Source organism: Argiope bruennichi, chromosome 10 (assembly GCF_947563725.1).
Source record: "Argiope bruennichi chromosome 10, qqArgBrue1.1, whole genome shotgun sequence".
Lineage (NCBI taxonomy): Eukaryota > Metazoa > Arthropoda > Arachnida > Araneae > Araneidae > Argiope > Argiope bruennichi.
In genome coordinates, this window is record NC_079160.1 from 86033203 (window position 1) to 86105291 (window position 72089).

Genomic DNA, 72089 nt, shown 5'->3' on the forward strand with positions numbered 1-72089 from the left:
AATTTGTTTATAAATCAATACTTTTATGCTAACTATAAATAATTATTCTTTGCCATTACGGCTGAATATAAAGTATATTTGAATAATTAAATCCCCCCAGCAACAATAAAAGAACTGTGCCATCATCGATAACAGAAATTGTTAAACAATCACAATTTCTTTTGAATGATCAAAAGAAAGCTAGAACTTTCTTACTGATACGACAGCTTCTCATTCTCGAACTAGTGGGAAATATCTATATCTTTTATCTATGTAGTTAATATTTTACACAAACAAGTCAATTGCTTTCCATCAAGCTGAATACAATCTTAAGCAAAATATACAGGTATGAAAATTATCAAATTTCAGTCTTGATAGATTTTTAACTGCGATTTTTTTTCTTTGAAAATTCAATTTTTTGTTTGTATTTTCAATTTTATTTTGCCCATTGATTTCTATGAAAAATGTTTTCAAAGTAAATAGCGCTAATAACCATATTTGAAATTTAGTTGATCGGAGGTATTCGAAAGTGTACTTAAGTAAGATATTTAAAAGTTTTAAAATTCTTTGAGTATCTACCTATCTTTAATGTATTTAATTTTTATTGATGGAATAATCTTTTAATTTATTAGAAATTCGGCAGGTATTATTCTTTTTCAAGCTTTCGATCTCAATTGTATATATTTTTCTCTGCTCATGGTAAAAATAGGATATCATCCAGTGTCCTAGTATCCTGTTTTCTACAACCGAATACTTCAATGATGTAGGGACTGTTATTTAGCTTCAGAGATAAAAGCATCTTTTTAAACAGTATATTTAGTAAATTTTGGCTTTATTGATATTTCCTATCAGATTAAAAGTTATTATTCTAATTTCTGAAAATTAGCTTTCAATAGAATAATATCCTGATAATTTTATTTCTATAAACTTAGTTATCGTCAACTGCAAAACACACAGAATTTTACTTGGAAATAAAAGATTCTTCTATTAATATTTTTATCAAGCAAAGCAAGTATATAGCTAGTATTTTTCAAAAACCTTTTTAATTTTAAGTCAATAGAAGCAGCTAAATCCATAGAACCGTTACTTTAATTTCTAAAATGATTGCTTGCATAAAAAGAACATCATATATATGATCATCCCGGTATCAAACTCAATACTAATTTAATCGAAAAACGACGGATGGAAGCTTACAGGGGAAAGGTATAATTACAGTCGATGTAATATTGATACTAAAATGGCGAAAGTTTTTAGTTATTTGATGTAGTCATGCGAAATGAGCAACTTTTTTCTAACGATAGTTGAAAATACATGCAATTGTACCAGTTATATTGATGATCTATTTAGAGTCAGTCATGTTGATGATCATTAACTTGTACCAGTTATGTTGATGGACCATTTATTAGTACCAATCATGTTGAACGGCTCAGCGCTTTACAAATCTCTGGAATATTTTAAAAATAACCACAGGCTGACTTTTTTCTCTCTCGCTAATACTGGGAATTGTTATACCTGATCTTAAGTTCCTGACTTGATTCCAAAGAAGAACTGATAAAAGCAAAACACCGGTACAAAAGTACTAGTTTTGTTGATAGCTCAGATATAGTAAGTTATCGCTTTAAGAAATTCTAGAAATTTCGGAGTGAGTCACATGAACGATAAATTTCTATTTCTAAACAGTCAATATAACCTATATAGCTTCTGATATTCTATGATTTCCTAATTGCTGAAAGCAAATTTTACATTAAAGCCGATGATATCGAAACACTATAAACATGTCAACTTGATATATATTGTATATAATAGCATTGGAACCCTAATAATATTGGATAGGCTGAAAATATACAATAGCCGCTACTTAATTTCCAATACTTGTCGAAAAAAATTTGACAGGTTTAATATACGTAATTGTACTTTTTGAGACTTGAATCTTTTTTACTAAAATGTAAGGCAAGAATGATATTGAAAGAACGATAATAAGTTTAAAGTGTCGTAAAGCTAAAAAAAAAAAAAAATTAACTATTTCTATTAATAATTAAAAGATGAATGTGTGTATGTATGCTAGTTCTGTACAAGCCAGACCCTTTGACCTATAGTTTTTTTTTTTAATTTTTAATTAAAAATTAAGTCGAATTTCATCGTTTTCCCATAACAACTTCAGAAAATAGTGTTATCGTTTTAACGGAATCATGAATACAAAGTTATATTTAAACGATTTAGTAGAAATACAATCAATATCCCTGGCAGACCAGGTAGTCACCAAAGGTGACTAGCTTAAGAATATATCTAGACAAATAGGAGTTGGTATATTTAGAGAATATATTTATACTTTAAATATGTTATATTTTTAAAATGTATTTAGGCAAAGAAGACATGAGAATCCACTATTCAAAGGCCTTTTAGCTGAATATTAAAGAATTTTCTGATAACAACGTCAAAGACATTTCCACTTCAATATTATCACAATATTAAAAAATTAAAAAAAAAACACCTTTCTGTCAGCTTAAAAAAAAAAGGCGGAAAAAATATAGATACCTAATAAAAAAGAGTCCTAGGAGCTTGCTAATCAAATTAGGTGACACTAATATATTTGAGAAACCGGATAAACTTACCTTTGTTTAACAGATAGCTCAGATCTTTAAGTTAGCACCTTGTTTGAAGCCATACAGTAGCGTCTCGAAATATAGAAAATTTTTGCTGTTCCTTTTCTTTTAATCCTTTTCTTTATTCTGAATTGTAAGATTTATGGTACTTTTAAAAAGAAGGTCAGTTTATCAAAATGCTATCACCCTTTCCTTATCATATACAAATGAGCAAATGAGCTTATCTTTTTAGAACCAATGGTCAAAGATAGAAAAAAGGGCATTTACATACTTTAACGATAAGATTAGATTTTAAACTATTATTGACTATCTCAGGTCAAACACATTTTTGAGCTAATCTGTCATTTGACTTTCGTTCTGGAAAAGAATACAAATACTGTTAGAAACTCCACCCCCTCAAGCCTTCTTTTATACGTGAAGCAGATTATTTTCATTTATTTATTTTATTTCGCAATACAATGCTTATTACATTTATATATTAGCTTGTTGCCTCATTCATGAATCTTCATTAAAATGGGCTTCTTGGCATTAGCGTAATGTGGCAGAATAAAATATAATTAAAAATGGCCTTAAATGTAAAATGAGCCTACTCAATTTTTTAAGACTTTATTATTAAGTGAGAGCATGATATTGTTTTGGTTTGGGGGTTTTAAAACCCCAAAATAAAATTGTCGATTTATCGCTTTTAAGACATCAGTTTTTCGCTTTTAGGGTTATTAGAAAATGATAAAGAATGTAGTCACATTTGGTGACTTATCATCAACAAAAAGTTACACCTTAGCTTGGAAGTCCATCATGTACCCAATTTTCCTGGCTGGCCAATAAAAGGTGGGGTTGTAAGAAGTTATCGTCCGTATAAGTACAGAAAAGAAAGTGGGAATGAAAGCGAAACAGTGAAGAGATGTGTCGGAAGGTGTATATATATACACACACACACGCACATATATATATATATATATATATATATATATATATATATATATATATATATATATGTGTGTGTGTGTGTGTGTGTGTGTGTGTGTGTGCGTGTGTGTGTGTGTAAGCATTATAATTGAAGCAGAGTCGTGGCCAAAGACAGAAATAATGACACTTTGAATTTTTAACTTCATTTTATTGCATCTCGGGAAACATGATTTATTAACAAGCAGTTCCGACAAAGCACGTCCGCTCACAGTGCGGCACAAGAGCAGAAGAAACATAAAAGAGATGGAAAATAGATTTCCCAGTTTTTATATACTATAAGATTACGATATGAATTTCCTACATGTGTCGATTCTGATGAGGGAAATATAGAGGGGAACTTTTAAAAGAATGTGATTGCTGGACAGTTTTTTATCCTTTCACTCAGAACGTGTGAAAGTGTAGGTTTAGGCCTTTTTATAAAGCTTCGGTTGAATTAATTAATTGGAAAAAGTGGAATGGGATCAGGAAATAAGAGAATATTTTAGAATGAAGTTAATATGGGCTGAATTGAGCTAAAAATTAGGGAATTAATTAAGTTTGAATTAGATTTTGAAATATCATTACGTCATTTAAAATATCATTATATATATATGTAATGATATATTAAACTTTAATTTCGATTCTAATTAATTTCCAAAGTTTTATCGTAATTCAGCCCATAGTAACTTCATTCTAAAATATTCTTTTATTTCCTGATCCCATTTCACTTTTTCTATTTAATCAATTCAACTGAAGCTTTGTGAAAGGGCTTTCGTCAGCGGTTTCCACGCTTCGAGTGAAGGGATGGAAAAGTGCTGATATAGTTCGAATGAATTATATTCAAATTTTTATCTAAATCAACGAATTTGGTGCAGAAATCTTATTAATACATTTCATTCGTCTAGCTCCAAGCGTTTTTTTTTTTTTTTTTTTTTTTTTTTTTTTTTAAGTTATCGTTTTCACAGACATATATAATCTTAAAAATGCGTTTTGAGGATTCAGCTCTGAGTGGGTGAAATGCGTTTTGAAGAATGAGAGCTCTGAAAAGTAAAGTTCCGTCAAAATTCCGAGCTCGAATCTTTTGCTGATTACTATACTTTCTCTTTGTATACTTCATATGAGAGAAAGTAAAAATTGTGAATTAACATATTCCGAATAAAAAGAAAATTTGCTTAATGCAGGATTCGAAAATAAAAGATAATAATATGATGTCATTAGTTCTTTGCTGGTCTTGAGAAAGAAGGAACCCATATAAAGAAAGTAATGAAGCAAGTTTCGTCAGCTCTCGATAATAGACCAATATTTCTTACTATTTATTTTTTGTTTGTTGCTGGTGGAAAAAAAATCTATAGGATCCTTTTATACTTCTAGTTTGTTACAGAAAATCAATATTGTCTCATGGAAATTATAAAAGATAATAAAACCATGCCCATCCTTAGAGGCAGTTTTTCTACAGGACGTTTGTCTAAAGTTGCAAAGTAAGGAAGATTTGAAAGCAATTCAATAGAAAAAATGCTATCTGCCAGAATTTCTAAATAAATTAATTTGCGAGGAATAATCGAGCATTTGACAAACAGATATTCGAAGGAGGTTTATTTGCCTGTCCAAGTGCAAGTGACCACAATATTTGCGAAACCTAAAAAGTCAAGACAACAAGTGATAAAATTTTGCATAGTTTTAACATCTAAAGTGTGGATCTGTACCAAATTTTGTACTAAATTCATCAATGGGTTGACTATCCGTCGGTTTCATTCGCATACGTATAAACGCCATAACTCAAAAACGCAATGATTTACATAGATGAAATTTGGTATGTGACTTTTGTAGTTCTTTGCCAAATGTTGGTTTTAACTGGATAAGGAAATGTAGGTTTCGGATGAGAAAAATATTATCAAAATTGCATAATTCTGGTTTTTTTTATTAAATTTACTGAGAAGCTCATATGAAGAACTTCGAAAATAAAAATCTGTAAACTAGTGGTGTTCATAGCTTTGCTCAAGATCCACATTCTTTCTGTTGGAGGAGAAGGATAGTAACTTTATTAGAAAGTATGCATAAAAGTTTCGAAAGTTTGTTTTTTAATATTTTTTTAAAAATATTTTGAAAGTTTTTTTTATACGGTTACAAGTCTTTACAATCTCTTGGCAATAGAGTTTGAATGTTCATGAGTTCTACACCAGATTTTATTGAGTATTATAGATGTCTAGAAATGAACATCATCAAACTAGTATGGTTCGTGGCGATGTAAAAAATGAATCTATGGAAAACTTTCTTTGAGAGTTATAAAGACATAAAAGTAACAAATGAAAATGTTCAAAGAATTTTAAATAAACTCGATTGTGCTAACTATGTAATTCTTAAAACAAAACAGAATTGTGGGATTGTGTAAAGTGAAAATAGACTCTCAAAAATGAGAACTTTGGTGGTGGTCTATTTTTATTTTCATGTATGTTAGAAATACATTCAAGATATTAAGTTTTTTCGATTTAATTGCATAGCAGAAAGGGAAATGTATGCTTTAAAATATCAAATGTTCGACACTAATTTAATTTTGAAGGTCATTGAATATTCTGTAGGAGAAAGAGATAACTTGACGTTACAACATACTTTTACGAATTAGCAGTATTACTTCTCCGAGTAGTTGATGTCCTGGCAAGGAAGGTAACTTTACAGATATAGTTATTGCTACGGAATTGAATAGATGTCGAATCAGCAGCATCGATCTTGACGATGTATTTGATTACAATTTGGCGACTTTAGTGTCAAAAACGAAAGTTCCTAAAACTGTTAGAAGTATGGCGATACATTCTTTATCAAGGAAGATATGATATCCTTCACGAACATTTGTTTCCCCATCACGGGAGCTATAAAAACAGAGACACGCAAACAAGAATCTAGTTGTGTGGTGAGTAGCAGTCTAGTCGAGAGAGTCTGATTGAGTACTCTCTAAGCGTTTTGGTTTGTGATTGTTATATAGCTATCTGCTGCATGTGTACTGATGTTTACTGCAAGTACTGCTTTTGTGTACCTTCTGAATGTGTTTTTCTATTGTATATTCCTATTTCATATAGTTTAAAGCATCACTGTGTATTACGGAATCTATTAGACTGTTTACCGATTGAACAATCAATGAACGGATTTTTGATTTTACCATAACAATTATGTTATTAAATAATATATTGAGTCTGTCTTGTACAACTATAACGTTGCATAAACGAATGCCTGATATTAACTACTGTCTGTTGTCCAATAGAGAGTCTTTCAGCGCTTTTACGCATGAGCCTGTCGGTTTTGATTTCACTAGGACTGAGTTGAAAAATGGTGGAAGAAATGCTTATTTTTTTACTAAACAATATACTGAAAAATAGTGCAAAAATTTCAAATCAAAATATATTAGCATAATTAAATAAAGAATTAAAAATCAACATCGGTAAAAAAAAAAATCTGCCCCCCCCCCCTTCTTCTTACTCAGTGGTTATTACTCACCTTGCCGACTAATATCATTCAAAAGAAGCAGACATGAGGATATGTGCTTCTAAAATGAATAGCATTTCCATTTACGAAATAAAATAATTATAAGTGGAAGATCCTTATCTCGGTCTATTACGCACCTACAATGTGACAATTGCGATAAGGATGGAAAAAAGAAAGAGTTAGATTGTTAAAATTTTTACCTATACACTTTAGAGAATCGAAACATAATTTTATGATATAAAATGCTAATAATAAAAGTGTATTCTTTTTTTCCATTTTCGATTTTAATACCAAAACTATTTTTCAAAAAGAATTGAAGTTAACGGATTGTCAACACAGCTGACAGAAAGAAAAAGAGAATAGCACGTCATGTAAAATTTTAGTGAGAAATAATGTATGTTTTTTCTTTAAAAAAACCTTTTCTTTTCATTTATGATTTTAGATGTACTTATTAATTTATCTTGCTAAGTAACACAGCATATTTGTTTATCTGTTACAATTTTCATTTGTAGTCTTTCTTTTAAAAATCGTTTCCATCAATGGGAAAAAATTTTAATGATCCATAATCTTATCTTATGATCCGTATTGTTTTTTGGAGACACCTTCTCTGTTGAAATTCTATACTTACTGATTAAGTACAAATGTTATATAAACAGGTGTGCACTTCAGTGTAATTGAGGTTTGCGCTCTTCATTGTGCTTGGATTCTTGGTGTTGTTACTTTGTCTTACTTAAATCATATTGATGAATATAATATTTTTTTTTCAAATTAAAGTTTTAATTATGAAACATTTAGAAACATTTTCATTGTGCATAATATTCTGCGACTAACTTTTTTTTTTTATTTGCAGCTTTACATCCCATGTCTTCCACTGCTGTCTGCATATTTAAACTTTCAATCTGAGGAATACAAAATTAATAGCACTGAAATTGAGGATGGCAGGGGGAGGTATGGATGTTGGGGAAGGCTATTCTTCCATGGTATGTTGTATTTTTGGTGAATTATTTATTGCTTCTAAAAAAATTAGACATATCTTTTATTTGAAATTTTGTGCTACTGAAGTAGTTTATAAAATTTTCATTCTCCTCATGAAAATTAAATTTTCAAAATCCAACTTATTAAAAATTTTGCTAGAAAACTTTTAGGGTTGAATTATGGTGAAATTCTAAATTAATATATATTGATCATTAACTAGAATTATTGACCAAGATGCATATCTGTATCTTTTAATGTATTTTCTGTATAATTTCATGCAGAACTTTAAGAGATACAAGTTTGAATGTGATGATTCAGATGACTTTACATAAGATATGTTTTAATATGATGATGCAGATGATTTTTCACAAAATATGTTAATATGATGATTTGATAGATGATTTTATATAATTGTAATTTTAGTTTATTTTAATTAATGAAACAAAATATGTTTGTAACCATCTTGCTTATTATAATTGTTATTTTTCTGTACACTTCACTTAAGTTCTTGTGACAGATTATTAATTTTTATTTTTAGAAATAAGATGCTCAAAGCAAAAACATTTTATTTGTTGAACTGTAAACATGTTTAGTTTGAAAAATTTCACAAAGTTCTCAAGAATGTATACTTTGATTTATGTACTGATAATTATATAGCTGTTAAAATGTATTTTAAAAGCATTTGAATGAATTGTACATCAGTTTTCTTTTCATTCGTTTCCCCCCCCCCTATTAAGTAATAAATGGCAAAAAATTTACTTAAAAAATAAAGATTATATTAATCACATTTCTAAATAGTAATTTGGCAACTATTTGTCTTGATATAAATCCATTATGAGAATATTAGAATTAATTTGGTAAAAAAAGAAAAAAAAATTAAATTGATAACATTTTGGAGAAAGAAAAGTTTTCTTCGCTTATTATTTAATATTTAAATGAATAGGGGAAAAAAAAAAACTCCTTTCATTACACACTTTATTATTATTATTGCTTATTTGGCATCTGAAAGTTTTTAAAAACTGATTTTGACTTTATTTGATGTTTGACTTTCAAATATGATGAAAGTTTTTTTCCTATCAGCTCTGCTTTTTGAGATTTAGTATAATTAAATTATAGATATTTAAAGATGTTCATTCCTCAAGCAGAAGAATGGAATGGAAAAAAGAAGTTATTATTTATTCTCACTCATAAAGTCCTGTGATGAATTTTTTTAAAAAATTCACTGTAACTTTTATCACACGGAAACATTAAATATATTAATATTCATGAGTAATTTATGTGAACTTAAAATGGCCAAATATCTCCATAATAAAAAAGGAATTGTGTGAAATATCCTTGTTTCTTGTCCTAGCAGAAACAATAACCGTGATTTTGGAGCTAAACATACCACTAGATGGGTGGGGAGTGGGGGAAAATGATCTACTTAAAAAACATGTTTGCTGAAGAACGACCTTTTATGGATGTTTAATTGAATAAAGTAAAATCATCTTGTGTTTATTACATTTAAAGCTATGATTCAAAAACAGCTTCATGAAAATTATTTATCAGAATAGTTCTTGTTTTGTATACATAGGGGAAAAAAGTGGAATAAATAGAAAAGCTGGAATTTTTTTGTGGCTGCTAAATTGTACAGTTTGTAAACAATCCTCATATATTTCACTAATGATACATAAAACTGATTTGTCCTTATTATCAAGAGCTTTCTGAGCAACCTTCAAAATTTTTGTTTATAATAATGTTGAGACAGAAGGGAAACAAATGTCTATTATTTCTAAACAAATTTCTATTATTGCAGTTTAAATTCTTAGGAAAAAGGATCTTATAAATAAATAAAAAAAATAGCTACAATTTCTGAAATTTTGATGTATTTATATGTATATTTTTTTGTCTTTGCAGATGGGCCTTATGTATGTATTCAATTTGATTGTGGGAACTGGTGCTCTTACGATGCCTTCTCCTATAGCTAATGCAGGATGGCTTCTTAGTTTGATTATACTAGTTATACTAGCTTTTATGAGGTGAATATATGATTTTTGCCACTGCTATTTTAATTATTAAAATTTGTTTTTAAATGGATTGAAAAATTAATTAAAAGTTATTAGTATATAAGCTTTACCAAAAGTTTGAGGACCATTTTCTCGAAATTGACTGGCCATTGCGTTTTAATATTTTCATGAATGAACATTCTAAATGTATACTATCATTATACTAAATCACATCCTGAACTTAGATTTCAACCCTGTGCCCTCCCCTTGTAATTCTTGAAACTGACACCATTTTCTCGAAATTGACTGGCCATTGCGTTTTAATATTTTCATGAATGAACATTCTAAATGTATACTATCATTATACTAAATCACATCCTGAACTTAGATTTCAACCCTGTGCCCTCCCCTTGTAAGTCTTGAAACTGACACCATTTTCTCGAAATTGACTGGCCATTGCGTTTTAATATTTTCATGAATGAACATTCTAAATGTATACTATCATTATACTAAATCACATCCTGAACTTAGATTTCAACCCTGTGCCCTCCCCTTGTAAGTCTTGAAATTTATAATACACAACATAGTCAAAAAGATTCTTCTTCTTTGGCACTACAGCCTAGAACAGGCCTTAACCATTCCAGTCAGCTTACACCATTGCTTTAGATTTCCAGTTTGACACTCAGTAGGTTGAAATCTTTTTCACACATTGTCAAGCCACCTAAAGAAGGGCTGACCTCTTTTCCTGATATGTGTAGGCTTGCTAAATGTCAGTTTTTTGCTGGAATAGACTTCTATAATTCATCTAAAAGATTAACATAGGAATTTGTCAAAAAAAATTCTAAAAATTTTTTTTAAAAAAATCTGCTTATTTAGTTTTTAATACATTTAATTTCATAATTTTAATTATAAATAAAATAATGAATAGTAATTTAAATTTTGAGTTGGAAAAATTTGGTATTCATTGTATATATATATATATATATATGTGGCTAAATATACAGTTGGGTATATAATTTCAATTTTAATCAGTTAATTTTATTAACATGTTTAATTGATTTTGATAAAGAAAGAAGGTGTAAAAATTATCATAAATCAAAAGAAGAAATCAAATTGAAGATCTTTCTTTTATTTCATTTATTTAAACAGTGTTATTAAAGTAACTTATTTTACAATTATATATTTGAAATGTAACTCCTTTTTATATGGCAAGACTGTATAATTAGGTTCTTAAAAATGTTTTGACTAAAAAAAAAGTTAGGATGAAGATTTGGTCATCCAAGAGATGACAAGAGAAAATTCAGAATCTTTATCAGTTTTATCTTTGTATTAATGAAACGTTTTTCAGTGATTGCAAAAGAAATAAATGTACTTACAATGCTCTCTTTATTATTGATGTCATTATATATCTAATCTGATCTCTTTTTTTATATCAGGTTTTTTTTTTTTTTTTTTTTTTGCTTTATTTTCTTATGCTCTACTTTTATGAAATATGATTTTCTAAGCTTTTTCTACAATTAGTATATCTGTTGTAAACATTGATTGATAAGACAACAGTTTATTTCTAATTTAAAAATGGAATCTAGAAAATAAGTGTATACTAAAATTTTGTAGTAACAAATTACACATGTAAAGACAAAATATAATGAATGCATTTAAAAATTGTAAACAGTTAGCACTATAGAAAATTAATTGAGATGAGCTTATAGCATTCTTATTAAATAATTATTAAATGTAGATTTAAAAATTTTGTCTTTATTTCATACTAGAAATATCATTGACTTAAAATAAGTAGATACGATGGTTGACATATTATTTATAATTATCTTTTCCTTTTCACTTCTTAGATCTATTATTTTAGATATTTAATAGCAGACTTGAAAATGTTTTTAAAAATATTATTCATTATGTGAACTGAAAATTTTATAAATATAGATATATATACACTGACTGTATTAGAATTTTCACATAACAAAAGGACTTCATTCGCCTGAAGAATTTGTATTTTCAAATTAGACAAAATAAGGCTTTAATTAAACATAACAGTTAGATAGTTCCATTCAAAAGAGGTTATTTAAAAATTTAATTTAATTTTTTAGGACTTGACTAATTCTTTTTAATATAAAAAAAATGTTGTAAGATATGAAAGTAAAAAATCATGTGAGAAAATTTCCAACCCTTATATTAAGTACTTTAACTAACTAAGCTACACTTGAGGTTATAATCCATAATTTACAAAACTAAAGTATGTATAAATAACTGCTGATTTCTAAACATTGTCTCTTTAATTTACTAGAAGTAAAATGTTCTTTTTTTTTTTGTAAGACTTTCAAATGAAACTCTCATTATTCATATTTAATTATTGATAAAAATTTTTAGCTTTGTTACAGTAACATTTGTTACTGAATCAATGGCAGCTGCAAATGCTATGGTTCATAGTCACACTGTTCGTCATCTGAAAAAGGTTATGAAAACAGAAGATGTTGGAACTGAAGACAGTAGTCAACAACTTGTTGTAAGTTTAGAAGAACAGGTTTGGAAAATTTTATAATATATTCTGTAAGCTTTAATTTACATTGGGATTATCTTAAATTTGGATGAATATGTGATTTTATTTCAGGAGCATTTTCTGACTGATGAAGTTATTACAAATTCTCTAGAAAATGAAAAAGTGCCATTGCTTTTAAGTAGTAAGTATTTTTTTTATCCATTAAATTATATTTATTGTTATATTGATTGGCTTATGTATTGCTTTTTAAATGCATTGGAATTCTCTTATTTCAATAGGAAAAATGTATAGTTGCTTAAAATGAATGGCTTTGCATTTTTCTCTTCCCACTTAAAATCTTATGTAAAAGTAATAAATGCAAAAGATATCCAGTTTCTATCTAAAATTCACTCTGCATATTCTGTATTATTTTTTAATTGCGTACATCTGTTTTGAATCAAAAATACAATATGTAAATTAATTTATTAGCTTTTTTATAATTAAGAGAGAAGAAACCAACACATAATTAATGACAATATATATTATTATGAAATGCAGAACCAGAATTTTCTGCTTTGAAAATATGAAGTAATTTTTATAGAGAAAATAATTTATTCATTTATTTTTCTTTATTTTTTATTTTTCTTTCTTTATTTATTTAGATTCTGTTGATACCATATCAGAAACTTCAGCAGAATATTTTAATATTACTGAAAGAATAGAAATGGTAAGTTGATAATTTTAAATAATTGAATATAAATGATTTGATTATAAACAATTTTTATAAATATAAGAATTTGATTTTACTTTTTTAGACCTACTTGGAAACTGCAGTAAAAATCTGTTAGATAATAATGCTATTCTTTCTATGTGTTAAGTTATGCTTCTCTTTTTAATATTTTGCTAATAATAGATATATTATAATATGGCTTTTAATAAATAATTTTGACCTTTGTATTTAAAAATAAAAGGGAATATCCCAATTGAAACTGATTTACAAAGTATTGGTTCTTAAATTTAATGTTATTTACATGTATTTAATGTAAAACAAAAAAAGAACAGCTGCCCGAATCCATTTAAATTCCATTTAATTAATTTACGGCACTTATTGATAATCACAATATTATATGCGTATGTAGGCTAACTGCATTCAAGTTTAAGTTATAACTTTTATATATTTATAAAATTTGATTTTGGAAAAAATTAATGCTAAAATTAATCTAGATATAATTATTTGAATTTTTCATTCAGGTTATTTTCTGATTAGAATGTATTTTTAAAGTACTTTTGGAAAACAACAAAATAATTGTTCTTGTTCGAAAGAACTTAATAAATAAAAAAGTTCAATACACGAACACTTTTTTATTAATTACTATTTATAACATAATGTTATATTTACTGCAAACCTGTCTTGTTTTATGGTCATTTTAAATTACTATGCATATTTTAGTATTTTAAAATGACTCATGATTTTATTTATTTTCATTTTTGTCATGCTTATCAATCATTTCCTATTATCTTCTTGCTTGAAAATATTTCCCTTTTTACTTGTTATATATTTTATTTCTTACCTATACTGAAAATATTTTCTATTAGCATTCACCCAATCATTGCAGCCATAAAATGGCAATGAAACATATGAAAACTTATATGCTTAGATATTGGAAAGCTTATAAAAAATTATTTTATTAAAGAGAATTTATATAAGCTACTTATAATTCATGTGTGGAATTCATCTATTGCATACTTTATATTGCATGTGCATTTGAATGTAGAATTTAATCTTGTATGATATGCATTTTTGATTATTCTTCTCTTTTCCTTCATGGGTAAAGAAATTAAATTTATAAAATATAAAATGAATTTAATGAATTAAAAATTTTTCAGGGAAAAATGGCTCTTTTATTTTTCAATCGTGGTGAGTATGTTTCATAATTAACAATTGCTTTAATTTTAATTTCTATATTTTTCATAGATTGTTAGATGGTAACTGTGGAATTTTTATTTTAGCTGGGGTAAACATCTTTTATCTTTGCATTGCTGTTTATTTATATGGTGATCTTGCAATATATGCTGCTGCAGTTTCCAAATCCCTTCGAGATGTGTCGTGGTTAGTTGATATTTCTTTTATTTTTTAACTGTTATCTTTCTAACTGTTAACTTTTCAACTGTTTAAATAGATTTATTACTTACTATTGGTTTTGAAAATACTCAGTTCTTATTGTTGCTGAAAATATTGTATTTTGATATAATCCACATCTGTTATAAATTTAAAGAATTCAGGAATTAAACTTTAGAATTTTGATGCATATTTTTTAGATTAGAATCTTTATTTTTTGAAGGTGGTAGATTTTATATATTGTAGCTATATATTTTGTTTATTTTTTATTTTGCTTACACAGATATTTGCCAATCTGAACAGTCAAATCAACCTTTTTCATTCATTAAAATTAAATATATAATCTATAAAGTAAAAGTATGTATTTGCAGCAAATTTTGAGAATTTTTTTAAAATCTTATCTATATGTTGGTGAATATGTATATGATTATGACAAGAAAATGGTGAAAGTTATACAGATGAAATTTGGCATGTGGTTTTATTAGTAGAATTTTATACATGTACCGGATATTGGATCAAATCTATCTTAAGATTAACTATCTTTCAATCTATTTATTCATTTGTAAATGTTGTAGTTCAGAATCGTATGCAGATATATATATAATGTGTATGTGAATATGGTAACACCAAATTATAATAAATAGAATTAATAAATCTTGATGTGCCATTTTAAAATCAAAACTGTAGTTATTAGACTCATTAGAATGACGGGAAATGTTTCAAAATAAATACTCAATTCTCTTCACTATGTAAGGATAAGCATAAAAAGTATTAGATTGCATAAATATTCTAAAAAATTGAAAGGAACATACTTCTGTTGGTTTGGACAGTTAATGTATTTCAGCCTTTGAGAAATATCTTTAAAAGCCCTGCTGTATTTTGAGTTGATGAACGGTTACTGCCATATATAAATATATATATTTAAAAAATATAAAGAGAGAGAGGAATCAGTAATTTTTATTTTCTATTTTATATATTTTTTAAAAATTCTATTGTCATAACCTTTTTTTCCTTGTATTTAAATATATTTTATTTTTGAAAATTTTAATCTTAATTTAAGAATAGCTGTTTACAATAGAGTAGGAAGTTAATAAATTTATATTTAAAAAATTAGTAAAATGAAATAATAAAATGTAGTTATGAATAATTTTATTTCACAGTTTTTATTCCAAAAAAATAAAGAATCCTTTCAAATTATTTTATTGTATTGAATATAGTTTATTAATATCAGTGATTTTATAAAATAATCAATATTGATGCATTAATATGCCTTTTAGAAAATTTTAAAGTAACATTTTCATATTTTTATAAAAATACTCAAAAATGAAGATTTAACTGCTTTAAATTAATTGGGTAAAGATATATGTATGGATTTTAAATTGTTTAATTTTAATTCTTTCGAAGGGCAAAATTATGCCACTTCATGGGGGATGGTTTTAAATTTTGAAGAATTCTCATTCTATGATAAATTTGACTTTTCATTAAAAAAGTTTTATATACTATTTTATTTAATTTGGTTCTTTTTGTGTAAAACATATTTAAAATTTTATATAGCTTATATTTTATGTCACTTTTATATGTTTCTAAATTTATTAACGTATAGATTTTATTCAATAATATGTATATTTTTTAGTTTTAGAATTTGCTAAGAAAATTTCTGATTTAATCTTTGAATTTTAAAGACATTAGTAATTTAATATTTTTATGTTCCATCTAATTTTAGTACATATTCTCCAAAAGAAGCATTCTGCAATGACACCTTGAATTCTACAGTCCAATGTTGGGGTAACTTAGATGTATCTAGGGGAGATGCATATAGAATATTTGTAGTAAGTTTTAATGTTTGTTAAATTTTTTAGCACTCATATTTGTAGTTAAACATTTTTTTTCCCCTTACAAAATATATTTCAGCAAAATGACACATGTAATACTTGATCTTTGGAGATATCTTCTGTATTGACAGTTGTAAAGAAGAAAAATTATTTTCATTTGAAAACCAATAATTAATTTTTCATAAGGTATTGATATAATGACCTGTGAAATTGCTGTTTTGCTTGTTTTAGATTGGATCTACAGACTATGTAATCTTAAAATAAAATTTCAGATCTTTTTATAAATGTATTAATATACACTCATGTCCAAAATTAAGGTCATAAAAATGTTCAAAGTAATTCTAAATGACTACCAGTAAAACAAATTATATTTTATATATTGTGAACGACCACTAACACAATATTAACCTTTTTTGTGGGAAAGAAATGTTGTTTAGCATTAGTTTTGGGGGAACTACTGAAATTAGATCGTTAAGGCATCTGGGATTTTTGCCTGCAATTTTGTGAATATTGCATTAAAACGAAAAATTTTACCAGTTTCCAGTGAGAATGAGTTCTCATAATTGTTTAGATGATGTCGTGAGATGGAGAACGGTTTGTAGGCTTGAAGCTGGGCAGTCTCAAGCGGAGGTGGCTCGATGGTTACAAGTGGCACCGAAAGTGGTATCCATGTTGTGGAATCAATTCCAAACAAGTGGTACTGTAACCAGGAAGGCTGGCCAAGGCCGTCACAGAGCAAAGACGCCTGCACAGGATCGCTATTTGACATTAAGCGCACAACGGCATAGTTTGACAACGGCTCCTCAACTTGCTCGTGACCTTGCTGCTGCATCTGGAATAAGAATTTCCAGACAAAAAGTAAACAGACGTCTAGCAGAGAGGGTCCTTTATGCCCGGAGACCAGTTGAGTGCACCCCTTTGACTGCATCCAACAGAAAAGCCCGACTGTTGTGGTGCCTAACATATCAGTCTTGGATACAGCAAGAATGGGGGCGTGTTCTTTTCAGTGATGAGTCGAGATTTACCACACAGAGTAACACTCGTCGAATCTTCATCTGGAGAGAGTGAGGAGCTCACTATCTTCCCTTCTACGTAAAAGAAATCGACAGATTTGGTGGCAAAGGAATCCTTATCTGGGGTGGCATAATGTTGGGCAGTCGTACACCACTGCACGTCTTCTATGCGTGTACTGTGAATGCACATCGCTATAAGGATGAGATCCTTGAAGCCTATGTGAGATTGTTCCAGGGTACTTTTGACCCAGACTTCATGTTTATGGATGAAAATGCGCTTCCACACAGAGACCAGATCCTTGATGATTTTCTTGAGGAAGAGGATATTCGACGTATGGACTGGCCCTCAAGGACTCGGGATCACAATCCTATTGAACATGTTTGGGATGGTCTCGGAAGAGCCATTGCACAGCGTAACCCCCCTCCTAATACCCTCTAATAGTTAAAAGCCACGCTTTTGGAAGAATGGACTTTGTTGCTCCAAGTATTTATTGACATCCTCATAAACAGTATGAAAGCTCATTGTGAAGCCTCTATAGCAGTGCACGGTGATCACATTCCATATTAGACAGGCTTTTCCCAAGATAAATGCGTAATCTCTGATTCATAATATAACACTCTTTGATATATCCTGTTTCTTGATCACCAATTAAAATCTTTTCCATATTGTTATGTGTCTATGTTCTTTCTTCCATTGTAGTGTGCCTCTGTGCCAAATTTCGTGGCAACACAGTGAATAGTTTTTCATTTTTCGCAGATTTTATGTTTGTGACCTTAATTTTGGACATGAGTGTATATGTACTAAATGTATTAATTTCTAATTTTTATAAAAAGTTTGTATATTATTTTTTTTTATATAATTTAATGTTTTGCATAAGTAAATTTTGCATTTGTATGGAACTTCTATAAATACATTTATATAAAAGATCAATTTAAAATTGTGATTTACTTTATTCTTTTTTTTTTTTTTTTTTTGACAGGCAGGGTTTTTGCTATTTTTAGGACCATTCACCTTTTTTAATGTACAGAAAACAAAATATCTGCAAATTTTTACTACATTAATGAGGTGGTTAGGTAAGTGAAATTCAAATCCATTTTTATTATTAGTTTATTTTTTTTTAAATTTAAAATATAATATCTTTATAAAGAACTTGATTGCAATGGATGGAATAGTATGAATTCCATGTTTATTGATGTAGTATTAAGTACTTATCTGATGAACATATTTTTCATAAAGTCTGAGGAAATACTTACTCATATATCTCTATAAGGTTGGGCACGTTAAGTGAATACAACAATATTACTGTGTTGCATTTTTAGTAGATTTTTTTTAAAGACTCCTAAGTTCTTTGTACATTTTAGTGTTAATTGCTATGCATATTGATTGCACTGATGCAGTTTTGATTTTAAAGATTATTTGGATTTTTTAAATTTATTTTCAATTACACATCTGTAAAAGCAAATTACATCAATTAGAATAAACATGTAAAGGCGTTTTTAATGCTTTCAAATTGCAAACTAAAAGTATGTAAAGAAACCTTGAATTTGATTATGAACTAGAAGTCAGACTTCTGCCCTCGGGTTCTCAAGGATCTTTACCCTTAGAAGCCACTGCACCCCCTTTCCGTGGTAACACGGACATGACATCATCATCTTCAAAATTTGATAAGTTTTTAATAACTGTGTAAATTAAACACATAAATGCACAATGTAGCTTTTATTACAAAACCAAACTTACTCATGAAAGCCAGAATTCCTGCATTCAGTGTAAAACACATTTTAGAATAAATAAATAAAATAGAATAAATTGCAAAAAAAAAAAAAAAAAAAAAAAAAAAAAAAGAGGGAGAGAGGGGGGGGGGATTGAATAAATAAATTCCTTTTGGCAAGCTGGAATGTAAAATAGATTCCTTTATGTTTAGATAAAATGTGGATATACTATCTCAGAATTGAGTTTTGAATCTTTAATCCTCTGATCTTGATAGCAAGATTCTATTATGAGGCTTCTGTGCCTTTTAGAACAACATTTTGATATAGAGTGCAATTCTTTTATTTAAAAAGAATATTATCATTGCTTAATTTCTAAGGGATATAAGGCATTCAAAAACTTTTGATGCAACAAGACAAAAAAATGTTTATTACAGTGAGGTAATTACTTGAATAATTTTTAGTAATTAAAGATTTACAAGGAAATCAAAATTTCAATTCTTTCCATTTTCTCATTATATATATATATATATATATATATATATATATATTGCATATTCTAAAAATATTTTCTGCTTATGGGATTAAAACTTCAGAGTTATGGACTCTTATTTTCCCATGATGATGACATGTTAAAAAAAAACTTGTATACTTTCTCTGTAAATGTCCATTCTAAAGTTATAAAAGTTAAAAATATTATATCACAGGCACTTTTTTTTTTCTTTTTTTTGCTTTCTGCAACTCTTGCTGGCCATGGCTCTTACAAAGAAATGCAAATAATTGCTAAAAATTGAAATGTTTCTGCAATATTGTGGGGAATATAAGATATTGTTAAAGAAATCTATGCTTATTTTTCCTTAAATTAAACATTGTTATATATATATATATATGTAATGAAATTTTGAAATCTAAATTAAACCCTAATTAATTTCTAAGGTTTTATCTTTATTGTTCTCTTATTTCCTGATCCAATTCCACATTTTTTATTTAATTAATGCAACAGAAGCTCTGTAAAAAGGCTTAAATCAGCAGTTCTAGTGAAGGGATAAAAAAATTTGTTGATCTTAAAAATTCTTTTAAAAGATATCTAAATTTCTCTTGCCTTAGCAAGAGAAATTTAGAATATAAAGAAATCCTTATCAGAATCTCATGGTATATAATTATGGGGATAAATATTTCTGTCCCTTTTTGCTTTTTTACTCTTTTCACTCTTGTGCCGTTTTGTAGATTGGCGTGCCTCGTCGCTTCTTGCTTGTACATAAATTATACCTATCAGGATGGAATAAAACAAAGTTTAAAAATTCAAAAGTGTCTTCTGTGACTTTGGCCAGAACTCCACTTCAAAAAATGTATTCACTTTATATATATATATATATATACACACACAATTGACTTTTGAACAAGAAATGGTTTCAAATTCTGAAGGAAATCTTCAAAGAAGATATTTAAAAAAATATTAAAATCATGGCATTAGAAGCATTGTGGTAGGTGACTTTCTAGAAAAAATCTAAAAGGCAAATGTTAATTGCCTTTAAAATGATAATTTATTTATTTTGACACATTGGATTAAAAAAGAAATCAAAATGAATGATTTAATATAGCATTTGGATGCTGTTTTTGCTGAGAATTCAAGATCTAGAACCGATTCTTACCATAACTATCATCTATGACATCACTTTTAAAAGACTGGTATTAATCTGACAATTGCAAAACCCTTGAGTGTTTCTCAATGGGCCCCATAAAGTACTTGCTTTTTATTTTAGTGGTTGTAATCTGGTATTCAAGTGTATAAACCTGAAATATTAGCACTCACTTAAAGGAAATTACATTGGTGTAACATGGCTCTAACATTTTTATAATAAATTTGATAATAAACGAATTTTTGTTATTTTATATTCATAAATATATTTGTTTTATTTATATGTATTATCTGTTTAATTTAATTGTCTTTATGTGAATGTTTTAGTTGTATTTTGCCTAGAAATTTTTCCCCTCATAGACCATGTCATTATATATATACAATTGACTTTTATTTATTATAGCTTTAAAATCATTAAAATAAAAAAATAATGAAAAAAATCAAGTGTAATCATTTGAAAAAAAAAATTCAGTTTTATTGTTTTAGATTAATACAGTACTTTATTGAACTTTTTCTTTTATTTATCTTTTATTATTTTTTAAAATTTCCTTGTCTTTTTTTTTCAGCTTTTTCCACAATGATTATTCTTGCAGCAACTGCTTTAGCCAAAGGTAAAGGCAAAGGCCATCCACCAATTGCAAATATCTACGGTGTTCCAAATTTATTTGGTGTCTGTGTGTACTCATTTATGTGCCACCATTCACTTCCATCTCTTATAACTCCCATTAAAAACAAATCCACTCTTTTCAGATTGTTTGTAGCAGATTACCTGTTAATATTGCTATTTTATGTGTTGCTCTCATTTACTGGAATTTTTGCTTTTGAACATCCTAATTCTTTGTATACATTAAATTTTGAACCACAGAATTGTAATTCATCATCTACAGGAGAGAGCATAATTCCAGAGAATTTTGCTTTCCTACGATATTTTTTAGCCTTGTTCCCGGTGTTCACATTGAGTACAAATTTTCCCATCATAGCTATTACTTTACGTAATAATTTAAAATCTGTATGCTTAAAAGACAATAAGAGATATTCATTTTTTGTGGATAGAATTCTTTTTCCATTATTGGCTATAATACCACCTATAGCCATTGCTTTAGTAACTGAAGATTTAACAGTTTTGGTTGGTGTTACTGGATCTTATGCCGGTGCAGCTATACAGTATGTTGTTCCTGCATTGTTAGTCTATTTTGCACGGAAACATATTTTAGCAACTTTGGGCTTAGGTGTAAAAAATAAGCATGCTTCTCCATTTAGAAGCACAGCTTGGATTGTGTTTGTTTTAACTTGGGCTGTTTTATGTGTTATCTTTGTTACTGTCAATTATTTTCTCCCTAAAAAGTGAAATATGAGCTCAATTTTGTAACCTTTGCACTATGGAAATTCATATCTATAGATGCCATATTGTTTTTAATAAGATTTGAAAATTTTTTTTAGAAAATTTTCATTTACAAACTAACATGAAAAATTAAAAAAAAAGAAAATGCTAATTTTCACTGTAGCTAGATTTTCTAATGGATCTCTGTGATGTTGTATTAAGATGCCTGATTTTGAAAAAAAGATCAGGATGTTGTAAAGTTAAGTATAATGATCTTGAAAACAAATCATTATGCTTATTTTATGTAAAGTTTGTTTTTTGTGTAACATTCATAAATTATTTATGATATAACTCATTTTAGAATATTCGTTTTGAAACATATCAAATGTTCACAGTTTTATAGAATGATCTTATGAAGCAGTCAGTAACAATTGAATGTTGTATGTTAAATGTTAATTGATGATGTTTCTTATGTTTAAAAAATCAAATTATAATTTAAAGTATGATTTTTGATGGTTTGCTAATATTATCTAGCTGCATTTTTTTGTTTAATCAACTAATAAATCAATTAATCTGCAATCATGTTTGCTTAAGAAATATTTTTAAAATAGATATTGAAAAGAATTGGATCAAGATAAGTTATAAATACCATATAATTTTTATGACTTTCTATTTAATCCTCTCATCCACACCATAACTATTTCATTTTCTTTTAAAAGTATCTTGTGTTCAGCTTGAAAAGCACTCTGATTTCATGTATGTGTATATAGTAACATTGTTAATATTAAAAGTCATAGCATTAATTCCTTTGGGATTCTATGTTATAACTTAAAGTATATTGTTTATATAATTGTATAACATATTGAGCTTGTGCGAGAATGTTATATATAAATTTGTGTGATTCTGTGTGCTTTATTTATTATTCTGAAATGCTATAGTGATCAAATAATCATTCAAAATACAGTGACCATGCATTGATTAGAAAGAAAGAAAAAGCTTTTATTTCATATCTTTAAAAATATAATTTTTAAATAAACCACTTTGATTAAATCAATATAGATTTAATTCTTCTGACTATTGTTTACTACAATGCTTCTACTTTAAGAGGAAAGCAAAATTAACTGTTATTAAAATAGACAATCTATTATTATTTTAACAATGAAAGATGCATTTTATTGAAGTATCTCTTCATTGAATCTAATCAAAAGAAAATTATTTATTTTTATAATTGCCTTTTTTAAAAATATGATCACTGTGTAATGATTTATCTCTATAACTAGTTTATACATAAAAAGTCATAGAAACTGATCTTGTGGCATTTTTTTAAAAAAAATTATTTTCTTAATTCATTAATGATGTATGTACGTATGTGATTTATTTTCTTGAGTTTCTCTATTTGAAATAATATGAAATTTTTTTCCATAGCACCCAGTGTATTATAGATTGCATATTTGTTATAATTTTTGAGATAGTTATATTAAATCTGAAGTTATACTTTCTATAAAGTGTAGTAATATGAATTCTCATTTTTATAAGTTGTCATTTTGTCTAGTCCAATTTTTGAATGAGCTTAGAGCTAAGGTTTTTTGTTTAAAGCTTTAATTTATTTAATTATTTAAATAATCTCAAACATATTTTGTATTTATTGTAATAGAATCGTACTTAGATAATTTCATTCCTTTAATAGTTTTATTAATAGTTTAAGAGCCATTCGAAGTAAAAATAATTAATTTTCTTCTCTTCTTTGTAAAGTATTGTAAATATTTGCTTTAATTTGCATAAAATGCATATTATCTGGTGTTCTAGACGCACAAAAATGGTTGATATATTATTGCTGTAATATTAGTATAGGAAATAGAAATATATCAAGAACGTATGAAAATGTGCTTTCACGTGCATAATTTTTATTTTTCTGTAGTAAGTTTGAATTAATTTCATGTGTACATATAATGGTTAAAAACAACAGCTGAGAAGTTGTTTAAACAAATCCAAAATTAAATAATGGTTTGTGTATATTCGTGGAAATTATTTTCTGCATTCCGGTTAACATTATTTATTAATATCTCGTTAGATACAAAAATAAAGTATTGCACTAAATATGCTACCGTTGTTAGTTTTTTTTTTTTTTTTTTTTTCAAATATTTTGGTAATTTTCTTTACATGCTATATTATATACTTGAACTGCTATTATATGATTTGTGTATGAACTAAAAGAGTTTTTTTTTTTTAATTTTTTTTAATTTTAATCGTAGAACTGACTCTTTTTTTTTTTTTTTTTTTTTTCATAATTATTCTATATAAATATTTTCTTAATTTATATATATATATAAGTATTATAAAACATACTAAAAATTGTTTGTTAATTTTCATCTTTCTAAAATTTTATATTAGGCAAAAACTACTCATGAAAAATATGAATATATTCCCCTTTCTTTTTGTTTCATTCATTTTTTTTTTTTTTTGTAAAGTTGATAGTTGTGCTAATAATGTCTATAAAATTAAAATGTATATTATTTTTCTCGAGCAATTTTCTAAATGTACATATAAATTGATACAAATAAAACATATTTATAATAGTTAGATGGAAATTAAAAAATACAATATATATTGCTTAGCAACTGTTGCAATTTTTTAAAAAAATTTTTAAAGTATATTGAATTTTCATAGTAGATTGTGCCAAAAATCTATTCTGTCTTAAGGATTTTATTAAATGGAAACTGGATAAATTTTCTAAATGTTAAGGTCTATAATCTGGGCTTAAGATTTATAATAGAGGCTTAATATTAAGTTTTAAATGATTTCTGCTTTGATTATTTATTATTCTTTATGTTAAAACTATATTTTAGTTGCCACATTATCACAGTAAATTGGATAAAATATTTAAAAAAAAACAACCCTTTTTTCCATTTAGCTTTTTAATTCGATTTCATAACAAACAAAAAATAATAATTTTACATCTGTATTACTTATTAGACTGAAAGGATTTTAGTTTTTTTAATAATCTCTTACAGTCTGATGATCTTTATATGATATGTATGTGTAAACTGTCCATAAAACACTATTTTTATATTGACATCATTATTTTTGTGTAGTATTTAAAATCATGTTGTGTTATTTATCAAATAAACTGTTAAATAAAATTTACTTGTCATTTTTTTTTTCACTGTATTGTTTCTTAAATTTTTTCCTGATATTTAAAAATACCATGTAGCTATACACAATCATTAAAGTGTTTGAGTTTCAAAAAGTGAATGAAAGTTTATAAAAATTAAACATATGAATTCATATTATAATTAAAAATTTATCTAATTAATTAAAGCTTAATGTTCAAGAAATTTTCCTTTGTAATTTGCAAATGTTGAAATTAACCAAAAAATTGTTCAAACTTATATCTTTATCTTTTTTTTTTTTTTTTTTTTTTTCATGCAGCAATGACAGTTTAAGCTGAATTACTAATTCATTTTTTTTATATTTATTTACCGATTCATGGGGAGGGAAGTGCAGCTTCTGTGAGTCAAAAGACTGGAGCACCAGGAGGTAGAAAACTGTCTTACCTCCTTCGCCTGCAGATTTTAGTTGGGCATAGTGGAATGGCCTTCACGCCTTGGGTAACCCTCCAGGAGCAAGTTCCCGACGTACTTCACCCATTCCGATCAGGGATACCCTCCCGCCACGAGGAGGCAATCTGTAGGACTTGGGAGGGCCCCCTACTTATGACTGGTATAGAGCCAATAAGCCGGGCCAGTCTCTAATTCTTCCTTGTGATAGAAAAACCAACACTTGCCTGTCGCGCCTTGCCAGTGGCCACTTTAAATGTCTTTTCTCAGGGTGAAAAATTTTGCCCGAAATGCTGCCAACATCAGGCCTCTGCTGAACATATTCTAGACTGTTTAGGACTTCATTGGAGAGAAATTTATTCTTCTCCCTTCCTCGTTTTTGACTTTCTTCTTCTCAACGGATTTTTGGATTTGGTCTGACTAATTCAGGCCATGGAGATTAGCAACAACAACAACATATTTATTTATCTATTAAAAAACGTATTATATTATTATGAAATTACATTAAATCTATTTGCATTATCAGATTAATATTGTCACTGTTTAATCAAAAAGTCTTTTGCAAAATTTGCTAAAGCATTTTACTGGAGCAAAGTATTTTTAAAGGTTAACTGTATCTAATCAAATTATTGAATACAGTCGCAAAATATATTTTTTTAGAAGTTCCTGGTTTAATATCTAAATATCATACGTTTAGCGGCGTTTAGCTTTATATAACATCTGTACATACAGATCTCGAGATATGGTGAAATGGAGAAATCTTGTTGAAACTCAAATATTTTATAGCGGGAAAATATAATAAAGGGGCCGCGATACAAAAATTCATTGAGCAAAGATAATATCTTTGCAATTGTTTTATGTTTTAGAAGCCAAAAATTCACGACTGATATGTCGTAGACGAAATATAAATATTATGTCTCGGTTACCATTTAGTCTAATGGTATGGTATGGAAATTTTTAAAGAGAGGTACCAGCTCAGGTGTCGTTCTCGTCACTTGACCGCGGTTTAAAATTACGAGGTCCATCCCAAAATAGTCCTAGTGTTGCTTTAAAAATGGGGCATTAATGTAACTAAACTAAACTAAAACAAACCATTTAGTCAGTTTAACCACTTTTAACAGGAAAGCTCTATTGTTGAATTAGTCAGGAAATGATTTTCTTTTTGGATTTTAGGAGACCTTACCTACTACCAAATACATTTGCAAGTTGCTACTTGTTTTTATTCAGTTGCCAAACAAAGTTTGATTACTTCAATTAGAGCTAACGAATATTAGTTAAGATTTTCTTAAGAGTTAACTGTCTCGACCTCTTCGGAGAATACGTATTTAAATTGTGTCGCAAAAATTGAACGATAAAGAGTATACTCGTCAAACACTGAGTATGTATAATATGAAATTATCTTGTAATGAAATGACTTTTATTTTTTTTATTTCAATAATAACATTTATTTATTTACTTAAATTAACATAAATTTTTTGCATATGAACGAAAAGAAACAAAAAATTAATTTATTATTTTAATTTGCTGCTAGAGAATGGCATTGAGCAAAGCGTGGTACAACATTTTGTTCCTTTGATTTCGACTTGGCCTCAAAATATTTTAAACATCTTGAAATTTACATATATGTTTGAGTTTTTACTAAAATTGTAATTCAAATACAAATTTTCACTACTTATTACTCTTGACGAATAAACTCGCCATAATGCAAGACGTACCTATTCCGTGACGAGTATACTCGTCAAAAACAGTTAACTGGTTAATAAACTATTTCTGAGGAACTAAATCCTTCGTTCATGATTAAAACGAATAGTAATTGCAAATTTGGGCGGTCAAACGATAGCTATCTGCGCTGTGTTGATACTCTGTGTCATTCGGAGGAAGTGAAACATCTGCTGCTAAATGCCAGGTGCGAAATCGGGATTGATACCCGAATTAATGCAGTCTCGCGTCACTCGCTGCATTATCGCTCTTTCTTCTTTGTTCTTTGCATTTACTCAGTGTTTGAATGTAGAATACATCCCGCTTAAACTTGATGAATAGAAAACACAGGTGCGACAATAAGATAATCGATTAGATGATTTATAAGAAACGTCTTGTTGCATGGCTGCTTCATTTTATGGCTATGCTTCAGGATGTTTCCCACGCCAAAGATTGATACCGTCGTCATCTCAGTAATTTTGGTCATTTTCCTGTTTGTGTCAAGTGAGTCTATATTAGTTATTACTATATTACAGATATAAATTATTTGGAAATATTTTATGATAAAGCGTCAAGTATTCGACTGTCATTAGAGAAAACGATTTAAATATTCTATGCTACCGATATATTTCATTTACTAGGGTCTTTACAGAAATCTAGCTAAGTTTTTATAAAACTTGTATTTTTTCTCTATAGTACATTTTTTTTTTTCATATATAAGTATAGTATATAATTTACGATCTGTCAAAGATTTTTAATAATTTTCTTCTTATCTTCATTTGCATATTTTTTTTAATAAGTAGAGTGAGAATTTTACAAAGTGCGAGACAAGGCATTGGCAGGTGGGTTTATTATTATTATCATCAAACTGTTGTGGATGACAAGAGAAAACATGACATTGCAAAACACAATGCTTCATTTATATTATTTTATTTACTATTCAAATTTTAATAAAATAATTTACAGGTTAATAATCCTGTATTATTTTAAGTTGACCAATGAGAGATATGCGTCAAGTTCCATGAAAATCACTCCAAAGAGATCACATCTCATGTTAATTGCTTTGCTTGTGAAAAGCTTTTCAATATGTTACCTCTAGAATGAAATAGGGCTCATTTCATATTACAATTTATTTTTTTTTGGTGAAAAATGTGCCAAGTGCCATCAAAATTACTCCAACCATTTTAGTAATATGTCTTTACATGCCTTAGAGATAATTATCATCCTAAGGAGTTCATAAAAGAAGGAATGTCTCCATAGTATTTCTAGTTGGGTTGATTATGACGTGTCAACTATGTTCTACACTAAACAATTCGTAATTGGCTTTGTTTTGATAACTTACTCCCTCCCCATCCCATTGATAAAAAGTTTAGTTTAGTTGGATTTATGAAGTCGAAGAATTTTGGGGGTCGGATTAAATTAGTAGATCTTTTAGACAGTGCAAATTTTGGAATACTGCCCTCTTTTATTTCCAAACTTCCAAAAATTTATTTTTTACTGATTTTAATTTAATATCTGCAAAAGCAGTCTTTTAAGTTCCAAATATTGCAGATAACTGAAATAGCAAAATATTTCATTGCTGTTGACTTTCAGGGGAATTAATTTTAGTGTCTTTAAAAATTAACATTTTAAAGACACTAAAATTATAAATTTTTGAAGTCTGTCAAGACTTGTGAATTGGGTAATTAACTGCATAAAATGATAACTGATCTGAATTTGAAAGTATGAAAAAGAATAATAGTCTAAAATATCAACGATACTTCTTTTCAAAGTGAATATGTTCAATTGCATTATACTTGTAAATGAAATGAAAGCACAAAATTTGATTATTGCCAAAAATATGGCAAAAAAAAATCCTCCAGGCATTGCAGGTTTTTGGCAGTAGCCTAACTAATAATCTCAATCTCACTAAATTGCCATTAGAATAATGCAAATTTAGCGCATTTCCAATTTCCAAAATCCTATATTTTTATTTATTTATTATTGATTTATTAAAATTCATTGAAGTTGTTATTCAATATCGAATCTTGTAACAAACTGAAATAATTTCTTATTTCAATTTGCTTTCTTAATGCTTTCGCATTCAACGCGGTCTTTCGAGAGAGTTGTTTTACATATCTGTTGTGTAAAAAAATGTAAATTTAAATTTCAAGTAATATTTAAAAAATGCTTTGTTATAAATAATGTTTTTAACAAGATCTAGATCTTTTAAGCAAAATCTGTCAGGATTGGTGACTTGTAAACTAACCAAAAGAAATCCTTTTGGTAACCAACTAAAAAAAAAAGGACAAAAAAAAATTAAGCGCAAATTTACAATAGAATTTGAATTTATTTACAATCCTAATGATAATGTTTTGAAATTTAAATTATACTTAATTTTTAACGACTTTAAAATAATAGTTTGACATCAAGAAAGGACCATATTCCTTGCTAACATGCTGATCGCTCAAGGTTGCTAGAAAATAATATTTTAAATCATATTTAATAAAGGTGGGGATAAAGGAACAGTGCATGAGGTCCTTAACCGCTAAGAATGTTCTGGGAAAACCCCACCTAAGCAGAAATTATGAGTTCAATATTTGTCCCCTAATTCCTTGCACTTAAGTACTTTATGTCCAGTCGTGATTTTCATTAATTTGTTTTACCAAGATAAGAGCAAAGCGGAAGCACATTTTGTTCTTCCTGTCTTGGATGGATGATCAATTGACAGGTGTTAGGAAGAAGCTTAGGAATATTATTTCTCGTCTTGATTTCTTACGATGGAGAAAAATTTTTTTAGAACTTGCAAACAACTTAAGACTATAGGTCAATCGAAGACTTTCATGATTTCTTAATAACTAGGGTGCTTCGCCTCCTGCTCGTTTATGCACGCCATGGGATCACAACATTGGTTTAATGGAGAAATATTTTTGCAGCTATCACTTACTTGTTCCGATTAGCAGGTGGTTCGCCATTATCTCCAACAAATATCGCTGCAATTTCTGTTTTTGTAACAGGTTGGTTATATCTAGGTATATCTAAATTTCTAGTCTCCATAAAAACATCTTGATATTTGTAGCAGGATTGTCTTCAATTATACGATGCATCTGAAGGTAACAATCGATGAATGGATTGATTGCTGTCAACATAGAATCCAATCTTTCCATCACAGATAGCAAACATCCTTCATTTCTCTCCATGCGTTTTTCAGTGGCTTCACTGGTATCAAACACATATAACTGACCATAACCTGGTTTGTTATGGCCACTGTTTAAAGGAGAAACCATGTGGTATATCTGACCATGAATCCTATAGCAATATGGCCTTGTTCCAGAAGGAGGTTTAATTTGAGCTCCCATGTATCCTATAGCAATATGGCCCTGTTTTGGAGGAGGTTTAATTTGAACTCCCATGAATCCTATAGCAATATGGTCCTGTTCCAGGAGGAGGTTTAATTTGAGCTCCCATGAATCCTATAGCAATATGGCCCTGTTCCAGGAGGAGGTTTAATTTGAGCTCCCATGAATCCTATAGCAATATGGCCCTGTTCCGGGAGGAGGTTTAATTTGAGCTCCCATGAATCCTATAGCAATATAGCCCTGTTCCAGGAGGAGGTTTAATTTGAGTCCCATGAATCCTATAGCAATATGGAGGTATGGAGGTTTAATTTGAGCTCCCATGGAAGCAAAAGCTAAAGCATTTTTTTATATGCTTCAGATAGTTTCTTCCATCGATTGAATCATTGATCAACAAGTCTTTCAATATTTCCGGTGGATTCAACAGGTGTTCCAAAATTTTTTTATTATTATTATTATTATGACAACATTTATGTATTTGCCGCTTGAATTTGCTTCTTTTTCTCAATAACGTGCCTGGCAAAAAACAAACAGAATCATGACATAGTCCCACAACTATGCTCATGTAGTCGGAGACTTCGCTCCGTACACATAAACATGTAACTCTATCTCATTCATTAAAACTGGATCTTCTTATGAACGATTCTTTAGCTTTTTCATTCGACCTGTCTTCTCTTTTTCGACGATTTCGTTTTAAAATCGATACGGCACGACTTAAATCCATCGTAAAAAAATTTTCCCGTTTTTTTTACCGTTAATTCTTTGTTTAAAAAAATTTTCAAACCGATGCAAGAATAGCGTTTACTTGAAATCTTATCAAACCGCGTGCTGATGTTCCCGGGCGAGGTGGAAGCGTTGCCAAACGGATATTAATAAATTCGACCTCATTTTGAGTCCAAGTGGACGTTTTATGAAAATACAGTTGTCAACAATCAGAACGCATTGCGCATGCGTGAATTTTCTACTCCAGTTGAGATAATGCAAATGCGTGAATTTTCTACGCCAGTTGGGATAAAATTTTTAATTTCCTTTATTCGGTTTTATTTTAATTCAAAAGTACTTCAGAAAGAATCCGAAAGACCTATTAATTAACAATGTTTAATTTTAAATGCATTAAACACTAAGAAAATAAACAGAATCGTTTGAAATAATCGGTCGGAAACATGTTAAGCCTAACCTCATTAGCGTGGGGAAAAAAACAAGCTTAAACATTTGGAGGTGTCAAGTGTTGCCAAACCGCAATTAACAAATTCGGCCTGATTTTGCGTCCACGTCCATTCTGACCGCATAATTTCTAGAAAAGTAGAGCAAATATTGCGACATTCTTTCTGCAGCAAATCATTCTGTTGGCATAATTTTTAGATAACAATGTAAAAAAATCTGCAGATTTCTTTAATATAGCTTCAGAGTCAAATTATCAAGTAGGCAACTATCTAGGGGCACACACTTTAAGGGTTTGGGGACGTGAAACTTCGAATTATTTTGAGATATTTTCATCGTAATTCAATTTTTTACTTTCATTTGATATACAAGGACGTTTACTCTAATTTATAAGAATACAAATCATATATTATTTAATTTTTAGAACTTTATTCACAGGATCTTTTTTGTTTTCAAATTCACTTGCAAAACAATAACCTCATCTCTTTTTTTTCCCCTTGCATTTGGTTGATTTACTAATTAGTAAACAGGCCAGCAGGGCCTTTTATTATGATTTTATAATGTTTTCATCATTTTATTGAAATGAGAAATTATTTATTATTTTCAATTTATTTATTTATTTTTGCTTTATTACTATTTTTATTTTAAAATATTAAAAAAAAATCAAGAAAAAATGAAATGTTTCTCCTGAACGTAACCTACCCTTTATTAAATATGTATTTTATACGTACTCGTATTTTATTACTTTAATTTTTCATAATACTTCTCAGTTATAAATTTATTGCATGTGTATTAAATCATAATCAATAAAAAATATTGACTTTAGAAGTCAGAGAGAAATAAGTAGGGCTTTAAAATTTACAAGCCTAAAGGCTTATACAATAATACTAGGTTATAATTTAAATAAATTTAAGTACATGGTCCTGTCAAATGAAAGTGTAAAATTAGATTACCTTGAAGAATCTTCTTGAAGCATCGTATCCGCAGGAGATTGTTCTGGCCTACTTTACCTATTTAATAATCCATCTCTAGTCAGGATGTTTTTTTTAAAAATACTCTTTTAAATTTTTCTCTAGCTGAAAGTAAATTCTTTTTTTTCTGTTTTTCAGATACTTTTGCTGAAGAGAGTGGTAAGTAGCAATTTATTATTGGCTTTTAAATTTACTCCGACAAAATTAAAGTTATAAATCAATTTGAAAATTCTCCTCTTCATTTGTCATATACTATAAGGTTCATTTTGTATTTTGCTTCGTCACACTATGAAAGGAATGGCGCTTGCAACCTGAACTATTTATTCCCTTTGGTTCAAAATTTGATATATATCTACAGTTATAGTATTAGCATAACAAACCAAATTTCATACATCTAGTTTGTTGAATTTTCAGAATACGCTATTGAATAGGACTACCACTGGACTTGGTTAACAAATTTGATACAAGGTTATTTCCTGATTAGAAAATGCTGTCTGAGAAAAAAAATTTCAAAATTATTACAATATTTTTAATTAAAGATTAATCAGAATTTTAATGTTTTCCCTGAATAATTTCGAAGCATATTATTACCCGGAAATTCTTTTTACATCATTTTAAAATCCTCCCCAGAAAAAGCGATACCAATCATATTTACGCGAAATCATTTTTTAAATGTTTAATAATCAAGAAAAATATTTTTTAATATTTTTTTCCTTATTTTTTGTTGTTTTAATTAATGGGAGTATTTACCATCTTCCACTGGGGAATTTACATCCTTAAAAATTAAATAAAAACAGGCAAATTAAACCAAGACATTTATCTTATTATTATTTATCTTATTACATTTTATCTTATGATGTTTCTGACTAGATTTTCTGATGCTGAGCATATGCAATTCGGAATTATTTTTATCGTTTTGCTTTTATTATTGTGATTTGATTTTAAATTTGTGAATTTTCTTGTTATTTCTGTTATCAGAGGAAAAGTAAAGCAATGAATAAAAAAGGAAACGATTGAAGTAGATAGGAGGCTCTATGTAGCGTGAACACAAAGTGAAAATGTTTTGGCATTGATTTGTCTATTATTTTTCAAAATTTAATCTTAATTATAAAAGCGACAATCAGCATAAACAGAAAATGTATTTAATATTATTCCAAAAATTGTTTAGTATTATTTTTAAAATTTTAATCTTAAGTTATAAAAACGTTAAAGATAAGTTATTAATCTTTAAGTTATAAAAACGACAATGATTATACCCAAAAAAAATGTATTTAATATTATTCCAAAAATTGTTTAGTATTATTTTTAAAATTTTAATCTTAGTTATAAAAACGACAATGAGTATACCCCAAAAAAAATGTATTTAATATTATTCCAAAAATTGTTTAGTATTATTTTTAAAATTTTAATCTTAGTTATAAAAACGACAATGAGTATACCCCAAAAAAAATGTATTTAATATTATTCCAAAAATTGTTTAGTATTATTTTTAAAATTTTAATCTTAGTTATAAAAACGACAATGATTATACCCAAAAAAAATGTATTTAATATTATTCCAAAAATTGTTTAGTATTATTTTTAAAATTTTAATCTTAGTTATAAAAACGACAATGATTATACCCAAAAAAAATGTATTTAATATTATTCCAAAAATTGTTTAGTATTATTTTTAAAATTTTAATCTTAGTTATAAAAACGACAATGATTATACCCAAAAAAAATGTATTTAATATTATTCCAAAAATTGTTTAGTATTATTTTTAAAAATTTAATCTTACTTATAATAAAGATAAAATGTACATACGGAAAGCTGTATTTTACATCATAAAGCAGCGCTCAGACGAGGTCAACAATTGCGCGCAATGGAAGGCCACGCCTACCTAGGGAGCATCAGGTGACCCCACCGGGGCAATCGCGAACGGTTGTCTCATCGGGACAGCTATTTCCGATAGTCCCATTGCGGTCACATGATCTTCCTGAAGTAGGTGTGACCTTCTATTGTGCGCAATAGTTGGCGTCGTGTGAACCCTGCTTTACAGTACACAGTTACTAAAACAATGAAAAGCAATATTGAAAAATCTGTTTAAAAATATTTTTTACTTAATAAGAGAGAGAAAATATGATAGAAATAAAATTGATAGTAATGAAAAACTAATTTTCTGAATTTTAAAGTTGTGTAAAAATGTGTTTTGTATTCTTTGAAGGCAACTAATTAAAAATACTTAAATGTCGTTTAATTTTTAGTTAAAAATTTAATTTAAATTTTGAAAGTCCCTTTCTTGTTGAATAATATTGCATAAGACATAATTACTTGTTAAATTTTGAGCTCTAGGTTCAATTATATATCTTACAACATGTTTTGCAGAATTCTTAATCATGTTTCTAGCATGATACAGTTTATTGATAGCATGCCAATCTATAAGCATTATCATGTTATAAATTATTATCTTTCAATAATTTTTAAGTTATGTTATACATTCTCTTAAATGGATTTACAAAGACGTTTTATTAACATTTGTTGTTCAATTTTTAGACTTGCCTGGTAAGTAAACTATGTGTTCAGATTTAAATTGAAAGAATATGACAATTATTTTTAATTATTTAGTTAAATGTTATTGATATTTCTTATTAAAAAGCTATTTTTGTATTTCTTTTAGCACCGAAAAGCAGTAAGTAAATATATTATAAGTTTTCGTCACTGGATTGAATTAATACTTTTATTTGTATCGTTTTGTTTGCTATAAAAATTATTGAAGATATCTGAAATAATTTAATTAAATTATCGAAATGATTGTATCTTTGAAAATCGTTGTTTCGTTCTTGCAGCTGAAACTCCATTATGTAAGTAGTATTGATAATTTCAGTATCTCTTAATTAAGTATCAAAAAAATGAAAGTTTTCATTAATATATATAAATATTTTTCATTCTATTATAATTATCGATTTCTAAATAAAAAAATATTGAGTTGTTTGGTTTCAGAGTGCTCCTTAAAGGTGTTGTTCTTTCGAAATAATGGAAACAAAATGATGAGTAGCATTATCATAAAGATCTTAAAATATTAGTTTAATTGAATCTTTTCTGTTTTGTGTCGTTCCATAAAAGAGTATACATAAATGATCCATATTATTATTTCCCATTTTTGACTCTATATGAAAAAATATGAGTTTATTAATTTATATTGAATTTGTCAAAATCAAAAACACATTAGTTACCAATGATACACAATGATTGCCAAACACATTCAGTACCAGAAAAATTTTACTTTTGAATGATTAATACCTGTGGAAGTGGTGTATAGATTATGATGAAATAGCTATAAAACATAAAGAAATACCATACAAAGTTATAGACAACATGCATGATTATGCGTACAAGTTATCAGCGCAGGAAAGTGTAAAATTGCCGTAACAAATGAAGCAAAAATTGCAATCTGCTATCGCAAATTTTTAGTTATCACGTGGGAAACATTGTTTTTTTAAGTCACGTGGTATCAGTCCGGCAGAAAAACATCGTGTTCTCACGTGACTCATATTTCGCAATGCCCCATTTTAAAAAAGAGATGTTTTTTTAAAAAAAATTTTTGTTACAAAATTGTTCGAGCTCCAAACTTTTTTTTGCCGGCTAGAAAAATTTAAAAAAAAATTTATATATATATATATATATATAGCTCTCTAAATACTATGAAGTTCTTTTTTGGTTTTAGTTTGAATAGGTAATAATTTTTAGTTGCGATTTCGAAACTGTTTTGTTTCGTTTTCAAACTATTTCTTACTATAGATTGGTTACTTATATATATATATATATATATATATATATATATATATATATATATATATATATATATATATATATATATATATATATATATATATATATATATATATATATATATATATATATATATATATATATATATATATATATATATATGTGACAAATGAGTGCATGACGGACATTTGCGCAAGCTGTAACTTTTTGTTGGTTATAAGTCACCAAATGTGATTTCTAATAACCCTAAAAGCAAAAAATTGATGCCTCCAAAGCAATAAGTCGCCAATTTTCTGCTCATCCATTTTGTGGCTTTAAAAATCTCAAACCAAAACAATATCATGTTCTCACATGATAATGAAAAATTAGTAGTCTCCTTGCAATTAAGGTGTTGGAAATTAGACAATTTATCTCCTGTGGCGCAGCCATTTCAGTTTTTCCAGTAACGTTACTTCTAGATACTGGATGGTCCTGGGAGGGCGATTTGAAACATAACGACAATTCTCAAAAGTTTTGAGGTGGAATTCTTTTTGATGATTTTGATAAAACTTTTATTCTCTCTATAAATATTTTTATTATTCTTTGCTTGCAAAAAACTAAAAATGCTGCTTTGTTTGTTTATCTTATTTAGATAAGTTTTACTACGCTATTAGTAAGTATCTTACCATATGTTAATTTTATAATTACTTCAATTATTTATTTTCAGTAAAACTCGGAGTACTAAAGCAGTGTCAATTTTGTTGTCAATCGAGCGGTCTATCGTTTTAAGAATCTACCAAAAGTTAGCCAGCGAATAATAAGTAGTAGTACTTTCTTCTTGGAAATCAAATTATTTACAAATAAGTGCAAAATGACTCCACGTTATTATAAGCAAGGAAAAAAAAACCAGCCAAGGATTGATATCGAAATATTCCAGATATTTTTGAAGAATTAGACCGCTAATATGAAGCGTTAGTTTTAGTCACGGAAAAGATTATACAGTAGACTCCCGATTATCCGCGAGCGGGTTATCCGCGCCTGCCGCACAAAGTTTTTTTTTCTTTTTCAAAAAGGTGCAGTTTTACAGTTATGCTTTTGTAATTAGATAATACATTACAGTATTAAAACAGTACATATGTATTAATTTTTCTGTGCATCCTTGACGCCTCTCGTAAATACAAAGCACTTTTCTGTTTTCATTAACAAAATGCATTTTAGGTTAGTTTTGAGTGATATACTAAAATATTAAGCGTTAGTTAAACATTTCTTGCTGTTTATTTTACGTTTTTTTGTACATAAAACGATTTTTCAAAGTTGTAATGACTTTTCTTTTTTGCTATACCCGTTTTTAGCTTTTTTCGGATTATCCGCGATTTTTGTTATCCGCGGCGGCCGCGCCACCCAATTCCGCGGATAATCGGGAGTGTACTGTATATCGAAAACGTCAATGGATAAAGAGATGTGCACTTAAAAATGATCTGCTTTCTCCTTAGTCAATAAAGCGATTACACGAAATATTCTGCGCCTATCTTCTGTGTGCATCTTATATCTATGAGATTGTAGAACCAAATTATACTATTGAATACAAAAGAGAGGCTGTATAAGAGGAACTGTTTGTTTCATAAAGAAATGTCATTCTTGATTCTTTAGTATAATAAGACATAATTATCTTGCCTCCCCTTGTATATAAACTTAGAATTAATAAAATAGTTCTTAAGAGTTCTTGGTGAGGATAATAACTTTATATTGCAATTATAAGGCAGATATGCTTGTATTGTTACAGAAAAACTTAAAGATTTAAATTTGGTAGTTCTGTGGCGGATTGAATTGAGCGAGGATAGAACTTGGGACCTTGTGGTTCGCAGCCGAGTAATATGACCATGATACAAAAGCAATTGCTCGTGCAACGTAGTTGTTAACTGGCTTATAAGCTTTCACCACAGACTCTCTTTCGGTGAGTCGGAGGTGAGACGAAAGATATGGCTGTTGAGTGGTGATGTATTAGCTGTTGATTCTAATGCGTCAGTACCCATTTGAGCATTTGAGAAGCTCCAAGCGTTATGGAGAGCGTGTGTGGATGAGTGGTTGCTGATGTGCTGCATCAAGTCAGTCTGACGACTTTGATTTGCTGTGGGTAGATGGCACCACAACAGCTGTACGAGGGTTGAAGGTTCATCGTCCAAGGTCACCAATGCAGCGAATTGTAATGAGCGAGGATAGATCCTGGGACCTTGTGGCTCTCAGCCGAGTAACATGACCACGATACAAAAGCAATTGCTCGTGCAGCGTAGTTGTTAACTGGCTTATAAGCTTTCACCACAGTTCTTTAAATCATATAGTTCACGAACTATCATCAGTTCGTATATTCCAAGAAGGAGACAGAATGAAAAATATAGTTTTCATTTTTCATTCTCAAGAATTTTCTGCTTAACTACAAAGTTGAGAATTTTATTGACCAGTTTCAGAGAGCTAGTTTGCATTAGGAATATAAATATTCACTACCTGGAAAGCAAAACTTTAAGCGATATATGTACAGACGAAATATTGATTTCAACAGAACATAAAGACAGTGAAGAGCCGATACTGAATCAGACCGATATAATGGAAAAATATTCTTGAAATTTGCAAAAGGAACAGTGTAAACAAAGTTCACTCAAGAAATTCGAAATTTCAAGAGTGGAAAAAACAGCTTTTTCTTTCGTTTTATTTTTATTTTTAATTTTAAATTAAACAGTTGCAGATTTTTAAGAATGATATTGTAAGTCTACAACAATAAACAAATTTTTCAATAGATCAAAATGCTTTATAAAATTTATTGAAATCGAAGTTTTTATTTAATGCCCAGTTAATTTTTATTCTAAGACCTGTTTAATGTGATAAACTTATTTTTACAAACAAGAATTGATGGACAAAAAAAATTATTGTATAAAGTAAGCATAAGATGAGTTAAAAAAATTTATCAGCTCTAAAATATAAGTTGGCGTTTTGATATCAAAGCATGAGTTTTTATTTTGAGTTGATAATATTGTAACAGTAACAGTCAAATTATTTTTTAAATTATGCTTTATTTTGTTTCTTTCTCCTAGTTGAATTCTTATCTGCAATCGCTGGTAAGAAATTTTTATATTTGAAATATATATATATATATATATATATATATATATATAAGCTATTCATAAATAGTTTGAATACTTTGTAAAATTTAGTTTCTTTTTGTTTGAAAATCTATATCTTTGCTTCTCTTATATATTCTTTTAATATTCAGGATCTTTCCTTTGATTTCTTATATATTCCTTTTATATTCTGAATTTTTCTTTTACCTTTCTTATTTATTCTTTTTATATTTTGGATTTTTTTTTTCTTTTTTTGCCTTTATATATTCTGGATCCACTCTAATTATTTCAAAATATTTATGGAGACCCATTTTAAAGAAATTACAAACTTTTTTCACTATGAATACTATCTAGTTTTCCTTTTTTTTCCCGGTGCATTTTTTTAAAAATCTAAAGAGATAAACAATAATAGATTTGAATTGAATATTTATATATTTTCAGATTTCATGTATTACAGACTGTTTGGAACTCCTCCCGACTGAAAGTAAGATTTTGCATGTTTTTATCATTTAGTGTACGTATATTAATATGTAGTTTCTTTCTACATAAAATGTCACGAATTCTTAGGGTGACAGAGGAAAAAAATATATCCAGTGGCGGATTTAGGCAACTTGCGTTCTTATTCATCTACATTATGAAGCGATACAGGGTTCTCTTTGAATAATTTTGATCAGAGAACTAATAATCAATTTAGTTTCACGTTTCTACACAATTTTAACTTGACAACATATATTTATCTGTATCAGTTTAATTTTTTTATTTTTAGTTTAGATAAATCCCTATATTTTTATTTATTTTTTGTGAATCATGATGATGCGGTATCCCCGCTTGTACATAATATTACTTATGCAGACACTTGATCTTAATAAATACTATGATAAGTGAGCGTAATGAAACAAATAAGGATCTGGTCATTATAATGGATAAAGTGTTAATAAAATCGTCTAATTATTTTATAGTTCGCAGAATTTATATTTTTTACAAATGAATATATTTGTCAATTAAGTTAATGACATTTTTTAATCAACTTGCATGCACCTCTTCCCTTTAGCCCATTGGTTGTACACACACACATATGTAAGGATATTTTAAAACTTAATTAACTTCCTAAATTTTTAGCTTAATTCAGCCTATATCAAAGTCATTCTAAAATATTCTCTTATTTCCTGATCCCATTCCACTTTTTCTATTTAATTAATTCAAAAGAAGCTTTGTAAAATGCTTTAGTCAGCGGTTCCCACGTTCCGAGTGAAAAGATAAAAATTGCTGATCTAAACAATTTCTTTTTGTAAAAGATCCCTGTGTTTTCCTTGCTTGTGATTAACATGTATCGGAAATCCCTATCAGAATCTTAGTAATATATTATCACTGTGAAAAAATAATTTCCCTATCGATATCTCATGTTATAATATATATATATATATATATATATATATATATATATATATATATATATATATATATATATATATATATATATATATATATATATATATATATATATATATATTGTTGCAATCAGACTCATTATTGATGATCTTTTTTAAGATAAAATGAATTGTATAGCATATACTATAGGGTATAAATATATCATACTATATCTACCATTTTTAACAATATAGGATCAAAGTGTATAAACGAATCTACGTTTTTCTGCTACTGTAGGTATATTGTAATTCTTTATTTTATAAAATATACTAGCCGCCTTTGGTGACCAGCCGGTTCGCCAGTCTTAATGTTCGTTAAAATTTTAATAATTAAATATTTTATGCAATTCCTACTAACTAACTTAAAACTAACCTAAAAATAATTTAAATCAAACCCGTATCCGTTGATAATAGTTATCAACAATCAGAACACAATGCGCATGCGTGAATTTTCAACACCAGTTACGGTAACGCAAATGCGCGAATTTTTCTACGCCAGTTGGGGTAACGCTATGCAGATTAGACATTTTTAATTTTCTTTAATCTGTTTTATTTTAATTCAAAAGTACTTCAGAATGAATCTGAAAGATCGATTCATTAACAATGTTTCATTTTAAATGCATCAAACACTAAGAAAATAAACAGAATCGTTTGAAATAATCGGCCGAAAAATCTTAAGCCTAGCCTCATTAGCGTGGGGGAAAAAAACTGAATCTTTACTCATTTGGCGGTGGGGAAAATAAAAAGATTTTTTGGCGGGAAAGTTAATTTTTAATTAATAATTAAAATTCTAATTAAAAATTCTAAAAAAGGGACCCCAGGTGAACATTCCCGACCTCCAAGGTATACATGTACCAAATTTGGTAGCTGTAGATCAAACGGTCTGGCCTGTAGAGCGCCAACACGCACATACACACACACACACACACATTGAGCTTTATATAAGTATAGATAATTCATTTTGCTTTGTATTCTTCTCCCTTTCTATGTGTTTCAAGAATTTCAAGGAAATTTTGAATATTTCTATGTTACTTTCGATAAACGCAAATAAAATTATAATTGGAATATCCCTTTCTATTTTTAGGCTCCATCAGAATGAAGCATGGCTTCACTTCATCAACTTACTTCTTTCAACATTTCAGTCTCATCGCTTCATCAAGAACAAAGAGCTTAAACAAAACAAAAGAAAATGCTTTTCATTTAAATACATTATAAATTTATGGTATCAAGAATGATTTTTATAGACCTAAGAAAATGCTGCTGAGTTTTTCATGCTCATGATTACATTTCTCCTGAAGGGGACATTTGAAATATGTATCTAAATTGACAATATAAAATCTTTTTCCAGTTTGAGAAGCAATTCGTCATTTTTTTCACTTTATGTCATAAATATGCATGAACACGATTCTGTTTAAGATGGATAATTTAAAAATGATAATAAATAAATATATTAAAAAATTCTATTTTCTTAATTGATATTTAATATTACTAACTACACTAGTTATAAATTTATAAATTACACTACTAATTACATAATTATTCAAATTAATGGAATTATCAATCGATATATCGTACTTTTAATTCCTCTAAAATGTATTTTATTAGTTCAAGTGTTATTTGCAAATGAAATTAATCAACAATTTTCTGTATAAGTTCCTAAAAATTATATTTTATTGCTATCAAATCTTATTATGATAATTTTTTTTAGTTAAAGTAAATTGTATAGCAAATGTACAAAGTGCATATAATATTCATTAACGAAATAAATACGCAGGTTATCACTAAAATTACACACGATAAAGCAAACTTAAATATTTCTCAGTAATGTCATTTAATGACCCAATAACAATTTAGGTATGCAAGAAACAACTCATTAGATGATGATACAGCTGATTGCTAAGCTGCTGAAAGAAATAATCCACAACAGAGTAGTGAAAATAAAGGGTGTGTGTCACTTGCGCTAAGTCGCATTTGCGCTAACTCATTAAATAATGTCATTTGCTCTCAAGCTTTAGAATGGTTACCAGATTATAACTTTTATCTTTGCCTGTAAGATTTGGCGATTTTACAATATACTCCATATGGTAGTCAATCACTGTCAGAGTGAGAATGATACTCCATGTCCCTGATAACGATACGAAGCTTCCGTGGGAAAAATGCTGCTGATCTCTACTGCGTTTCAGAGGAGTGTTGAAAATAATAAATAGAATGTGGGAAATTTGCTTTAAAAATTTGTTATAAAGGAACACGTTTATAATTTTCCCAAACAGAAAACATTTATAAAAATTATAATTTTGATATGCATAATACATAAAGTGTTACATGTTTAATTTAATGAGGATTTAATCTTTATATCTCTTATGGTTTAACTTTATGTAACAAAATGAAAAAAATACGTAGAAAGACTATTAAATTTAAATTTAAAAGGATATCGATAATGTTTAGTTGTTAAAATATGTATTTATGCATGTATGTATATATATTCCATAAGCTGATACTTGAAAAGAACTAACGTATTTTTTACGTTGAAATTGTTCAAAGAAGTTGCTTTTTTTTTTCTTGCAAAATAATAAACACTTCGGCTAGAATAAATAAGATAGGAATCATACTAATTATTTTAATAATAAATAAAATTAATCATAAATTGTTTTAAAATGCTGGTTAATTCTCAGGAATAAAAAGTATTTTCACTAAGAAAATGTTGATAATTACTGAAATTCCTTCAAATCTGAAATACAGTGCCTCATTTTATAGCTTGTTTACAATCAGATTTAAATATATGTAATCCAATGTACCAGCAATTGACATGTAATAATCGAATAAAGCAACATATATACGTAGTACATTAAAAAGCTTAATTCTCGGTTACAGTATTATGAGCTAAATTTTTATTCTCAAGTAGTGTAGTAGCCAATTTCTGCCTATTTTCTTAAAAGCGCTGCAAATGATTTGATACTAATTTTCAATTTGTCCTAAATCAAAGCACAAAAGAAAGCTAGAAATAAAATATATTACTTTATATTTTATTCGTCTTTTTTTCCCCCCTGAATTTTTTGCCAAAAGTATAGAATCATATAGATTGGACCTTTATCGTAATCAGAATTAAAATTACAATAGTAAATATATAAATATTAGACTGAAAGATAAGATTGATTTCACAGCTATATAAGAATGGTTTCTGAAATCATTTTCTTCTTCTTTTTTTTAAAAAAGCATTAGGTGGTTGCACTTAGGAACGAATTTTTGTTTTTTTAAAATACTGCATCTAGACATACTTCCAATTACAAAATTTCATTAAATAAGGTAGAAAATTATACGAAAATTGCAAAAATTAAATTTTTGAACGTCCATCATAATTTCCAAGTGTGAATTCGTATCATTTTCTCTTATTTTTTATCTATGCGTACTGAATTTCATATTTCTATCTAGAAAATTTGCAGGGATATACTTAGTTTTAAATTTCGAAGCACTGGCCACAAATGTGAAAGAAAGCATTTATTGCGGAATGCAACCAGTGCATCATCCAATTATTATTGCTTCAAAAAAATTTGATAATCGCGCATAGCATTGTTCACTTTCACTGTTCGACAGTCTTTATAAAGAAGAGAAGAGAAACTTGAGGAATTGAACATGTAAGACATCTCAGAGACTTACTGGAATACTCAGCAAAAAAAAAAAAAAAATCGAACTTGTGCAGCTTCTAAAAGAATGATATATATAAATAAGACAATAAGAAACTTTTGGTTATGATGATGATTTATCTTGTTTGTAATGCTTTTCTAGTTCTAGAAGAATACAATATCGTTTCCAATTCCCAACATTTTAATAAACTGTGTGATTTAGATTAAAAATTGTAGGACCCTTACTTCAACGGAGAGAAATAAAGACAATAAAGTGCTTCATATTTTTTAGATTACCCTTTTGCTAGATAAGAAACAGTGAGTCCAGAGCTCAAGATTCCAAAATTGACTGTGTAGAGAATATTTCAACTCCAATAAGTGACTTCACACAGAATACAGATAGGCGTCTAAAATCAAACAAATAAGCCCTTCCTTAGGAAAAATCAAAACTTTCTTTTCTGAAAAATATTGTTTGGAGAGACGAATGATGCTTTGATCTATATAGAAACATTAATTTTCAAAATTGTCACGTTTGGAAAAGTGAAAACAATTCTCCGTGCAAGAAATTCGCCATCAATCGCAATTTTCTGTTCATATGTTACATGCTGCAATTTTAGAAGTTATTTAGTTGGTCTATAAAAGTATACTATATGGTATCGATAGATTCAATTAATTTTTATTGGCATTATATATGAATTAAGGAATGAATTTTTATCAGTAGATATTTGATAAATCTTTACTGACTAACTCAAAAAGCCAGTCCTTATGTCGCATGAACTCTATCACATATGCCCAACTTATTATTAAGATAATGCAATTCTGTATAGGTATCGATAGTGTTAATTTGAATCAAATTTTTAAGCACCTTAATTAATGCAATACCAGGTTATTTTTTTTTAAAAATTTAATGAAAGCTAATAAGTATAATAGCTTTAGCAAAGGAAAGATAGAATTTAAATCTCTTGAAATTAAGGTGTACGTACACACTAGAAATTTTTTCTGCAATTTTAACTTTAAAAATCCAGTTTTTTTTACAGTAGGTCATTAATATATGTTTAAACTCATTTCAGTGAGAAAAAACCATATTACACTAATTATTAATTAATTAAATAATATTTAATGAGCTAATTATCACATTTTTTGAAACATGATATCTTAAATTCTAATTTGTACAGACACACCATTCTAGTTGAAAATGATGCCTAATATTAGTCTTCATGTTGTCTGCCTCAATCAAGTTATAAAAATACATAGTTTTTTTAAAACAATTTTTTCATCAACGATCAATAGAAAAAGCGAGATTTTTTCTGTCATTTTAACTTTTAAATAGCTATTAAAAATTTATTTCTATAAATATAACTTTGATTGAGGCACAAAACATCCACTATTTCATACAGATTATTTTGATAAATAAATAATTGTATTTAGTTAATTTCTTGTTGAGTTATGATTGTTTGAATGAAGCAACATAGTGGGAAAATATCATTCTTCATAAAATGAGTTTAAAAAACACCGTAACTAGAGTTTTTAATGCAAGCACCTCAAGAAAAATAATTATAACTCGAGAAATATTTCGAATATTGACAAAATCTTGGTATCGTTTGAAGGCTAAACGATTAGAGAACATTATTAAGTAATAAAAAAATATTCGATATTTTGAATGATTTTCGAAGTTTCAAGTATGTACATACACCTTAAGTAACAAAGCATGTTATATCCTTTGAGAATAAATTTTATAGATAACAGTTTAGTACTTATTACAGTATAATTTTATTCAAATACTCTAAAAATAAGGTAAGGTTATTGGGGGGGGGGGAGTTCTTCCAAAAAGGGCTTAAATTGGAAAGTTAAAATTATTTCCCGAATTTGATGTTCAGATCAAGAAGTCTGTCGCAGCTCTCAGAAAGCAGTTGTAATCATTATCATTAATTGGAATTGGAAAAAACGAAAGCAAAATGATAATAATTAATACAAAAAGACACCAAACAATAGAAAAACTCAGGATGTGTGCTTTTATATCTTGAGGAACAAACGAAAAAAAAAAAATGCTACAGTTCATAAAATATCAAGCTTGAGTTCAGATTTTATATGATTATATGAACTTAAAAATCAAAGCCAATTTTGCATTATTAAAGAAATTAGTGATGCAGTTTGAGGAACCATTTTCTTTAATTGAACCGATGAAACATTTTAATAGGCTATGTTTTATTCTTCTTTAAATTATATTTCTCAGAAAGTTTATTTTATTTTTAAAGGCAAATAAACGACAAAAAATGACTGCTTTTGCTTTATTGAAGTTTTCTGTCAGTTTTCATTAAAAACTATTTATATGATTCAAATGTGACAGAATTTCCTTATTTCTGCTATTTTAAAAATACTTCTTTTAAAGTAAGCAACAAAAAACTAATTTTCTTCTTAATGCAACAAATATAATTGCGAAGGAAACAAAATCTATAGAATGATAATTGTGTGGAACGCGAAAATCATTCTATTTGCTGACCAATTACATTAGATTTTTTCTGTTAATTTATATAGTTGTATCACTGAAACCTGAATTTAAATCCAAAACTTAAATCTTGTCATATACTAAAAATTCAATTACCTATGTATTAAATAGCTTATTCTATATAATATATAATTTTCAAATTTCGTGTGTGAAAATGTCCTCTTTCGACATCTATTTTCTTTATCTTTTTTGTAAAATATGCATTTTGTATGAGACATCTTAAGACATTTCTCTGTATAAGAGCAGTATTGATTATGTAAATAGAATTCACATGATTAAATATTTTTTAAAAGAATATTTGGCATAAATGTGTGTTGAAATAAATAAAGGTGATTTTTTTTTGCCCACTAATGTATTATAAAATAATATATATATATATATATATATATTATTTTATCAGTTGTAATCATTATCATTAATTGGAATTGGAAAAAACGAAAGCAAAATGATAATAATTAATACAAAAAGACACCAAACAATAGAAAAACTCAGGATGTGTGCTTTTATATCTTGAGGAACAAACGAAAAAAAAAAAATGCTACAGTTCATAAAATATCAAGCTTGAGTTCAGATTTTATATGATTATATGAACTTAAAAATCAAAGCCAATTTTGCATTATTAAAGAAATTAGTGATGCAGTTTGAGGAACCATTTTCTTTAATTGAACCGATGAAACATTTTAATAGGCTATGTTTTATTCTTCTTTAAATTATATTTCTCAGAAAGTTTATTTTATTTTTAAAGGCAAATAAACGACAAAAAATGACTGCTTTTGCTTTATTGAAGTTTTCTGTCAGTTTTCATTAAAAACTATTTATATGATTCAAATGTGACAGAATTTCCTTATTTCTGCTATTTTAAAAATACTTCTTTTAAAGTAAGCAACAAAAAACTAATTTTCTTCTTAATGCAACAAATATAATTGCGAAGGAAACAAAATCTATAGAATGATAATTGTGTGGAACGCGAAAATCATTCTATTTGCTGACCAATTACATTAGATTTTTTCTGTTAATTTATATAGTTGTATCACTGAAACCTGAATTTAAATCCAAAACTTAAATCTTGTCATATACTAAAAATTCAATTACCTATGTATTAAATAGCTTATTCTATATAATATATAATTTTCAAATTTCGTGTGTGAAAATGTCCTCTTTCGACATCTATTTTCTTTATCTTTTTTGTAAAATATGCATTTTGTATGAGACATCTTAAGACATTTCTCTGTATAAGAGCAGTATTGATTATGTAAATAGAATTCACATGATTAAATATTTTTTAAAAGAATATTTGGCATAAATGTGTGTTGAAATAAATAAAGGTGATTTTTTTTTGCCCACTAATGTATTATAAAATAATATATATATATATATATATATATATATATATATATATATATATATATATATATATATATATATATATATATATATATATATATATATATATATATATATATATATATATATATATATATATATATATATAATTTTTCGTAACATAAAGAATTGTTCTTTGAAAGAAGAAAAAAAAAAGTTTGTTTTGCCTCTTAATGCTGCTTATTTAAATATCAAATTGACTTTCCACATAATTAAAGCTCTGTCTGTCAGTATTTTTTAAGTAACAAAAAATGCAGCATTCAATAATTTAAAGCTGGCAGATAATTGGCAGAATTCCATGATCGAAGTAATCCACTTATACACATTTTTTTAACTTCAATTTCTTTTCCATTGCGAGCCTGATTTAAATAAATGTTAAAACAATTTTACTCCTATTAAAATGATGTATTGAAAACTTAATATTACCAATTTTTGATATTTTTATATCTACAACAATTATTATAGAAGTTTGTTTATCTAAAATTTGATATAACTATAGTTTTTAGTATCAATTTTTCAAAGATTATTTCAATTTATTTCTGACTATATTACAATAAGAGTAGTAATTAAAGGATTTTTTTCCCAATATTTAATTTAAATTATAGCTTTGCATGGCATAATACCCAAACAAATCAAGTAGTTCGAAAGGAAAGGTTATAAATGTAATAATTATTTTATTTTCATTGTTAAAAATTTCGAATATTAGTGGTAACTGAACATTGCTTGCTAATCTCGAACTCTCCTTTTAATTTTTACAAATTGTATCGTGGCGTCGATTTGAGCTTCATCCGGCGTACAAGAAAGAGGCATTTCAGAGAGAACACGGTTGTCTTTTGTTTTTCGGCAGCCCATTACACTATTTCGGACTTTTCGTTGATGTAGCACTATATTACCACATTTTCAAGGCTACAGCGATATTGCCGATATTAATATACATTATACACAGTTGATGGCTTTCTTTTTAATGTTTCAAAAAGAAAAGAAAAAAAACTTGAATACTGTTATTCATATTTAAAATCAGCTCAAAAGAACGGAGAGAAACACACACACACACACACACTGAGCACCTAATCTAAAATAAACTTTCAAAACTGTTTCTAGCATCCTTAAAGAGAAATTATCAGTTTTACTGTGAGAAAAAAGGTGAATATTTCAAGAAAAAGAACTCTCAATCAGCAATCATTCTCTTATCAATACGAGAAATGTGCATTCTCTATAGCCCCTGTAGATGCATGCCAAGTTTTCCTGCCAAAGGTGATTAAATCCCAGTAAACCTACAATGCAAACGCAAATGACACTATTTTATGAGTTAGCACAAATACGACTGAGCGCAAGTTCCACAGTCCCAAAATAAATGTCGCCTATAGCGTAATATGAATTTTTTCCTCCTAGTCTTCATTAATAATTTGACAATAGTAAATGGTGTTTGGAACATGACATAATTTTTTTCGTTCTTTCATGATATTTTACTTTTTAGTTAGTTAAATGCATTACTATTTCTTTTCCATGAGGCATTTACGATCTCCATGCACATTGTTCAAAAGGTTAATTACTGAAATACCACTGCATTGTTAAAATATGATAGCTTAAAGCAGCTACCTTGTGAATCTTCAAAATGTTGTTAATATATTTAAAAATCTTAAAAGCCATAATATTCATTCGTTTGCATGCGATTTCGAAGTTTAAAGCCAGTCGTATTTTTGGCTACTGATAGATGGCGCCACATACGCAGACTTGATATCAGGATCGGAAACAAAGGCGCAGACTGAAATTTTACTACTGGGGGAGGCAAGAACATTTTCTCTATTTTAATTTCGAAACAATAGACAATAATTAATCTGGCATTTAATTAAACACAATTAAGTATTAATTAGCTTACTAAAATTTTTACTGCCTCAGTCTTCTTTTTCATTCAGATATCGGCACTAATTTTATTATTTTTTTCCTCTCAATGTTAAAAATTTGCTGGACCAGCATATTTGTGAAAAAATGTTAGAAAATTGTTTTAGGTTTCATGGAACACTGATATCTAATTTTAGAAAAAATTTGGTTACGCACCATTCTAAATTTTAGTTATATATATATATATATATATATATATATATATATATATATATATATATATATATATATATCGAAACCACAGGCTGTAGTAATAAAATCCCCTAAATTTATTATCACATGGCATTGGAAATATTTAATCTGATTAATGAAGAATACGTTGTTTTAAAGATTTTGATATCGGCTGTGAATCTGAAATAATTCTTTATATTGAAAAAAATAGTCAGCAGTTAAAAAAAAAAAAACTGTACTCATCGGATACATAGATATAATACTGAATTTAGAATCTGAAAAGTTCAGGTACTAATTTATTTAACAAGCTTAGTACATACTTGAATTAGCATACATAAGTTACATACATAAAAAAAAATCATATAAAATATATTTATTTTTTTGTTGTCAAACTTCAGTCAGTAACATTTTATTCGTGAAGTAATTAACGCTTAAAACTTAGATAGCAAAATACTGATCTTTACATTTAAATAAGTCTAATTTACAATTATACGATTATTTATAGTGAGTGTCTTCAGCAAGGCAACTTTTCTTAACATTGCAAAAGATACATATTGCAAAAGATGTGAACTACAATTACTTATGTTTTTATCAAAATAACTCTAACTATTTACCAGATTTTAGTCTAAGAATTATCATAATGAAATAAATTTATTAATTAGAATATCTTTCAAATTTATTTCCAGGAAAATTAACAATGGATGAATAAAATGTAGCTTCTTTTCTCAATTATTCGTTCTGTCAATTAGTGAGAAAATTATAGATTGAATGGATGATAGTTTCATGAAATATCTGACATTCACAATCTGTCGACTTAACATCATCGACATACGTCAAATTGATTTCTTAAACGACAAATCAAACACAGTTGACAAAATGAGACATCTTATTCTCCTATCACTTTCTCAGTTTTGTCTAAATTGGATTACATTTGACTAATCAGAGTGGATTGCATTTGACTAAGATGTCTGGTAATCTATCTACTTCATACCGTCAACATCCATCACAACATCTAAAATTGTCGGCAAAATATGACGTCTTAGTGGCTTGTCATCATGGCGACTATTTTACCAAATGTAGAAATTCTGTTGACTTAAAATTCGGTTTAAGTGTCGATATATGCATTGCATAAAGATCGCTAGAATGCTTCATTCTGGCTATTTCATACGAAATAGTATGTGAAATTATGAAGAATACTTTGTTTATAAATGAAGAAAAATTTGAGTAAAATATATTAGATTTATTCTTTACAGCTATTTTAGGAGTAGTTTTAGAGCAGTTATCCGTTATCTCTACTAATGCTATGCTTTTACTTCTTTTTCGAAGTACTAGCTGAAGAGAAGAATTTAAGTACAATTTGTTTACAAAATAGCAAGAAAAAATATGTCCCTACGAAGGGTCGAGGACTTAAAAGAGTCCTACTTTTCACAAATCGGCCCTTTTTTTTTTAATACAACATAAATATGAGACAAATGTTAAAATGACTTGTCTCATAATCATTATGAGCCAAATGAAGGATTCCTAAAAAGGTTAATATGGAGCGATTATTTGTTACTTTATTATGTTTCGAATCAAAAGTTGACATGAAATGTTTATTTGTTTCTTTATTATATAGCCTCATATCAAAGGCTAATACGCGATACGGCACTTAAAATTAAGCGATGGCATTTTGACAGTGTAAAAATATAAAAATCCTCTTCAAGTGGTGACATTGTGGAATTTACATATAAGCTTCTGAAGCTTTGGCTGAAGGCCTTCTCTTTCTTGAAGGACTCCAAAATCTTCGAATCATATATACTGAATTTAAATGAATTTATTTCTATTTCAATTTTTTTAATTTAAAGGAATTTATTTATAAAGGGTCTAATATCTCAAAGATCTTAAGGCCTCATCAATTTTAAATCCAGTACTGCATAATAATGTTTTATGATAATCAGGATGTTTTTAACCTAAGTACATACTTTAAACAAATATGTGATCACATATTTTAAAGTATCTTCAATCGCGATGATTTGAATTTCAATCCTCTTATATAAATTCTAGAAAACTTATTTAAAACAAGGGCCTAAAATTACTACTTTTACACTGCAAAGAGTGTGTCTTTTAAATTGATTCGTGACTAAGTTATTTTAAATCGCAAATCACGATTCGAAGTAGTAGAAGTCACGAGTCAAAATGCAATAAAATTCTAAATGAAACTTTATTTTTGGAAGTTCATACATAAATTTCTAATCAGAGTTATTTTAATAATAGGATTCGTTTAAAAAGTATTAAGTGAATTATATTCTTGATGATGATTTTCAAAGTCATATATAAAATTCGGGACTTTTTAAATATGAAAATTAAATTCATTTCATTAAGCTTTGTAATTATTTAAATGAAATTTACCTCCATCATAATCATCACATAATATACGATCATCACTATCTAAAGTCGCAATGAATTTTATCAAATCTTGTAAAAGTTTTGATATCTTGTTAGATTTGATTGCTTTTCCAATTTTATTCAGATTTTAATTGCTTCACGGCTACAGTAAAGCACAATTTATCATGAAATGACATATAAATAAAAAGACGCATTGTTAAATTTTGATAAATTGATTATTACAAATTAAATATTACTAATGCAAGTTCGTTTTAAAAAATAATGATTTTAATTTGTTCAAAAACAGTACTAACGTATTACTACTAAGTATTAAAAACAATAATTCAATTTTAAAATGAAACATTACAAATTATACCTATTTAAAAACATTTTATATGATTTATGTGCATGCATATTGCAAATAATTAAAAATGTTTGATGTAATGATTATTTTAGAATGTTAAAAATAGTATTATAAATTCAAATTAAACTCATTTAATGTTTTTACTTTCTCGCATATGTATAGAGAAAGTATAGTAATCGTCAAAAAATTGGAATTTGAAATTTTGACTAACCTCCACTTTTTAGACCTCCTTGAGTTCTAAAAACATATTTTTAGAAAATATCAGTCTACGACAAAGATAACATAAAAACTCTTTAGGCTAGACGAATGAAATTTGGAACACGGTCTTTACAGCAAATTTACCGATTTCTTTCGAATTTTCTGTAAAATCTATTGACATGAAGTCCGTCTGTCCGGCCGCTCAAATATAAACATGATAATTACGAAACAAAAAAAGCTAGATAAATAAAATTTGGTGCACAGAATTAACATCTATACTGTAGACACTTGCCAAATTTGAAGCCAAATCCAACTACGGATGTCGGTCTGTACTCTCAGAAACATGTAAACGCGATAATTCCAAAACGCGGTAAAATCCTAGATGGGCCCAACTCTTGGCGACTTATTTGAAATCTCGCCAAGTTGATTCAAATAATAATAACAAATAATTGAATATTTGTTATTATTATTTTTCAATTAAAAAACGGTACTTGAAGGCCAGAAATAATAATAAATATAATAAATAAATAAATTAAATAAATAATAATAAAATAATAAATAAATAAAATAAATAATAATAAAATAATAAATAAATAAAATAAAATAAATATAATAAAAAATAAAATAAATCCGTCCAGGTTGATTATTTATTAATAAAATAAAATAATAAATAAATAATAAATTAAAATAATAAATAAAAATAAGAATAAAAAAATAAATATAACATAAAATAAATAAAGAAAAAAATCCGTCCAGGTTGCCACATTGGCGACGTTATCGCCACTCGTTTGGCGAGAACTCAAAAAGACGCCAAGAGGTGGGCTGTGCTAGGATCCACCCCAAAACGCAATGACTTAAATATGTCAAATTTGATATGGATTTTATGACTACAAATGTAGTTTTGTGTCAAATTTTTGTTTCAATCTTTTGAGAAAAACGTGCCTAAAACACAAATTTGACTTTCGCTTACTATCAATTTTCATAACAGAGATTAATAGTCAAATATCTCACCAAGGATGACACGATAGATTCAGCAAAAATATTAAATTCACTCCAAAAGTTAATATTTTGTAACTATTGTGTGCTAATGCCACGTATGACGTTTTCTGACATGACGTTTATTAGAGAGTATGCGAGAAAGTTTGGAGAGACCCCTCCCACCAGTTTCATTTCAAGAATTTCGAAGGTTTTCATCGGAATCCATTGTGTTTTTAAAGGAAGATGCGCAACTTCTTCACATTCTTTATTACGGAAGAAAGTTCGCTCTTAATAAAAATGGATATATTTAGATTTTTTTTTAGTAAGGTAGGAAGTAAGAAAAAGAGAATGGCAACAGAAGCTTTACTTTAAATGCTTTATATGAAAGCAGTGTTTCATTATTAAAATGGCTACAAATAAATGGGGACTTTTAGGAAATGATTATAAGTGAGAAATGTATAAAGACTTTTTTACTGTATTTCTTGCTATCATTATTCCAGATAACAAAAAAGATGGCGAAAATCGAGAAGGCAGAAACAGAGAAAAAAAAAAGGTTACAACTGAATTTCTAATCCGTCTTTAACACACAATCACCTTTCTAAAAATTAGTCGCAGATGAAAATAGTTAATTATAAGCAGTTTCAAAAAGCTGGATCAACAAGATTACGGGACTTCGAATTAAAATCAAGGAAGAATCGGAAATATAATTTGTGTTTCTCTATTACTAGCTCGCATAAATATTCTTGTTTATGCAGGTGCATATTAGCAAGCGACAGGATGCGGTTTATGCAAATGAATGTATGCAATAAAAGAAGGTTTTAATTGATGTTATCATTTCTGTCTCGTTACAACTTGCTCGACTAATTTAAAGAAAATATAATGTTTGTCATATAAAAGCATGATATGCGTATTATACAAAGTTTTGACTTTAATTTGTGCTTTTGGTGTTTTAATTTTTCAGGAAGAGTTCATATTTGGATAACATGGCGCATGGCAATTTCTCTGTACATTGTTTCGACGCAGTATTTTTTAATAGTCATTGGATTGAATCTCTGAACAACTTGAATATTCCTCATAAAACGCAAATATCTTCGGCGCAATATTTTGATTGCATAGTCTATTGTTTTATGCATCAAATACTTTGATATTATATATAAATTGCTACTTGAACAATTTTATATATAGTCAGTTATCTAAAATAGGATATTCTGAGAGCAAATTATCAATAAAACTTATATTTTGCTACAAAATTCTTAGTTGAATGAATGGGAAGAGAGAGATATTGTTATATTCCAAATATTGATCATGAGATCATCTGAAACATTTTTTAAAAATCCGTCTTGAAAACCAAAGGCGAGCTGTCAAATAAACAAAGTAGGCAATTGCCAAGGGGTCCGAATGCTTTGAGGGGGGGGGGGGGCAGAAATTTTAAAAGCGGTATTTTAGGACAATAAAATCTAATAATTTGTTTAACTTATAAGTACCATGAATTAAAACTTAAATCAAAATCAATTATTGTTTAAATTTCAAAACATTATTTTCAGGTTATTTATTTCCATGTCTTCGAATTCAGTTATAGTATGGTACTTCCTTTTTCTAGCTGACCGTTGGATCCAAAACTCAACGATTTTGAAAAATTTATTAAGACTATTTAGATTATGCTTAAAAAATTATAATTATTTGGGTATTTTCTTTAAAATGACTTATAAATTTAAATTCTTTTAACACATGACATACTGAGGTCAATTCCTCTGAACGTGGTCTACAATTGAAAGAATAGTTATTTAATACTATCATAATATTTGATAATAAAATCATAATATGATTATCAAAATGACTATAAAATAAAACTATTTATGGCAATAAAATATGACTATAAAATGTATCAAATATTATGACTATTATTATATATGATACATTTATATCGAGACTAAATTAATATCAATAAAGATAGGAGATTTTTTAAGTGACTTAGGCAGTGACGATATTTTACACTGCCTAAGAGCCTCTACAAGGTTTAATAAGGGCTTGCTGAACATCTTCTCACTAATAAAATAAAATAAAAGTTTACGTATTGATTTTTTTTTTGTCTATGAGCACATTAAATGAATAATAAAAATAAAACTGTATTAAAATAATTCTTATTTCTGTTTTAAAAGCAGTAAAAATATAAATAAAGTAAAGTACGCTTTAATTCAAACACTGAAAAGTAGAAAATGATGCTTTTTAAATAAAAACTGTGGATGTAAAAAAGATCCCACAAAAATGTGGGGTACTGATAGAAATAGACTTCTGAAACTTCAATTTTTATTACGTTTATAAAATATTCCAGTATTTATAAAAATCAGGAATTTTCTTACGTATGACAGACATTGCCATTAAGTTTCTTTATATTATTTTTTCCAGTGCCTCACGATTTTACAGTTTTGTTTCGACGTCTATATTTTAAGATTTTATATAATATTTGTGATGCAGAAAGTTATTTTCTGCTTTTTAATACCATAACAAAAGCATGTTTGTGAAACATCATAAATTTTAAAAATCGCTATTATAAACATTATGAAATCGTAAATCGCTATTATAAACTTATGGAATCGTAATCGAAATCTCTTTACTCAGTTACCAGCAGACGTATTTCAGACGTAGTCAAAGTGTAATTAAAATAAAAAATTATATAATAATTAAATTATGAGAATATTAAAATATAAATTTGCCAATGAGAATAAACAAAACTCTGCTAAATTTTAGTTCGTCATGAAAAGAGTCAATTTATTAGAAAATTTTATGCTTTAAAACACGACAAAATTTGTATAAAGCCAAACGAGATAGACGAATGAAATTTGGCATGTGGTTTAATCGCCAAAACTGAAGGTATTATTATGACATTTAAAACTTGACCTATTTCTTTTATTTAAAAAACTGGTGTACAAAGAATATTTTACTCTGACTAATAGGATCAAGAATCTATATAAGTATTTAGACCATAATTTTTTCAAGAGAACATGTATTAATTGAAACAATGTCGAGCATTATTATTTAAATTATTTAATATATCTTTAAAATTGGATATATTTGCTTGTGTTTTAGTTATTGAGCCACGATTAGATAGAAATCCTATGCAACTGAAATCCATCGCCCACTTTAGAGGTGCAAAAACAATTGTATAAGATTGAAGCAATTTGTTTGCATTGTAGGACCACTTTCGCCTGTGGACGTGGATCGCAAACTGTCAGTAAAATGAACTGATATCAAAGAACCCCAGAAGATCACAAGTGAGGGAAAGAGGGCAAATTGCGCCAGACTCAAGTCTGCTCAAGTGTTGTCGGAATGGGGTTTATAAGGGGGGGGGGGCGGTAAGGTGAATTTCATTCTCTTCTTAAAATGTGGTATAACTTCCCTAGAATCATTTAGAAAAGTTCAGTCTATATTCGATTGCTTTCCAGTTTTGACAACGACAACATGTAACATGTACAACGATATCATGTAACAGAGAAACATAAAAAAAAAGGTTCTTTTAATAGACAAATACTAGATAATGTACATAGTTACGTTTTTCATGGGACTGTGAGATCAAACAAGCTTCTTTACAAAGTAATTGATGATAATTCAGCATGGTTTTTCAAAATAATATAGCAATATTGCTATGTCTATGAATAATAAAGAAGAAAATTTATCTGTCGGTAAAATGAGCAGATATCAAAGAACCCCGGAAGATCACAAGTGAGGGAAAGAGACCAAATTGTCAAGTCCCTTATAAACCCCATTCCGACAACACTTGTGCAGGCTTGAGTCTGGCGCAGTTTGACCTCTTTCCCTCACTTGTGATCTTCTGGGGTTCTTTGATATCTGTCCATTTTACCGACAGAAAGAAAAAAAATGTGTGTTGATGTTCTACTGATGAAAATGCTTGATCTAGAGACATTGCAGAATTAAGTCTTCAATGAACCCTTAGCGAAAGTAAAGCTCAAGGCTCCTTTTCCTTTCCTACCTTTTAAAATCAAATATAATATTTTAGATTTTAGTTAAACCATAATAGAAAAAGTTTTAAGTTCTGATTTTTTTAAATTTAAAAAAACAAAGTCCTTTGCTGCAGACGACTTCGTAAAAAAAATTTTTAATTACTTTTAAGTAAAATAAGAAAGAAAAAGATATAATTTTTCTTAATACAATCTAAATAATATTTAATACTAGGATAAACATTTTTGGGGGGATTATATGGTCCCATGCATTATAAAATAATATAAAATTTCAAATGACAATCAAGATAAGATACTAGAATTATGTTCCAAAATTAATATATACAGTATTTGATTTTGGTTTGAATAAGTTCGATTGCCCTGCCTTTATAATTAAATGAAAGGACAAAATTAAATAACTGTCAAAATATCCCAATAAAGTCTCGACGGCTCTGGACCCCTAAAATTTTGAGGCCTCTACATAATGGCCTACTTTGCCTATTTAGTAATTCAGCTCTGTTTGGAGCGCCATCAAATACGCCATAAATTTTGAAAACTGGTTATGTGCACTAAGAAGTGTGTGTGTGTGTGTGTTTTTTTTTTTTTTTAATATTAAGTTAAAATTAGGTAAGATTTTGGGGTTTTCCACAACAACTTCTGAAAGTATTACTGGACAAAAAATGATTTTTATATCATTTGAAATACGAAAAATTGTCTTTTTAATAATATATATTCAGCTGTCCTGCAAACTGTTTTCTTAAAATCGGACAATTTTATTTCATTTATTTATTTGCAGTTTTCGATAATACATTTCATTGTTGCAATGAAATTCAATCAAAACCAAAACTTTTTTCATTGTTAAAAACTAAATAAAAGGGAGATTCTGTTTATTATCAGAGAAGATTATATAAAGAAAAAAAAGTTAGGTTACAATGCTATGAAAGGTAACATGCAGTCACAAGTTAGGTTCCCAACAGTTTGCGTTTTTCATGACCCATGATGTCATGGGACTTGAATCCATTAGGAAGATACATATGCACAAGGTTATTAAAATAACGCAGTTTTAATGTCTATGAAAGTAAGATGTTTCAAAATACTTTGTTAAAGCAATCAAGTTATGCGTAGAAGATTTAAATGAAATCGTTGTGAACCTGGTACGCATCGGAGATGTCTAGTATTATTATAAAAATACAGCAATAAAATTTTCAAAATGTTATTTAGGGAATTATTTTGAATATTCAGTTTTAAAACGTTTTATAAAGATCTGAGGAAAAATCTAGGCAATATTAACAACAGCTTATCGTTTCCGATCTTTCTTTTTTGACTTCTGAATTGATAGATTTCACAATATGTTCATTTCCATAAATAGGCATTGGGTTCCCATCTTTATTTCTGAAATAGCACTTCATCATTAATCGCATTTTCATCTTTATTTCTGAATATTTTGTGAAATGGTATTGCGTTCTATTTCGTCTAAATTGCATAAAGTTCAATTTTTTTATAGTACTGCATTATTTTTTATTATGTTAAACGAATAAAAAAAAATCGGGCAAGAAAGATTGAATAAGTGTACTTCAGAAGACCGCAGATAGATTAAAAACTTGGATAAAAACAAAATTTTATTTTTAAAAATTCTTTGTACATGATTAAAAAGACGAGGCAGAAAATCTGGAAAAGGACCAATTGGAAAATAATTTATTCTTCATATTGGGAAAACCTGGAAAAAGAAATAGATTTCTTAAAGTCAGATCGTACATATGCATACAGGATGATTCAAAATTCCTTACACAAACTTTAAGAGTTCGCCAAATGTTCAGAAGAAGGTTATAGTCACAAAAGAGCTTGAGATATAGGTCTTTCCTTGCCAGTGAATAAAGCAAAACAGCAGGAAATCTCAGATAAAGCGTACATCATAGGTTTAATGCAGTACAAATCTACATAACATAGTTGCACGAATACATTACATTTTTTGGGTAGCACGACAGATGCAATGATGGCAAGTAGGATATAAAATTTTGGAATAACTTAAACCAAATTTTCAAAGAATTTACCATATGAATCAGTAAACGCTTTGCACTTTGTTTTATACGAATTTATCCATGTACTGTGGTGAATTTGTATTCTATTAAATATATGCTGTATACTTTATTTGAAAATATCATTTCCTTTTGCTTGATTCATTGAAAAAATATCTCCTGCGAACTTTGCGACTACATATTCAATCGCAAAACTGACTTGCTTCAACACAATCTGCTTATAACTTAACTTTGCTTAAGTATCTGCTCTCTGTACTTAGAAATTTGTCAAAGGCTTTTTTTTTTAATTTCCATGTACAATATATCAATTATAATTATATATTTTACCTATAATGTATAGATATGAGACATATTCTCATTGCACTATAAGGACTTTTGCCATTTCATTAAAAATATTAGCGTTTTACAAGAAATAAAATATTTAATATCGCATACTACGAAAGCTAAAATCAGAGGAAAAGATAATTTAATTATTTCATCAATCCCTTATATTATTTAGGTTTACTTATATTGAAATGTATCCCCTCAAAAGTTAAGTACCAACCAGTATTTGAAAATACTCATAATATAAGAGATATTAGATTTAAAATAATGAAGTGTAAATAGCTGAATTGTGCCACATTCAGTGAGTGATCAAGAAATTAGAGACAACCCTTATTTGAAAGTAAGTTAGTTTGATAATAATAACTCAGAGCTTCCTATATAACAAATGCATAGGCTTGGGCATACGTTAGCAACAGACCATCAAAAGTGCCATCAGTATCACAGAAAAATAGCAAAAAGTGCCTGTTCTGAAGCCAGAAATGACCGAATTTGCCACTTGAGGATTTTCAAAAAGTAGCCAAGTGTGATGCAGCATGTCTTCTGGTTTATCATACAGATGGCATGATCAGAATATGATAGAAGCAATACGAATTCACAAACCTGTTTCAACCAAATGGCAACTCGCCCTGTTGGTGGCAATGGAATTATGGTATTAGGAATGTTTTTCTGGTGTATATTGGATCTCTTGATATACGTGGACATAGATAGAAGAGCATAGTTTACTTCAATATTCATTGCGGATAACGTGTATTCATTAATGGCCATAAAATTCAATTGTAGAGAGGAAAATTTTCAATAGGACATTGCATCTTGCTACTGTCCTCGATCGGTTTCAAATTGATTTGAGGAACATCGATCACAGTTTTATCATTGTTTCCATGTTCAACTCAATTCCTTGAACCCAATCTTATGGCGCATTTGTGGGATGAAATCGCTGGATAACTTCAAAGATTGGGAATGTCACCATCCTATATGACCCAATTTACATGTATTACTATGTCTCCATGGGCCAATATTCCTCAACAACAATATCATTAATTTTTCGAGTCCATGTTAAGAATAATATCGTTTGTCATCAAAGATTAAAGGGTGGTTTAAAATTAGAGGATATTTCTAATTTTTTGGTCACTCAATGTATATCAGGAAAATATACCAATGTATACAAAAAAATGTATGTTTTACAATTTTGAATAAATGGTTAAAGAATAGTGCAGAACAACAATATAAGTCCAGATAATTTTTTAAAAGTAAAAATTGTGATATTAACTCTATAAATGAAACAAGGGCCTTCTCGGTATTTATATCCCAAAGATTTAAGTCCGTGTAGTGGGTAAATTGAGAATGAAATAATTTTCAGGAATTAGAATGGTAAATTTTGCTTATTAACTAACCTTAATTTAAAAACTACCTTCATCATCCATTAAAATATCTTGATTGAAGAAACAGAGCAGATTAATGACATGGATTCCCGAACATTTGCATGCAGAGGTAATCTGAAAATATTTTCACAACATCATATATTATGAAAAAAAAAAAAAGAAAAAGAAATCATGTATTATGCATCTTTATTAGATTTGTTATCTGATTAACGATGTACAGTGTACACCAGTGGTCTAATGGCTTTATGCACGACACAAATTGAAGGAAGAAGGATATGGGCATCATCTGGCTGTAATCTTAACCAGTATAATTAGCCTCATAACTAATATTATAATTATTATTTATATGGAATAATGCCATTCTAAAGTTAGTCATTTATGATTACTCCACGGCACGCCAATAGAAATTCAGCATTTTATTCCATTCTATTTTCTAGCCCAAACATTTAGACTGACCATTCGGAAGTGCTCCACACCAGCTTCACTTCAATTCTACTCAATAAATGCCTTTATAAGATACAGGAGAGTGTTATTGCTTTGGCGACAAAAATGGTACTTCATGTGTTTAATTTAAAGATAATCCATAATTGCTTAGTTTAGCGTGTTGAAAGAAATGCTTTCTTTGCTGAATAAAAACTTTTATATAATTTTACCAAGAGCCCATTTCGAATGAATCGATGGAAATATACTGAAAGAAATTCAGGTAGCTTGCAAATCTAACCATTTACTCCACGGCATATCAAAAACAAAGCTCGCCTTCTCAGTTCAAAAATTACCTCTCATTTACAAAGCATGTACTGATAAAAAACAGCAACAGCGCATTGTTTGTAAAGGAAGTACTGATCAAAAGCGACACATTATTTATAAAGAAAGTACTGTCAGAAACAATGCCTCATTTATAAAGGACATACTGTTCAGTTCTTGAAAATAAGTACTAAATCATTTTGCCACATTTCTAGAAAAGTGGAGGTGATTAGACGTTTCTTGAAAAATGGACGATGATCAGATCTTTTTGCTTTATGTCAGATTATAAAACAAAAAGAGGGCAAGCAGCCACTGATGGCATATATAGACGTCATAAGTTTTCAAATAAAGTAAAAATTGTCGAAATAAATCTATTGGTTTGAACTGGGGACTTGCTATCTTTCTTTTCCCCTACAGAAAATACACAATGAAGCAGACTTGTTGAGATTTTTCTCAGAAATAGGGAATGATGAGGGATAATCGACCACTGATAACATATTTAGGAGTCATTCTCAAAAAATGAAAACTGACAAAATCGGACTGCTATTTAGAGTTGGGGATTTTTCTTTGGATTTCCTAATTTTTTTTAAATACATAGAATGTAGATTAAGATTGGTTTGACAGTTTTGACGTTTTATCTGTAAAATAATAGAAATTTTTCTAAAATACTTAAAGCATTTATTAATGAAAAATCGTTGTTATCATTACAACGATAAAACGTTAAAAAACCACGTGAAGGTAGTAAAATATGATCTCGAAGGTAGTAAAATATGATCTCGAAGGTAGTAAAATATAATCTCTTTTCTTCTGTCATTTTCAGCTACCTTAAATTGTCTCTGAATACATGTATTAAATGACAATGAGCATATTTTAACATTTTATAATTTTTAGAGAATTTAACTAGAAAAGAGATGTTATATATTTTCTTGGCTTGATGTTTCTGATATGAAATGAAATCCTTACTGCTTTTATGCATTTTTTGAAAATGACTGGTAGGACATCTGCCGATGCATACTTATAAAACGAATGAATTTTATTGCATTTAAACTTTTTTTAGAACTAAGTTATTTAGCTATTTTATTTTATGCCTTTAAAAAATCTTACCAGCAAAATCAGCTAAGTATCCAACTATAAGAAAGGAACAAGATTTTTAATTTATCAGAAGATGAGAAACACAGGTAAATACAAATAAAATTAAGATAATTTAACAATAACTTAAATTCAGAATAAAATACAAAAATGATAACATTAATATTAAAATCAAGAGAAGACAAATTAAAAGTGATTTAAATTCCTGAAACAAAACTTAGTAGCAGAGTAAAGTATTTTGGATATAAATTTGTTTATCTTTATATTAATTTTAAAATGTATTTTTAATTTTTGCCACGGAAATATATAAATAAAAAATGCTCTTAATATCATCATAATAATATTGCTATAAAAATACTTAATTTTTTTTTAATTATTAATATAAGAAAAGAATTACATGAAAATTAATATCACAGAAAAGTCTTTAAATTTTAAAGAAGTGCCAAGAGATAATATGTTTCGAAATTATTCAGAAAAAAATAATGAAATTTCAGTTTACTTTAATTTGATTAGAAATGTAATTAGACTTTTAAAAAAATCTTTCTTTGGAGAATATCTATGAGCCTTATTAACAATGTGTCTGTCTTTATTTTGAGCGATTTTTCATCACGCATTTTACATGACCGAATTTACAAATAGTATGTCAGCCTATAAACGAGTATCATCTTGACTATTGAAAGTGTTTTCAAATAAGAAAGTTTCCCTAAAAATTATTTGTGGTTTGTCAAGTAGTTTGTCTTATGTAAATTTTCTGACTCTAACATGTATCGCCAATGCATCTAAACATAAATTTTCATTTCATTAAGAAGTAAAATTCTTAGCCAATAAAAAAAAATTAAACCTACTTTTTTGAAGTAAATGCTTGCATTTTTCGAAATAAAAGATTGTCATTAAAATTTGCCGCATTCAGTGCATTTGGATTCTACATAGCAATATCAAAAATTCTTTTTTGAGTATTTATAGTATTTAAAAACTTTATTTTCAGTACCACATGGCGAAAACTGTGGACCCTTGGTGAAATCATTTTAATTAGCAATGACATTTTATTTTGTTGAACGATATTTTCTGTTAACATCAGCAGTGAAACACAGAGCAGATAATTCATCTTCTTCTGGGCTCAAAGTTTTGTCTCGCTTTTTTTACGGCACCATAAAGCATCTCTAATAACTGTATTAAAAATTAAATCTAAACTCATAAAGATGTGTTGATAATTCACTTTGGCTTAATTTTCATATTTTAAAGCACTAAATTTAACAATGAATTATTTTTATAAAATAATTATTATACATATAATATGAAATACATTCTTTAAAGCAAAAAATAATTAACAAATTAAATCTGTCTTCAAGTTTTTATAGTTTTTCTCAGGCTGCAAAATCTTATATTGTCAAATTTTAATAATCTATACTTATAATAAAGCTCAATGTGTGTGTGTGTGTGTGTGTGTGTGTGTTGGCGCTCTACAGGCCAGACCGTTTGACATACAGCTACCAAATTTGGTACATGTATACCTTGGAGGTTGGGAATGTGCACCTGGGGTTTCTTTTTTCGAATTTTTAATTAGAATTTTAATTATTAATTAAAAACTAACTTTCCCGCCAAAAAAATCTTCCATTATATCCAGCGCCAAACGAGAAAGGCTTCAGTTTTTTTTTTTCTCCCAACAGTAATGAGGCTAGGGTTAAAAGTTTTCGGCGGATTATTTCAATCGGTTCTGTTTATTTTCTTAATGTTTGATGCATTTAAAATTGAACATTGTTAATGAATCAATCTTTCAGATTCATTCTGAAGTATTTTTGAATTAAAATAAAACAGAATAAAGGAAATTAAAAATTTCTAATCCGCATAGCGTTACCCCAACTGGCGTAGAAAAAATCACGTATTTGCGTTACGTAACCGGCGAAGAAAATTCACGCATGCGCATTCTGTTCTGATGGTTGCCATGACAACGTTATCAATGGATGATTTAAATTATTTTTGGGTTAGTTCCATGCTTTTGTAAGTAAATTGTATTTATGTTAGTTATATATTTTTTGTATATGCTTATAGTTTTTACATCGTTTTTTAAGTAGTTTTTTAAAACCTGTTTTCAACCGTTTATTTTAAACGATTCGTTTTATTTTCTTAGTGTTTGATGCATTTAAATGTAAACATTGTTAATAAATCGATCTGCTCATAATGAATCTAAGAAAATTTTGTTGACCAACTCTTGAGATATTACATAAATTTAAAAAGATATTCTTTAGTGCCCATAAAGTTTAAACGCTGAGTGACTCTATTTTCAGTAATCAGATTATAAAAAAAGGCTTTGTTTCAGTAAAAAATATTGTTATATTAATTGAAGATAAATTCTTTCCACTTTAATTTAAAGCATAAATTCTACCGTTTTCAACCGTTTATTTTAAACGATTCGTTTTATTTTTTTAGTGTTTGATGCATTTAAATTTAAACATTGTTAATGAATTGATCTGCTCATAATGAATCTAAGAAAATTTTGTTGACCAACTCTTGAGATATTACATAAATTTAAAAAGATATTCTTTAGTGCCCATAAAGTTTAAACGCTGAGTGACTCTATTTTCAGTAATCAGATTATAAAAAAATGCTTTGTTTCAGTAAAAAATATTATTATATTAATTGAAGATAAATTCTTTCCACTTTAATTTAAAGCATAAATTCTACGGGTGCTAACAGAAAATGAGAGAGATACATATTACGTTATGACTGAAGGCCTTTATAATATTATGAATGAATTATATGATAATCAAAATTTGAAGTTTTAAAATACTTTGATGAAGAAGCTATTAAAGTAGAAATTGCATAAAATATTTAATTATTAAAATTTTAACGAACATTAAGATTGGCGAATCGGCTGGTCGCCAAAGGCGGCTAGTATGATCAATAAAGAAGCCCATAGAATTATCAAGTAAGTTATAAGGGTTAAACTAGCAATGTATCGTAGCAAACATTAAGTAATTCTGCTTATGTTTTTGCCGTGTAATCTAAAAAGAAATGTAATAGAATAACATTATTACATTTAAAAATATGAAATGAAGGTTTGCAGAAAAATATAAATTCTATGTTTTCAAATTAGTGGTAACAGGAAAATTAATATCTTTTTATGACTGTTGAATTTTTTTTATAAATCGAGGTAATCATGAAATTTGCATTCATTGTTACCCACCAATTATTGTGAATTACTTCATTTTTAAATATGAATTGATCAAATAAATGAAAGATTAATAAAAAAGGAAAAAATTTCCTTACACGCTTACCGTGTGTAAGCATCATAGATGCTGGAAAGAATAAAATAATTATTATATAATAATAAATTCCCTAATTACATAATAATAAATTATAAATTCCCTTTTTATCAAAGTATTTTGAATTCTATGGTTAGAATCGAATTTAATCAAGGTTATTTCACATTTATTCCTTGAATCTTGCTGAAGGAATTTTTTCTATTTCATTTTCAAATAAATAAGTAAATAAATATAAATAAACAAATAATAAAAATAAATAAGACAAAAATAAAAAAATAGTAACTTAATCTAAGAAGAAAAAATGCTATTCATTCTCATAAGTGATATTGAATTCAGAGTATCTAATGAATCTTCTAAAAAAAGAATCTAGTGAATCTTCATAATTGAACTAATGCTCCTATCATGTTGATAACGATATCAATAGTATTATATATTCAGTAAGTTGATGGAAATGTTTTAAAAGTACAGATTCACAAACATCTGCTGGAGACATCCATAAATCATTTAAGAACAACAATCTTTGATATGCTTATAAGCGTTTTTTTACTTTCCATCATTTAATTTTAGTTATGTCCTTCTTGTGAAGTTCAATTTTTGTAATCTAATTTTTATTCTTTTCATGATGTAATCGAGAAAAATATTAAGCTGGTTTTTCTTTATTTTTAGTATATTAGTTCCTTTACATGCATTTAAGCGTGCTGATTAGCCTTATTATATTGCGGTCTAATACGAGACTTTTTAATGTGCATCTCAGAAATACCTTCCGAATTTTAATAAAACATGATTTTTAATACTTGGCTACTAATAGGGGCTTGATATATATTTTATTACGATAATGTCTCCTTTCTTTAGGGGAATAAAAACAGCTAAAAGCCCCCATAACTCCTTTTTTTTCTTTCTAAAACAAAAGTGCAAAGCAGAAACAAAGTGTGAGATGTTAATGATAGATATATCAGTTTTAAATGAGGCAGATGCATGAAGAACATATGCGTGGTCCTGTTTACCTTGGGATTGTAATAACATCTGAACTGACCTCATAAAAAAGAGGATAATGATTATTATTAGATCATTAGAGATTTAACATATCAGCACTTCTAGGAAAGAAGCATTTTAATTTTCTGTTAATATAAACACACACACACACAAATAAACAGACAAACAAACAAATACACGCGTATATTTATATTTCAGCCTTTAAACGAAGATAAAAATCTTTTCATACAACTTCGGAACTATTCATAAAGAAACAGTTAAGGTCTCTTTAACCATAAAATAGCAATTCAAGTAAAGTTATTGCAGCAATGTTTATTTTATCAATAATAAAGAAGATATATTATCATAATAATTACTTACCATCTCGTTCTGAAGAGTCTAAAAAATAATGTAAAAGAAAAGTTAGAATGCAAAATTATTGCAAGTAATTAAATTTAAATTTTATAACTTAAAGCATTATATACAAGCTTTAATTATTCCTTTAGATTGATGAATCCGTTTCATTTTAGCTCTCTGCTATATTTACAGTTATGTAGTAGCTATATATCTAAAAAGAGAAATGCTTTCAAAAGGAACATAATATGATTTTTGATCATTCAAATATAGTCAGAATACTTACGTAGCGGTTTTCCAAAAGTGCCTGAAAGGAAAAAAATAAGCAGTATAAGAATACAAAACTGTTTGAAAAGTATTAAATAATACATATTTTAAATATATATATATATATACGTTAAAAATGGGCAGCTACTATTTAGGAAAATTAAAATATATCATAAAAAAGTAAGATTTTATTTTTCATGTAAATTGTTTGATGAATTAATCTTGCTATTTCTTTATATTTAATGTTATTTCATTTCATTCATACCTTTAAAAAATTGTCATTTTTAATACGTTGAATGCCGCATGACTCATCAATTATCTAATTGTGCCAAACCATCAATATCACATTAAATTACTCCTTAGTTAAGAGACAGCAAGAAAAGAGTCATTTAATCGGATGGTCCTAATATCAGGAGAGAATCGTGCAAGCAAATGTATTAAAAGAGTGTTAAAAAAAATTAGTTCCACGTTTGGCTCAATTGGATCCAAAAATTGATTTAAAAGTTTTCCCACGTTCGATTTTCTCGAATGTTTTTATAAAAAAAATGTCCATTATATAAAATTTTATAATGTCCAATGCTATTATAATTATAACAAAAAATACTCATTACAAAATTCTTGATAATTGATGCTATTAAAGGGCTTTAATATAAAATGTATCAAAATAAGCATGGCAAGTTGAATTATTAGTAAGTTGGACCAAAAGCAAAAATTTACCATTAAAACAAATTGTTGCTTTTATAATCGGAACCACACACAAAAATACATACGACAGCGTTAGAACTCCTTGACAAATGGCGTTTAGTAAAAAATGTGATAATTGCATACAATAATTATTTTTATAACTTATACATGTATTTTGCATTAATAAAATACTTTGGCAAAATTGACAAATGCTGACGTAATGTGCATTTCGATGTAATATGACAACGGAGACGAAATGGGCATTTCCAATTTTCATTTAAGAAGATTATGTTAATCTAAGAATTTTTGAATAGCTTTGAATGTTTTAATTAAACTCTGTAGAAGTACGTGCATAACAAAAACCATTAATTAAAAATGCATCTGATTAACTGCATTCAACGACCAGCTGTTTGTGCACCATATTAGCAAGATGATTGTTATAAATGAATTATAAAATAAGAAGCTTTGCATTGATTTTTAGGAATTATAACTAATCTACTGACATACTTTTGAGCTTCTTAGGAGCTAAAAAGAATGCTTATATTTATATATACATAAATGTGACCTCTATTTTACTCTGTCTGAATATATTATTTATACTCTCTCTCTCTCTCTCAGTCTCTCTCTCTCTCTCTCTCTCTCTCTCTCTCTCTATATATATATATATATATATATATATATATATATACAGTGACTCAAAAAATTGAGAGTACACCTTACTTTTACTTCATAAATCCGACTTTCAATATAAATAACACATTACCGGGAAGTGCAAACATGTTTTTATTTTTACACATAACAAATGGTTTAATTTAGAGTAAAAATAAAGAAAAATCAACGAAAAACTTCGAAATTGAAAAGTTTCAAAAGCATTTTAAATAAACATACGAAGAATTTTGCCTCAAAAAATTGAGAATACCCCAATGAAATTCTTGTAATATCTTGCATAGAAAGAACGTGTCAGTATTTAGTTGCATTTCTTTTTAAGACCAAAGTCTAGAGTGCAGTGTATTATTGAAAAATACAATGATATGTAAAAATTTGAGGATAGAGATCGACCCGGAAGAACTCCGAAGTTAAATAGCTTGAATAAAAGAAATATCATGTGTAAAGTGCAGGATAATTCCTCGAATTAGTGCATTTCAACTTGCAACTGATTTAATGATTAATTACAACATTAAATTTACAGGCTACAGAAAAAGCGTCTTGAGTTTACATAGAAGCATATAAGCAAGCCTCTATCTTTTAGGGAATCGATCCTTTTAAGTGATGAATCAAAATTTAATGTCCATGAGTCAGATGGTGGAGTTATGATCTGGAGGGAATCAAAACAGAATATGTTACATAAGAATTTATGCGGAACTGTGAAGCACGGTGATGGTTGAATATGGTATGGGGGTGTATAAGTGCTGTTGGTGTTGGATATTTATGTTTTGTAAATGGGAATATGGATAGGTACATACATCTTGACATTCTAAAATAAAACGTTTTAACCAATGCAGATAAACTGTCCCTTGGAATGGATTTTACTTTTCAACAGGACAACGCTCCTAAGCACGCCTTCAAGATTTATCAAGAGTAATGTCTCTATAATGTTAAAAAACAGCTTCATACCCCTCCCCAGTCTCCCGATTTAATCCTTATAGGACATTTATTGGAAGAAATCGGTCTTGAACTAAAAAAATATGACACAAAGAACAAGGTTGAACTCAAAAGGGTCATTCAAGACATTTGGAGTAGTATTTCTCCAGAAACAACAATAAAAACTTATGGGGGTTATGCCACAACATTTGAGAGAAATGATAAAGACCAAAGGAAAGCCTACCGATCATTAAATGCAAGTTGGTCAGCATGAAAAAGGTTTTTCATGTACTATATAAATACCGTAAGGAAACTTTTTTGTTCCTTATTAGTGGCATTTTTTTTTTATTCTTTCAATTTAAGTATTTAATTTTCTTCATAGTTTCGCCTTTATAATATTCATAAATAATAAATGAAATTGCGTTAAACCAATTTTAAAATTTTCATTTTCATAACAAAATATTTTGTGCCAAAAATTAAACTTTTATTAACAGCCATAGCTGCGTACGGAAACTTCTTTTACCAACTGTATGTATATATAAACCAAAAGATAAGGATGACCGTGATCTTCATGATATTGGCACTGTCAAAAAAAATCTTTACATCGGTTTCTACAACTAATTATGAGGCAAAAAGTCTGATAAATGCTTTAAAATAATAAAAGAAATCCATAAATAATTATCAATTTGTGTTTAAAATTCACAATAGTTAAGAATACTGACCTGGCACAACTAAAACAATAGCATAAAGAACTGAAAAAACCGCAAAATAAATCTTCGGTACATGAAACATCTTGATGGACGGCAATAAAATGAAAGAGTTCTCAGAATTCACGTTTCTTATAACTTCAACCAAACTATTA

At 28.0% G+C, this 72089-nt stretch overlaps 1 protein-coding gene and 1 long non-coding RNA gene across 8 annotated transcripts; one reads left to right on the top strand and one right to left on the bottom strand.

Annotated features, from left to right (window-relative positions):
• The first annotated feature begins 289 nt into the window (after nt 1–289).
• LOC129988594 (transmembrane protein 104-like) lies at nt 290–25142 on the top strand. 6 transcript variants are annotated; one of them, XM_056096850.1, is made up of 11 exons: nt 290–325; nt 7852–7981; nt 9873–9994; nt 12341–12494; nt 12582–12651; nt 13112–13176; nt 14337–14367; nt 14460–14559; nt 16292–16397; nt 18394–18487; nt 21326–25142. In XM_056096850.1, the coding sequence occupies exons 2-11, from the start codon at nt 7937–7939 to the stop codon at nt 22105–22107; spliced, it is 1569 nt and encodes a 522-aa protein (XP_055952825.1). In that variant the 5' UTR covers nt 290–325; nt 7852–7936; the 3' UTR covers nt 22108–25142. The 6 variants fall into 6 exon arrangements, with proteins under 6 accessions (XP_055952825.1, XP_055952824.1, XP_055952822.1 ...); XM_056096849.1 differs by lacking the exon at nt 290–325 and adding an exon at nt 6457–6538; XM_056096847.1 differs by lacking the exon at nt 290–325 and adding an exon at nt 7236–7395.
• Nucleotides 25143–60135: 34993 nt separating this feature from the next.
• On the bottom strand, nt 60136–72051 carry LOC129989019 (uncharacterized). Of its 2 annotated transcripts, XR_008785722.1 has the most exons (7): nt 71950–72051; nt 68982–69002; nt 68723–68740; nt 67382–67402; nt 64122–64145; nt 62286–62387; nt 60136–60251 (listed from the first exon to the last, which is right to left on the bottom strand). It is a non-coding gene; the product is annotated as an uncharacterized LOC129989019 (long non-coding RNA). The 2 variants fall into 2 exon arrangements; XR_008785723.1 differs by lacking the exon at nt 68982–69002 and having other exon boundaries at nt 71950–72041.
• Between the last annotated feature and the right edge of the window lie 38 nt (nt 72052–72089).

Coding starts and splice junctions, on each gene's coding strand:
- LOC129988594 (XM_056096850.1), top strand. CDS start 7,937: ATGGCAGGGGGAGGTATGGATGTTGGGGAAGGCTATTCTTCCATG. Junction 7,982..9,872: donor GGGAAGGCTATTCTTCCATG/GTATGTTGTATT, acceptor TTGTCTTTGCAG/ATGGGCCTTATGTATGTATT. Junction 18,488..21,325: donor TACATTAATGAGGTGGTTAG/GTAAGTGAAATT, acceptor TTTTTTTTTCAG/CTTTTTCCACAATGATTATT.